Source organism: Antennarius striatus, chromosome 1 (assembly GCF_040054535.1).
Source record: "Antennarius striatus isolate MH-2024 chromosome 1, ASM4005453v1, whole genome shotgun sequence".
Classification (NCBI taxonomy): Eukaryota; Metazoa; Chordata; class Actinopteri; order Lophiiformes; family Antennariidae; genus Antennarius; species Antennarius striatus.
Window position 1 is genome coordinate 9,647,092 of NC_090776.1, and position 56,479 is coordinate 9,703,570.

General features: G+C 44.7%; 2 protein-coding genes and 1 long non-coding RNA gene across 3 annotated transcripts; 2 read left to right on the forward strand and 1 right to left on the reverse strand.

Annotated features, from left to right (window-relative positions):
* Positions 1 to 9,652: 9,652 nt before the first annotated feature.
* LOC137593627 (sorbitol dehydrogenase-like) lies at positions 9,653 to 13,393 on the forward strand. The gene is made up of 9 exons (XM_068312519.1): positions 9,653 to 9,779; positions 9,863 to 9,896; positions 10,515 to 10,679; positions 10,861 to 11,020; positions 11,135 to 11,253; positions 12,326 to 12,391; positions 12,473 to 12,651; positions 12,725 to 12,846; positions 12,961 to 13,393. The coding sequence occupies exons 1-9, from the start codon at positions 9,726 to 9,728 to the stop codon at positions 13,124 to 13,126; spliced, it is 1,065 nt and encodes a 354-aa protein (XP_068168620.1). The 5' UTR covers positions 9,653 to 9,725; the 3' UTR covers positions 13,127 to 13,393.
* Positions 13,394 to 13,783: 390 nt separating this feature from the next.
* On the reverse strand, positions 13,784 to 50,471 carry apba2b (amyloid beta (A4) precursor protein-binding, family A, member 2b). Its single transcript, XM_068321839.1, has 15 exons — positions 50,118 to 50,471; positions 40,001 to 40,052; positions 28,184 to 28,690; positions 25,909 to 26,948; positions 24,841 to 24,921; positions 23,915 to 23,954; positions 23,321 to 23,466; positions 20,823 to 20,858; positions 18,993 to 19,079; positions 17,462 to 17,647; positions 16,592 to 16,771; positions 15,689 to 15,901; positions 15,472 to 15,591; positions 15,243 to 15,383; positions 13,784 to 15,107 (listed from the first exon to the last, which is right to left on the reverse strand). Exons 3-15 carry the CDS (start codon positions 28,668 to 28,670, stop codon positions 15,036 to 15,038), a joined length of 2,829 nt encoding a protein of 942 aa, XP_068177940.1. The 5' UTR covers positions 28,671 to 28,690; positions 40,001 to 40,052; positions 50,118 to 50,471; the 3' UTR covers positions 13,784 to 15,035.
* LOC137600289 (uncharacterized) lies at positions 18,660 to 34,320 on the forward strand. The gene is made up of 3 exons (XR_011036917.1): positions 18,660 to 18,794; positions 20,846 to 20,963; positions 33,431 to 34,320. It is a non-coding gene; the product is annotated as an uncharacterized lncRNA (long non-coding RNA).
* Positions 50,472 to 56,479: the final 6,008 nt, after the last annotated feature.

Here is a 56,479-nt window from a genome sequence, read left to right on the forward strand (position 1 = left end):
TGCCAAAGTTGCTGTGGTGTGCATGTATGCTGACATCTTTTGGGTTGTGATGGACACTGATGCTGGACAGTGGACTCCTGTTGAGAATTTCTGGACAAAGTGGTCGCCCTGGGTCCGTCACCTACGCCCCTATGATCTGGTCTCTGACGCTTTGCATTGTACTCTGTATTATGACAGGATGGAAGACACAATTTTCCTGGGAGCCTTCCAGGAGGTGGAAGGACTCCCGTGGGATCTCTCTCTCCAAGATCTCTACGTAGGACCTCAGGGTGTGGCTTGGGCCGTATCCTTGACGCCCGAACAGCAGAAGTGGTATCGTATGGATGATCCTCCAGATCCTTCGATGCCGCCTTGCTATCCTCATGTCTCCTTGGCTGTCTCCCCAAAACACACACAGAAAGATCTGGGTCCCTTCGTGAAAGCTTGCATCGATGCTGATGATTGGAAGCCGACATTCTACTCTGGTTTGCACTATTCTGCATCTCTTGACTCATATCGCATTTTGTCTCCAGAATTTGTGATCCCTTCCGTCCTAGAACACAGCGTCCTGGACAGGCACCATGGCAGAGAAACATCCGACAGCGATTTGGCACCTGCGCTGATTGACTCTCTTCCCGACTCCCTCTGGACCCAGGGTCCTACGGATGTCGGTCGTTGTGACGTCACGCCAGTCACGTTTCAAATGAAACCGGGTCCCATTTGGGTTCCTCAATATCCGGTTCCTGCGAAGGGTAAGGCCGGTGTAACTGAGACCATAAACGGGTTGCTTGAAGCTGGTGTGCTTGCTCTAATTGAAAGCTCTCCTTTTAATACACCCATTCTCCCTGTAGAAAAGAAAGGTACAGGCAAATGGAGGATGGTCCATGATTTGAGAGCTATAAATGCTGCAGTCACCACTCCCACCCTTCCGGTCCCGAACCCTCATGCTGCACTCTCACTGTTGTCGCCCTCTCACACTCACTTCACTGTCATCGACTTGGCTAATGCTTTTTTCAGTATTCCTCTTCATCCATCCATGAAACCTTATCTGGCCTTCACCTGGGATGGAAGGAGATACTCCTACAACTGTCTGCCCATGGGGTTCCTCCTTTCTCCTGGTCTCTTCAACGTCCATCTTCGTGAGCTTCTGAAACCTTTGTCTCTTCCGCCCGGTGTGCTCCTCGTCCAGTACGTCGATGACCTCCTGGTTGCGGCTCCATCAGAGCAATCCTGTCTGGACACGACTCACTCTCTGCTCCTTCGTCTCCATGAAGTAGGCCTTAAAGTTTCTAAATCCAAAATTCAAGTTGCCAGAACTCAAGTCTCTTTCCTTGGTCGCTGTGTATCCCGGATGGGCACAGGCCTCTCCTCCTCGCACAGAGAAGACATTTTACACTCTGCTCGTCCATCTACCGTGAAGCAAATGCTAGCTTTTCTGGGGTTGTGTAACTACTCTCGCCATCATGTTGTTGACTTCTCAGAGTGCACGCATCCTCTCCGTGCTATGGTCAAGGAAGTCGGCATGCGGAACCTTTCAGCCGCTTTGGCCTGGACTCCGGACGCTGATGCTGCCTTTTCTCACCTTAAGGCATGTTTGGCCTCTGCTACATCTCTTTCCATTCCTGACTACAATAAGATGTTTTTCCTCGATGTGGCTGAAAAAGCAAGCAGTGTTTCTGCTGTGCTTTTTCAAAAGGGGGATAGAGGAGAACGAAACGTCTGTATGTATGTCTCAACACCATTGGACAATTATGAAAAACGCCAAACGCCCTGTTCATCTTTTGCCTCAGCACTAGCTAGGTTGGTCCAGAAAACTGCCCACGTGGTACTTCATCATCCACTGACCATCAGAACTGGACACAGCACTGTCCAATACATCACAAGCCAATTCTTCACCATGACTGGAGGACGCCAACGCAAGATTGAATCGGTCATCACTCAACCACACATCATCTTCATCCATGAAGGGATCAATATGGCTGATGGTCTGATTGAAGGTACCCCACACTTTTGTACAGAAAAAGTCCAAGACGACACAAAACTCAGAGATGACTTGTACGAACAGCCATTGACTAACCCCGACATGACGTTGTTCACCGACGGATGTTGTTTTAAAGGCATGGATGGCCTGCAATCAGGTTTTGCCATAGTTCAACATCAAAACGACGATTTTGAGACAGTTAAGGAAGTCAGACTGGACGGACCACAGTCAGCACAGAGAGCTGAAATCCTAGCAGTCGCAGAAGCTCTAGGACTCGCAAAAGACCAAACTGTAAATATCTACACTGATTCTGCTTATGCTCATTTGGTTGTACATACTGCATTAAGTGAATGGCAACGGAACAATTATCAGACAGCAACAGGAAGTCCAATTAAACACCTGAAAGAGGTAATGCATCTCCAGGAAATGCTGATGTTGCCAAAAGCTGTTGCTGTTATCAAGTGTCCAGGTCATTCCAGAAAAAATGACCTGATTGCAAATGGAAACGCCGCAGCAGATGCAGCTGCTAAAAAGGTGGCAGGTTATCAGCCAGCACTCCAACTCTCGGTGAGTGACAAAGAAATTGATTGCAAAATAACGAATGATGTGATCCGAGAGTGGCAGGTGAAAGCTAGCCCAGAAGAAAGGAGTTTGTGGAAGGCAAAAGGGGGTGAAAAGAATGATGAAGGAATCTGGAACAAAGAAGGTAAACCTGTGCCGCCTCAAAAACAATTGAAAGTTTTGATTCAAGAAGCCCATGGACCATGCCACGTAGGCACGGACGAAACACTGAGACGTCTCTGTGGCTGGTGGCATCCGTTCATGAGAACAATTGTGAAAAGTGAACTGCAGGACTGCAGTGTTTGCAATAGGCATAATTGCCTGCCAACAACTAAACCACCTCCAGGGGTGCAGGACCAGGAAGTGACAGCACCTGGTCAGGTAATTTCAATGGATTTTACCGACATGATCCAATCGGTTAATGGGTATCGATACCTGTTAGTGATTGTTGACTCTTTTTCAGGATGGCCTGAGGCTTATCCATGCAGAGCAGAGACAGCAGCTTCTGTAGTGAAACATTTGGTTAACCATTACATTCCAACTCATGGTTTTCCGAGAAAAATCAGGTCAGACAATGGAACTCATTTCAAAAACAAACATCTACAACAGGTGGAAAGTATGTTGGGATTGAGACACACTTTTGGCGCTGTGTATCACCCTCAGTCACAGGGAAAGGTCGAACGAATGAATCGCAACATCAAAGAAAAATTGTCAAAATCCATGGCCTCGTCAAAGATGAATTGGCTACAGGCCCTCCCTGTGGCTCTGTTGAATGTCAGAATGTCATTGAATTCATCCACAGGTTGGACCCCATTTGAGGCACACACTAACAGACCTTTTCCAGCTCCCACAGCTCCATTGGAACCAGTTCCCGGATTCCAAGGCCCAAAAGGCCTCCGCGAACTAACAGTCAATTTTTCCCATCTCACAGAACCACAGGAGAAACCACCAAAAAGTGTGAATGTGTGTGAATGGGTGTGGCTGAGAGTAATCAAACGAAAATGGTCTGAACCTAGGTGGACAGGTCCCCATCAAGTCATTGAGAGAACCGGAACCGCAGTTCGGCTTCTAGGAAGAGGGGACACGTGGTTTCATCTGACGTCCACCAGGCCTGCAAAGACCCCAACGGGAGTCGCTCTCCCCTCTCCAAAAGCTGCTAATAGTGGTGACGACCACTAGGGCATCCGCCCCAACTGAGGACATCGAGCAACGGCTCCAACTGAGGACATCGAGTGAGTGGTTGTTCAACGTGGCGTAAAGTCACAAAGCAACCCGAGAGCAGGCAATTACGTTCAGTAACTGACCTAAGCTTTTGAAGAGACCCCAGCGGTCACGGTGCAGCGTTCCCGAGCATCGCTCTCAACCAGCGTCCGGACGAGCCAGTATCCAGAGGGGTCAACCCAGAGGAAAAGGTGCAAGACCTCCCTCTCTACAAGCAATAACCGTTATCTTCAGTCTAAAAAAAAAAAAAAAAAAAAAACATGCTGTATTTCCTTGTTTTTAGTCTTTTGGCTGTCACTGCTGCATCCTCTCCTGACAAATGTTTACAACAGTATGGTGGGTTAACGCTTAGCTACACTGAGGGGGCTACAGCTTCTTATACCTTTGATCTCTGCAAAGTAATTAACTGCAGGGGTCCTGGCGCACCATGGCGACACTATGATGTTTACATCTGCGGTCACAGTGACAACTCCCTTAATGACCCGTGGTGTGCTTCTTGGTCCTCTGTTTGGTATTCCACAGAACATGGGTTCCAGCCCCCCACTTCTGGATTGGGCTCCTTCTTTTCTCTGCAAAGGGATTACTCCCCCACAAGTAATCCTTTAACTCTGTCCATTAAACCCCTATTTTTCCCAACATCTCAATGTCATGCTAGTGTTATGGAACCCTGCGGAAGGTTCTCTCCCGGCAGCAGGTTTTGCTCTACAGATTTTCTACATTTAATTTTAGGTGTTGACCAGACCGGAAAGGACACATGGGGTATCATCCGTATTAACCTCGTTAAGTCTCGGGTTGCACCTGTGCCTGCTCCCACCATTGTCTTTAACCACAGTTCTCCATCTCAGGTCCCTCCCCCACCACATCAACTCATTGGAACTCCTATTGCTATTGATTATACTCAACTTAAAGCTGAGGATCTCATTGCTAAAGCTACAGGTTTTGTTGAGAGTAATGTTTGGCTTTCTTGGATTGCTAATACTGCGCGAGAACAGATTAATGGTAGTTGTGTTGCTTGTGCTTCTGCTCGACCCCAATTGACCACCACGCCTGCTCCTTTGATTCCAAGTGACGCTCACGGCTATGGTTGCATGCTTAGCCTGACCCACGGACGAGATGAAGGCTGCACCACTTTGGGAAGTATTTTTCCTCCCGCTGACAATCTTACTGTTACAGGCCCTTTTACTCCAGACCCTGCCAATGGTTCCTATGTGTGTTTTAATCTTACCGCAGGCTCCGTTGATCTAGGTTCTCTTGATTCCACGTGGTGTAACATTACCAGACCAGGGGCCGAGTTAGGCTTTTGGGCCAGATTAGGCTTGTACTATTACTGTGGCAAGGGTGGCCTTCATGCTCGCCTCACCAGCAAATATCGAGGTGTGTGTGCCATGGTTCGTCTTCGTGCTCCTTTGCTTCTCTTAGGTGACCAGCTGAAACGCTTGAAGTCCTCCTCTGACCTTCCTATTAGTTTAACTGCCCGTCGACGACGCCATGTCTTATCTCGGACTCCTCGTTCGGCCCCTACCACTTTTGATTTATCTATAGATAATCCCACCTACATGGATGCAATTGGTGTTCCCCGTGGTGTTCCAAATGAGTACAAATTGGCTGATCAAGTTGCTGCGGGGTTTGAAAACTTTCCTTTGATTGCGGCCCTTTTCCCGGTTACGCCCAATAAGAATGTTGATCGTATTAATTATATTCATTACAATGTTCTGTGGCTGACTAATCTGACCCGTGATGCAATTGCAGGTTTGTCTGAACAGATGGCCCCTACTTCCCTTATGGCTGTTCAGAATCGTATGGCCCTGGACATGCTCCTAGCTGAAAAAGGTGGTGTCTGTTCTATGTTTGGGGATATGTGTTGTACCTTTATCCCTAATAACACAGCTCCTGATGGCTCTGTAACCAGAGCATTGGAAGGTTTGCGTGCTCTCTCCGATACTATGCATGAGCACTCTGGTATTGATAATCCTTTGGATGACTGGTTTACTAACATGTTTGGTAAATGGAAAACGTTGTTTATTTCTTTGTTCATGTCTATAGCCGTCTTTGTTGCCATTATAGTCACTTGTGGTTGTTGCTGCGTTCCCTGTATTCGTTCCTTGATGGTCCGTCTGATCACCACCACCATAGAAGGTAAATCCGGTCCTCCCCCTCCCTACAGCATGTCTCTTCTCCAAGACGCTGATGACCCTGCTGGTACTTTTGATTAGGTGTTGGACTCTTTCGAGTCCAAAAGGGGGATTGTTGGAATTATATCTTTTTATGTTATGTTGGAATTATATCTTTTTATGTTATGTTGGAATTATATCTTTTTATGTTATTTTGCTGTGGAAAGTTACTGAGCTTAAAGTTCATCTTAGGTCACATCACGTGACAGTTAGAACTGCTGACTTATGCTAAATTGCTTGCACAGCTAGTCGAGCAGAAACTCTTGCAAGGCCGTCTTCCTCTTTCTTCTCTGATAATTGGCGTATATCTTCTTAGATAATTGGCGTATAGCTACGATAGTTTTCATGACCTGTCTGCTTATCACCTCTTGCCAGGCCGTCTGCAAGGCCGTCTTCCTCTTTCTTCTCAGATAATTGGCGCATCATGACATCACCTGAATGTAACCCACTGTCTTGCCTGCTATCTTGCAGCTGTTGTGATACCAGGTGAACCCCGCCTTCTGATGTGCATAAAATCCATGTGCTGCAAGTGCATCCTCGCACTCTGCAGGAAGTAATCTCCCATGAGACAAAGTGCCGAGAATATTCTCTTTGCAATTGAAAAATAAACTTTGAAGCTTCGACATTTCACTGAGTGTTTTGTTTATTTAACTCTGTTCAGAAATTGTCCACAACCAAGAGAAAACGAACACGAAGCTGGAGGACCAAGGGTCTTTAGGACCATATTATTTGGCTCCACTTCAACAACCACTTAAGGCATTGCCCAAAAAGCGCTACCTACATAATGAGATGGTTGATATTCACATTTGGTCATCACAACTTGACGGACATTACCTTGATTACAACATTTGGTACCGCTATGCATATGGCACAGCTAAGTGATTAAACCGATCAAATTGTTCTCTTATGCCAGTCTCCTCCAGCCAACCCCCTTTATATGGAGTCCGCATGACTCTATATAAAGGGGGTTGCAGCAGTCAGTTATGGGACCCTGTGCTTCTGCTACTAGTATCTTAGAAAGATTAAATAATGTTCTACAGTCTTTCAATACCTGCTCGATTCGTCCCCTGGCATATAACGTGACAGGCACGTCCATTGGTTATCGTGTGCATCTTCAGAGGATGAATCATTCGGTGTGTTTAAACAGCACAACAGGTCATACACCTGTTGGCAGACTTGATTATCAATATTTTAACCAGGTTTTCTCCTTGCTACCATGGGATGTGCGACGTGCCCTAACACCTTTACCGGACATCATGTAGTTGTGTGGAAGACATGCCCATAATACTTTGCCCTCGCAGTGGACAGGATTGTGTGCGCCCATATGGGTATCAGATCATACTGTAATTGTCCATCACCCCTTTGTGGCTCATCAACATCATAGGCGTCATCGCCGGGATGTTCAAACATTTATACCACCTACATTTGCCCCCCATGATCCAAAGTGGGGAAGTAATGTGCCTGTAGAATACAGATACTGGAGCCTAGGAGATCATATTGCCCACTCTTATATTTATATATATTTTTACATGTTCTTGTGTTAGTTTTTAATGGCAATCAGTGTATACACAGGCCCCATGAAACACAGCACACAGGGGGGCCTGTAAGCATGCAGTTAGCGTTAGTACACACATCAAACATCACACATAGGGAGGCAGAGTGACGGGCAGCGGCTTCAGGAACGCGCCCCAATTGAGCAGCTTGTAGGGGGGACGGTGCCTTGCTCAAGGGCACCTCGGGCCCGTGATCGACATTAAATTTAAATCATTGGCTGACCCTGACCCTGCTGGTATTTTGGAATAAGGTTCATGGTTGAAGTCTTTCGAGTTCAAAAGGGGGAATGATGATGTACTTATATGATAACGCACCATTTTTAACACTTTGAATTACAACTTATAATTCACCATTGTAAATCACCACTTTTTAATTAGTGTGCCTGTTAAATCATCTTTACCTTGCAGATAACACAATAACTTACAAAATTCCTAAATGTGACCTCTGACTGAAGAATTATGTGATTCTGCCAGCATGTCCTTGAGTGGATCCTGCAGCCGCGAGATAGTAGAGTGAGCCTCCCCAGAACATGAAATAATTGCCACAAAGTGAGAATATGGAGAACACCTTGCGTTGGCACCTTCTGATAGGATGAGAGTTAGATCATCCCATGTTTAGTTGACACCTACTAGAATGGATGTAAATATTGTATGTGTATTATGGTTCTTTGCACACAGCTTGGAGTCTCTTTCCTGTTAGTCTCTGTGCCCAGGAATTTCTGCTAATAAAGTACTTTCTGTTTTGCAACTTTACTTGGTTTTGTCCTGTTTATTCAACTTCGAAAAGAAGTTGTCCTAGTTCAAGATCAACGAACACGCCGAAGGGCTTTGAGGTCATCCGTCCTCCTGGACCAGGTTTTCCGGCTCTTCCTTCATGTGTAACGTCTTTCTTGAGTTGAGCGGTCCTGAAACCGCTGGAAGAAGGCACTAGGTGAGGCCTGCAGTTCTTGCGCCTTATGGTAGGGGTCGTTGGTGATCCCAGGTCGAGGAAGAGGAGTCCTCGGCCGTAGAAGAAGTAACAGCAAACTACAGCCATTCATTTGTTTTCCACTCGCCTTGCCTTACTATAAAAATGGAGGATTACATATCTAAACTAAAAAATTTTCGCTGCTTTTTTTCTGAAGGAGCGGCGCATGGACTTCATTTATAAGTAAATGTAACATATAAACAAACATGTAGGTAACAACATTACTTTTTTTTAATCAAATGTACTTATTTGTGTGTTACAATTTACATGTGAATAATCCAACTATGAGACTTTAAAAATAACCCACTCACTGTTGATAATTAAAGTGTGAATAAACTACACTGTAGGTTCATATGTTTGTAAATCTGATTAGATAGATAGATAGATAGATAGATAGATAGATAGATAGATAGATAGATAGATAGATAGATAGATAGATAGATAGATAGATAGATAGATAGATAGATAGATAGATAGATAGATAGATAGATAGATAGATACTTTATTAATCCCGGAGGAAATTGCACAGGAAATTGATTACGATGAAATCAGTGCCTCACCACACGTCACTAGTAGTAGTAGTAGTAGTAGTAGTAGTAGTAGTAGTAGTAGTAGTAGTAGTAGTAGTAGTAGTAGTAGTAGTAGGTCAGTCAGTCAGTCATCTTCAGAGTCCCACCGCTGTATCCGCCGCAGCGGGTCACGGGGCGTGAGGCGGGGGACACTCCGGGCACGACGTCAGTGCATCGCGGAGCCACACACAAAGACATACAACCATGCACACACACACACACACACACACACACACACACACACACACACACACACACACACACACACACACACACACACACACACGCACACACACACTCATTCCTACGGGCAATTTGGGACGGCCAATCAACCTGAAGCGCATGCTTTTGGAGGCGGGAGGAAGCCGGAGAACCCGGAGAGAACCCCCGCAGACACGGGGAGAGCATGCGAACTCCGCACAGAGCGGGACTCGAACCCGTGTCCGCCGTGTTGTGAGGCAGCAGCGTAGTAGGTTTGAGCTGTAAATTAGTTTCACGTGATCGACATTAAATTTCTCTGATCGTCATGTTTACGCCTCCAGATGGACTGTGCCGCTGGTTTTAGCCAATCAGACGTTTTGTTTTGGTAACAGTCCCGCCCTTACGGGGGCGTGTCTCTTCCTATTGGCTGTACTTCGACCGAACCTGTTCCACTGCTGTAGCGGAGACAGGACGTGTCTTGTATAATCTTCGCCCTGTCCTCGGGTCGTGTGACCGTCCGTCATGGCGCAGGATAACCTATCGGTGGTTCTGCGGTCCAAAGGAGACCTCAGGCTGGTAATTAACCTCAGAATATAATTAACAACCATAAATCTGAATTAAAGGTGATTTTGTTTTTTCTTTTTGCGAAATTATCGCAGGAAAACCGCTCCGTCCCGGAACCAGGACCCGATGGTAAGACCTGAACCGGTGAACCCACTTCAACAAGCTGGCCTTTCAGTGTGTGTGAAGTTAAGGAAAGATGAAACGAGCAAGATCCTCCAAATATCACGGAAGGCAACAACTCAAAAAACATACTGTACTTCCTTAATTTCAAAGCCACTGCAAGAATACCACAGAACCACCAGGTTATTGTTGTAGCTCCATTTATAAGGACTGTGCTTAAAATTTCAAAAGTTTAGACTAATACACACCCACACCCAAAGGGTCCGCTATTATATCTTAATTTCCGAACCAAAGCACTTTATTTTAATTTTGGGGAACCTGTTGACTTACATACGTTGTTTTTTTATTATTATTTTTTTAAACTCACTAATTTGTTTAAATCTCTGTCAAGCCTTTCATCACATGTTCACGTTTGCAGAGTTTATAAATTTTGGGTCCAGATTCTGTGGAAAAAGACGACTTAAAATAATTTTACTTCTCTCCCATAACATGATAGAACATTTCAGACTATCTATATTATAATATTGCTCTTCCCTGCATTAGTTAGGTAGTTAGCTGTAACAAAGACCATAGATCAAAGTGTGTGTGTCAGTGTGTTCTGTCTTGTGGATCGTGTTCTGTCTACAGAGGTGTTGCTCCAGATGCACTCTGTTGGAATCTGCGGATCTGATGTTCACTACTGGCAGCACGGCAGCATTGGTGACTTTGTGCTCACCAAGCCGATGGTGTTGGGTCACGAGGCCTCAGGGCGAGTGGTGAAGGTCGGATCAGCGGTAAAGCACCTTAAAGTTGGTGAGTGGATTGGGATATACCTGCATGACTTATAGGTGATATTCTAATTCTATTTTTTTCCCCTCATTGGTTTATTTTACATGATGTCATACTTAGGACATGTGTCATACAGTCTTCTTATACCATGTAAGTCTTATCCATGCTCAGTTGTACGGAGACGCTATAAAACCCTGTTTTTCAGGTGACAGAGTGGCCATTGAGCCCGGTGTTCCCCGTGAGGTGGACGAGTTCTTCAAAAACGGACGATATAACTTATCTCCAACCATCTTCTTCTGTGCCACGCCGCCTGACGATGGAAATCTGTGCCGATACTACAAACACAGCGCCAACTTCTGCTACAAGTATGCATGTCTTTGCACCGGAGGTTACCCAACACCTGATCTCTTACCCAAAGTTTCCTCATATGTTTTCCTGTCTTTCTCTGATGTTTCTCTGACTGTTGGTCAATGATATAGGTTGCCTGATAATGTGACATTTGAGGAGGGGGCTCTGATCGAACCTCTCTCCGTGGGAATCCACGCCTGTCGCAGAGCCAGCGTCACCCTGGGCAGCACCGTGTTTATCTGCGGCGCAGGTGAATAAAGAAAAAGCCAATGGAACTTCAAAGTTGTCCTCGCTCTTGTGCAACAGCAGAAGCTGTGGAGTATCGAGGGAGTCCATGTTGAGCCTCCCCAGTGGAGAAAGAAGAGTTGTTGTCTTGCTGTCTTTGTGATGGTGGCTCTAAGTTCAGGTCCCCTCCTCACGCTAATCCCATCGATTAAGTAGGGGGTGTTCTTTTTACAAAAATAAACCAATTTGGCTGATTCAGACATGCAAACATTCGCTCAACACTGCAGGTCTTTCTTTTCGATTCTTGTACTTTATAGTCCTGCCTACTTTTCCAGAGGCGTGGTAGTAAGGCTCCTCTCCATCCCTACGTTGTCTATCTGGACTGATTTGTAGGTGATAATCTGTGCTTTATTTTCAGAACGGTCTTGAAACGTTGCAAAGGGAACAGTTGATTTGGTAGAATTTGAGTTGTGAGCCCCTCCAAGTATGGACCACGATTTCATGCTTAGGGGATCCATTGTAATCGCAAAAGTGAGACTCACACTGACTTAACAAAACTGTAGCAGGGAAGACAACTGATGAACCTTAACGTACCTCTTTCTTAATGTTTAACACACTCCTCTATGTTGTGAAATGTTTACCAACGCCTGCGTTAAGCAATGTCAGAAAACAGAGTCCTTTATCTAACCAAGGGTAACTTTATTCAGTCTAAACCCAAATGAGCCAGTTGAACTAATGTGCCCTGGCGATGTAGATACCCTTTGTTTGTTTGGAGCTAAGTCTTGGTGCAGAAGGATGCAGGTTGGGTGAATTGCTGTTCCAGTTTTGGACAGTCTTTTTTTTTTTTCTTATAACAAACAATTTTAATGGAACGGTAGCGCATTGGATAGCGTTGCTGTGATCAGAAACTACCGGGGATCACTCCTCTGGATTCACAGCCACTGTGATGCTTTCTCCACACCTTTGTGTTGATGCTAGATCTTCCCTTGGTAATGTAGGACATCTGCTGAGAAACTCGACCCAGGAAACGTCAACTGCTTCCATTGATCACGATAAGAAGTTGAAGCACTAAGCACAACTGTCTCCTCTCACCACAGGACCAATCGGGTTGGTCTGTTTGCTTGTGGCCAAAGCAATGGGGGCCTCACAGGTCATCATCAGCGGTAACACAATCACCTGGTTCAACATTAACGACAACAAGATTCTTCTGTTCAGTCCTCTTTAACCGTCAGTTGTGTGCGCAGATCTGTGTCAAGAGCGTCTCACAATGGCCAAAGATTTGGGTGCAGACTTCCAGCTAGCTGTGAAAAAAGATGACGGTCCTCAGCAGCTGGCCAAGACTGTAGAAGACATGATGGGAGCAAAGCCTCACATCACTATTGAATGCACTGGAGCTGAGAGCTGCATTCAAACAGCCATCTATGTATGTGATGACTTTGAGGGTTTAAAGTAGATTGTGACATAAACCAAGTCATGACAGAGTTCTTTCCTGTCAGGCAACACGTTCAGGAGGCGTGGTGGTGCTGGTGGGTCTCGGTTCTGAGATGGCCACAGTTCCTCTGATCAATGCTGCCCTTAGAGAAGTGGACATCAGAGGTGTTTTCCGCTACTGCAACACGTGAGGAAAGATGAATATCTGCTTTGAATTTTCTTTCTGGCTTCAATAATGAGCTCATAAATAGAATAAGTGTTCAGTTTGAGGTATTGAAGTTGTTGGTAAATTGTCTTGCAGCTGGCCAATGGCTATAGCCATGCTGGCATCAGGTAAGGTGAACGTGAAGCCTCTTGTGACCCACCGTTTCCCCCTGGAGGAGGCGTTGCAAGCCTTTGAGACCACACGTCAGGGTCTAGGGATAAAGGTCATGTTAAAGTGTGACCAGAAGGACCAGAAGCCCTGATGTGACCCGCTGAAGTGAACCAGACCCGACAGACAGAGCGAGACAAACCGGACCTTGACCCTAATAAAGATAACAGAGCTAAGTTCAAAGGGGCACGCTAACAACAGCACTGTGAAATATTTTGCTGCCATTCTGCCTGCAGGACAGTTCAGTTGGACGTGAGATGGTATTTTATGTTGCTCAACATTTTTTCATTTTAAGATTGGATATAATTTAGAAATGTGCTTGATTTTACATTTGGAAAAGATAATCTTTGTATAATAAAGATATATTTCTAAATTAAACAAAAAGCAATTTTTATTTATTAGACCTGTACTGCATAATTTCAGCCACTAGAGGGAACCATAACACAAGGGTCTTCTACCAATTTCATGTGATTATAGGACAAGTAATTTCTACGTATGAATCTTTTATTTTAATTTTGGACATTACTGTTCGAGAAGTGAATGTATTTTTCCATTTTACACCAACAGGAATATCAATACTGTAAATGAAAATAGATGATGCCACCCCACCCCACCCCCCATATATCCCCAATGGTGTTAACAGCAACAATTGATTAATTTTGCAGTTGTGAGCGTTATGTTTGAACACCGGCCAGTGCTTTAGCAGCACATTCAGTATGTGTTCAATTCAGAAGAAAAAAACCCAGCAAGGTTCAGCCCACATTTTATTATCTTGCCACGATGACATGGTACTAATACGAGGCATGCACACAGAGAACGTCCATATGGTTCAGCATCACTACAACGCATCGTGAAACCGACACTCCCCGTGGTAAGGCTTGTTTCCATCAGTGTGAGTCACAGTCCTGTCTTGACCTGTCCAGACTGAAAGCCGAAGGTGTGAAGATGTCCGCGGTGACCGAACCTGTGTGTTTTTGTCTTTTTTTTCTTCTTTTTTTTTTACATGAGCACAACACCAGACGAATTTCTCTTTATGTACACACATTCTAACACTGCTTATGGCAATGGGACAGCTCACACGACAAAGTTACATTCACAGTCCACTCATGGTAGCGCGAGCCTGAAAGGTGGACATCCGGTAGAGAAGCACACAAAAGAAATGTCATTTCTCATACACGTGACCTTGATATCAAAAGCAGAATTAACGCACATTAACAATCTGATTATTGTTTCAATGAGTTTTCTTTTTTGTACATGAGATCTAGAAAAGACAAATCTCGCCATTCGGAGGTTGAACTTGTATATTGCCGTACAGTAATGAAACTCAAAAGGATATGGCGTTTTTGTTTTTTTTCCCATAAACCCCTGCTTCGCGCGTTAGTTCGACTCACATGATTTCCACAAAGCGTATTAATATCTGATATTCCAAAAACATTTAACTCGTTTCCTCTTTCTCACCGGACACAACGATAAGATCAGGCTTTTAATTGTTGCTTTCAATTAAACAGCGAGATCAAACAAATATATACAGTACAGGCTGTGAGCCCCTCCCACCGGCAGTGATGACCCAATCTGTATTTACATGAGAAATAAATAGAACAAGAAAATGAGACTATACAAAAAGGTATAGCAGGAGCATCATATTGCATTATGTGAATAGAAAAAAATTAATTATGATGCATTCCCTTGATGAGTTCGTCTACGCAGTTTCACCAAGATGGCACAGATGAACAGAAACGAGACAAATAAATAAACAGCATTCACACACACACACACACACACACACTTCTCTCTGATGTATCTCATGTCAAAATAGTCATTGCATGTTAAGCGTAGACGAGGGAAGAGATGAAGAGTTGCAGTTGTCAGCTCAAATAAAAAGAGGAAATGAGTAGACGGGGAGAAGCGATCCTGGCCTTGGACCACCGATCGCGTCGGTTTGCCCTTGAAGGTGACCTGTCAGACCCAACGGGCCGTCCCGTGGACGGATCCGTGGACATTGTTTATATGTACATAGGCGTCTCCTGTCCCGTTAGAAGTCTGAACATGGCGGCAGGCATCGTCTTCATGTGGATCTAACAACAAGAGAAAGACAAGTTGAAAGTCTAACATTCTGTGTTTTCTGGTGTGTGTGTGTGTGTGTGTGTGTGTGTGTGTGTGTGTGTGTGTGTGTGTGCGTGTGCGTGTGTGTGCGTGTGTGTTGGTTTAACCTCTCCAACAGAGTTGGACAGGGCCTGGACTATCTTCTCGTGGGCCGTGGCCACCACACTTTGCCCATTGATCTCGATGATCCTGTGACCCACACGGACTCCACCTCTCTCAGCGATGCCTCCTCTCATCAGGCTGCATATCTGAAAACACAACCACACTTCTACTTCACGTTCTGAAACTGAAAGTACCGTCTCAGTCACCGGTGTCGATGCCCAGAACCGGACTTACGATGCCGTTCTGGACGCTGAAGCCCAGCTGATACTTGAGATCTGGTCTCTTGATGAGGACGGTGGTAACGGGAGGGCAGCTCACTATGTTCATCTTCACCTGAACCTGGTTCTTCAGACCCTAACCGAGGAACACAGATGGAATGAAAAAGAGCTTGATCGGTGGCGTAGGCGTAGATTTCTAGCCCCAGCGCTGTGCATTGTCCACGTTTCCGAACCTTGATAATTCCCTGACAGGTTGCGAGTGGCAGCCCCACCAGGCTGGTGTTGTTGATGGACATGATCTGGTCTCCAATGCTGAGCTTGCCAGAACGAGCCGCCGGCCCGCCGTTCATCATGTTGGCCAAGATGACCGTGGGCAGGATGGAGCCCCAGCCGGACTCCACGATCACCACACCCAGGATCTCCCCTTTACTCTTCTCCAGCTGTAGCTGTGGGCCGAGGGGGAGAGCGGAGGGTTCAGTATTTTTATGTTTCATCGTGTAAAAACCCACCAGAGTAATGAGAAAATACAAGTTCATCTTTGGTGCAACGCTGATGCTCTCTTGTTGCATCAGACTACTGCAGGTAATGCATGAAACAGCCCAATCCTGCACAAACTTTGCCCGGATGTCTGCATGTAGCACACAGAATGCGTACAAGCACGTCCGAGAAATCAACTTATTCTCAACACAACCAGTTCAGAGGCTGAGGCGCTTCAGGAACGCCCGATTTCCCATCGCTTCAACTTACCCACGTATCCCTGAAGAAGCAGCTTAGGAGCGTCGCCCATGTGGCCTCTGTGTACAAACACCAGAAACTGTTTTACGGTTCCTAACTCTCTAAAAAGCCTATAGCAACACGTTTAGGGCAGAATGTCGGCTAAAGAAGAAATGCTCCGGCATTAAAAGGGGGCAGAGTCGGCATGCTCTGAGTAGATATTACCCCACCATCTGCCTCTTGAGCTGTCTAATTAGTTAACAGCGACCGTGTGCTAGTTTGTTTCTCCCTGCAGCACGAGTGTAAATTGTGTCACGCATGTAAAAAAGTCTCACAGCAGTTTGACTTTGTGTTGCATTGACAAACAGAGACAAAACATTTGTATAAAAAAATTAATATTGAAGTAGAACCGCAGATCGGACCTCTTTGCAGTTTTCAGAGTTGGAGAAGTGAATGAGGTCGTCATTGTACATCTCCTGCGTGTTGATGATGTCGCTGTATTCCTTCTGGCTCAGGTCTTCCGGATTGATGCCGTTGGCTCTCAGGAACTCCTGGTAAGCCACGCTGAACGCTTGGCCGATGGACTGAGCAATCAGCTGGGCCTGCGGACATCAAACGCACCGTCAGTGTCATAAACATTGTTGTATTGCTGTATTGTATTGTTACGACTCATCCCTTCCTGAAGAGACGGTGCAGATCCAGTGCAGACGCTGCATTGTGCAAAAGCCGGGCTACCCCAGTTTGCTCTTTAATTGAATTCTATACTCGCAGATAAATCTCTTGCAGAATTTGCAGACATTAATGACCTGGACTCAATAATCAATACAGAGACAATTTGGTTTGCAGAAGAACACAAAAGCGAAAACTAGGAGAGCCGTGAAAGCAGCCAGTAGAGCCACAATAACAGAAGCCGTTTATAAGGCAATAGATGAGTGCCTGAATGGTTCTATTATAACTGGTGGGCCTTTAAAAAGCCTTGCAGCAAAGTGAGTGGAAGAGAATACAGATGGGACTCCAGCCTTTGCTCTGAAGGGGAATAGACAGTAAATATCTTGCTTCTGTGCAGCATTGTTCATTTTGCCAAGTCTTGCTTCATTTTTCTTCAATAAGACAAGAGGTGTCTCTCTTGGAGACAAACAGAGGAAGACTATTCAAATTAAACAATATCCAGCAATCAAATAGCACTTAGGAAGCAGGAGTTATCGCTTTATTATTTTTAGATGTCTACCAAATGAGTCTTCTTCCAGGCTGTGATCACGTGACCTTTTAGATAGATAGATTTGTGGACTCACATCCTCAGACTCAAACACGTGGCATATCATCTTGTACTGCTTCTTTGCCTCAGGTGCGCCGGGTGTGGTCTCGATGCAGTCCTGAGAGGCGGTGCGGGGCATCCGGCGTCTCGCCATCAGGACCACGATGTTTCCAATATCTGCGATATAGGATATAGTGCGGAGTGCGTTGTCCATCATCGTCTCCTGTAGGGTCAACCAAAGAAGTCACATCCCGCACCCGGCAGAGGGAAACAACTTTTACAAGCTGTTCATTTATAAAATGATGTCTAGATGTGAATAATTAATGATGAAAACCAGTAAAAAGCAACGACGTTGATTTTTACTTTGCTCTCAAGACATTTGTGATTCGATTTAATTCGATCCAACTTGTTAGTTTTACTGCCAGATTTATTTTCCAGCCCACCTTTGAAGTTTCTGTTTTCAGAAATCATTGTCAGAAACCTCACCAAACTTTTTAGTCACACAAACCAAGTCTTTTCCATGCAGAGTCCCAGAAAGATAAAATAAACACTGCACTGCGGCACATCCTTGTCTTCCAGGAGCCCGTAAACATGCCAAGCTCAGACTGACATATTGCAAATGAATTATCTACCTCGTATACGACTAACAGTGGCTGGGATCTCAAAGCTGTTTGGGAACCCGAAGAGGTTCGACTCCCCGCCGCTTTGCACGGCGGCTTGTTTTTAAGATAAAAGACAAGAAAATGTTGCAAAGCTCACTTAAAGGTGAGATGAGCTTTGTTTAAAAGAAGAAAGGAGAGATAATGGGACAGGTAAATGAGATTTTTCACACATATAAAGACCTTAAGAAGGTCAATAACACAGATTCTAGGACTTTATCTCTTTATTCCAGTCTACCTCAGAGAGCCTGCACAAAAATGAATAATTGATACAAATACCCTTCTAATCTGGATATATGAAGGTTTTATGTTGTTAATTCTTACCCTTAGTTATCCAGAAATGTCAGTAACATTATATTAAATAAGTAAATAATTAATATTTAGTTGAATTCTGTTGACTTGTCCTGATTTACTTTGTTTTATTTCGTAACAGACTTCCTGTGTCTCCTTTCCATTTCCTGTGTTATTTCCTGTGTCTTTTGCATTTTCGTATCAGTTCACAGTCGGACCTTTCCGCCCCTTTATGCTCATGTATTTCCTGTCTACGTTAGTTTATTGTCTGTCTCCTACTTTTGTCTCCACTCTGACTGTGATTGTTCCTACCTGGTGCCTGTTCTTGGTTCCTCCCTCCTCACCTGTCTGCCATCAACTCAGTGGATTCAGTCCCCATGCCCGTGATTGGATACTGGTGACTTCAATTTCCTGGTCTATGTAAGTTAATCTTTGCATTCATTCAATTTTCAACTTCTTTTCTGTGAATTTTCCTGTGATCAATGTTTTCTGAATTCCTTCATAATTTAGATTCTGAGTTCAAATCAGTTACATTTTTTCATTAATATCCCGCTTCACATGTGGAGAAGACTTTCGTGTTTTCGTTTCGAAGGCGTTCGTGTTCTTATCGGCGCTCACCTGTGAGTCCGCATTGAGAACTTTGATCCTCTGGGTGGAGATGAACAGATCAACCTCAGTCAGGGTGTGGGTGTCTCCATCTGCGCTCTGTGGTAAAGAAAAACCAAACTCAACTCAGTCAGGTTGTCTCCTTCAACCTCGACTGCTAATGATCTCTGTACCTGTTCATTCAACACTAAGCTTAGGGCCCATCTAGGGAAATGCTTGTTAGATGCACAGGTTGTTGGATCCATAGGTGAGGTGGAAAAGGCAGGAAAAGAAAGTGTTTGGCAGTGTTGTTAGTTGAAATTAACTGTTTTGGCACGAGGATGGCGAGCTGGCATGGAAACGGGAAACAACTCGACACTAAAATCCTGCACCAGCCGGCTGGTTTGCAAATGAGAGCGATGCGGGTTCAGCCTGCACAGATTTCCATCTAATCACTGCACAGCGCAGGCTAACATAATTAATTTGATTTCACTTAGTTAAAAAAAAAGCCAGATGTGTTGCATTCATACGGCAATAATGCAAAAAAACATTAATAAAATGTGTAGCTGTAATTAAATCATGTACTTCAAGGGTGACTATGTGAAGGGCTTCTAATGTTAATTTTGATTCCTATCGGGTATCTGATGGTCGAAATTGAATCAAAGATGCGATCGCGTCTCCGTCTGCTTTCATTTCGATAGTTCACGTTTTCTAGAGCGCCTTCAGCCTGGAATAAAAGGAAAAGGAATGTGATTGGAGAGTAAACGGTACAGCTGGATCATTTGTGAGCAGTGATGAGGCAGAGATGCTCCTGGTTCCAAATTGATTTTGTTTTGGTATTCAGTGGACTGTAGGGAAAATAATCAGCCAGTGGGTCTGACGTTCACAACCTGATCACAACATAAAGAAACCAAAGAACTGCAGCAGAAATCTGTTCAAGTTTCCTGTTGAGCTGCCCTTAAAGTTATTTAAATTATAATAAACCTAGAACATATGAAGTCATAGTGAAGTTGTTTTATGACTCATTCTTTTACTGTTTCTAATGATCACCAGCGTTCAAAGCAGCAAGAACATGTACTGCGATGCTAATTAATCACACACATATTCAGCATGCACTCAATTTAAAAATCATAAATGCTTTTTCCTAACGGTCATTAAAAGCAGGAATTCAAATCGAGTTGCAGCTGCTGAACGTCGTTGCTGGTAAATATTGTTTGTACTGGAGCTAAAACGAAGCCGCGTCTTCAGCACTGATTCGACATATCCCACTTGCTCCAGGAACTAGACAAAGCGCTTCGGTATCTGGTTTCATTTCCAGTCATCTTGGTTTATTTATAATGCGAGCGAGCAGATGGTTCGACATTTTTAGTGGCTCAAAAATGCTCCTCAAAATTAATTTGACTTTAAAACGCTAATAACAGTCCTTGTTTTTCTCCTCGAATCACTTCCTGTACTTTTTTTAGCAGCTCGAGGAAGCGAATGAGCATAAAACCTAAAAGTTTTTGTATTTTCAATGTGCAGATTTTATTTATGTCGTTAATGATTCAGGCGTTGTTACACAGGCTTGAAGAGTTTCTTCCTACAGTCGTGCTCACATGTTTTCTGGTTCCTGTGTTCAAAAATCAAAGGTTCTAGGGTGCTGCACAGACCTAGAAGAGCCTCTCACTGCCAGAATGCAAAGCTATTCACATAAAACAAAGGATGATTGCCTTGAGTTCTGGGAAACCTGATGACGATTGGCTTGACTTGATGAATGCGCACGACGAATGAGGGAAAAGACACATGAGAACAGGCACAAATGAAAAGATGTCAGTAGAGCCAAAGTGGCCAAAGGGTCTTCCTTTTGCTTTGTTTATTACACACCGCCTTTTTCTTGATTTTGGCAGCCTTCTGTACCCTCTGGCAGGCAGGACGGGGCGTTGGGACGAGACAAGGTCGGCGGGTACGGGAGCACAAAAACAGGAGGGAGGGGAGGAGGAAAATAAAGAAGGTGAATAAAAGAAGGTAAGACAATAAAAGCTCCGAACCAAACGGCTGGTTTGCTATCATTGCTCTCGAAGAAAGAGAAAGGGACAGAGAGACAGAGAGATGAAGCGTGATCGTATGTTCGTCGAGACAGCGTTCAGCACAGCCGTGTTGGTTATCAGATACAAATCAGGTGGGGGGAAAAACAGCAATTATATAAAAATAAATGGGAATAATTGCTTTTCTTCTTTTTTTTTTTTTAAACATGACAAATCAAAAAGACGCAGACATTAACTGACACCGGTCTGTCATTCTAAACAGGTATGGAAAAAAGCTCTGTGCTCATAGAACTGGCTATCACCAGTGGGTGAAGCCCCTAGCAAGGATTGACATTGCGTGATCAGATAAGTCATTTAAATGGCATGGAGATTAACTTGGGGGGGGGGGCAGTTTAGCAAGGCTAACGCATTAGCAGGACGAAGCAGAAACCTCCACGACGACGACTCGTCTTCCGCTTTATTGTTTTTTCCTCCGTCAGCTCGCAAACATCTGAGGCTTTCAGCAACATCTACCGCTCTGCTGTGAAGGGATGGCATGAAAGACTCAGTGATGGGGGGGGGGGGCATAAATATTACATCTGAGAACGCCAGCATCATGCCAATAGAGATCAAATTCAGAGTGTAAGTGCTAACATGTGTGCTTGATCTGGAGAGGCGTGATCTGGATTCCTGTTTGTTGTTGCATGCATGTTCCCGTTTGAGCACAGCTGACAGTCAAAGATTAAAAATGCATTTTTACGAGATGGGAGGAGATAATGTATGACTTCTCGTTCAATGGACCTCTTCCAAGCAGGGCGCTAAAAGGTGATAACTAAGCGTTGCCATGGTTTCATTCCAACTGTACTTCTTGCAGAGAATTCGACTCAGACGTAACTGAAGTAACTGAGATGGAACGCAGATTTGAAAAGATTTACTTCTACCGGCCGATAAGTTTCTGTACTTGTGTCACTTCCTGTCTCTCTTCTTCGTTTGTTTGAACTGTTAAGGATAAGGAGGCAAGCATCTAAATACAAATTAGTTTGATCAGTTTAACATACAGTATATTTAATAAGTCATTTATTAGCACTCATGTTTATATTTCATCTCAATCACAGCCAATCATCTGTACTGTTGAATGAAATGGTTGGAGCATTGGTAGTTTCGACTGCGACCTCCTTTCAAGTTATTTGATTCTTTTCTGTTTTGGCCTAAAACTCCAACATTCCCAATTCCACCGGCTTCACCACAAAGTGATCCACAATGTTTGCCTCAACAAGCGACTACCAGAAGGTCTCGAGAGATAAACAGTCGCTAATGGCTAATTAGCCCTCCAATTTCTGCAGAATTGGTGTTAGATGTCAGCAGTGAACACCAGGCAAGCGCCACATGAAGGGAAGCCTGAAAATATTGAATAATAACGATATTTCTGCTTCACAACAAAAGTTAGGTCATTTAATATTTAGAAATACCTCCAAGCTTGCGTTCCCATGACGTCGGTGTCCAAATGGAACGCCATGACATCAACACTACGTGATGTCAACGCATCACATATAAATGTGATGCAATCACAAGTTGGACCTTCTTCCCCCCCAAAGAGAGATGCTTTGAGTGGATTTTTACGTTAAATTCAACACAAGCACCTTTTGGCAGAGGAATAGTGATCTATCAAGCTAATGGAAGCATGTGTGGTAAGCTTCTCTGCTCTGCACCGGTCCCGTCCTCTGTCTTCCAAATGGGAATATCACAACAACATTAGCCAACAGCAGGAAGCAAGCATCAACCAGGGAGACAGAACGCTCACATGCCAGCAGCTCCATTACGGAGCCGGTTGTGTCCAATCCAGCCACGTAGTTTAGCCTCCCTGGAAGACGACCCACGCCTAATAATCCAGCCGTAACGCTTTGTTCCAGACTAATGCAGCACTGATATTCATGTAAATGTTACTAGCATTAAAAATCAACAATATGTGAAACTCAAAGCACCTCATGATCCCTAGTAAGAACCAATGATAAACCACATAAAGCATTTCATAGAATAGCAGAGCGCTGTCCTTTGAGATTTAAACAAATACAACCTTAGAAGTCTTTATGTGAAAGGAAGCAATTAAAAAGTTTTATTGTGAGAACTTCTCAGAGTCTTTTTTCGTGCCATCAGAAAGTCTGTCCAATCTACTGTCGGGTAGAGTTACCCCTGATGGAACCTCGATGCGTCAAATACGGCCCAGAAATGACTTACCGTACATTTAGCGCCAACCAGGAGGCACGTCTTGCTTATTGGTCTCTATTTCATTGAGGAGAATAATGAAAAGGAAGTGGATTAACTACGGTGTGTGCCAGACCGAGCGGTGTTTTTGCGTACCTTGACCCTGCTGACAGCCTCCTGGGCCTGCATCATGCGTATGTTCTTTGAGGGGTTCCTCTCAGACAGCAGCTGGGTCGAACCCAGGTAGTTAGCAGCAAAGATAATGCCATCAATCAGGTCTTCTGGTTCGCAGGGTCCTGGAACTGGACCACAGAGAAGTATAGAGGATGGTGATTAATGAGGAAGTCAAAGGGAAGGACAGATTGTTGGGAAGACAAAGAGGGCCAGGTGTGCGGCGGTGAGGGCATTCAGTAATCACAGATGTCGACGTGTCACGAGAAGGACTGAGCCAAATGTTGATCTGGATGTTCAGATTGAGGCGTGAGTCGGTGGAGTGAGGCGCTGGCGGGGGGGTTGAGATAAGTCTGCATCTGTGATGGGTTGATGTGGATTCTCAGACGCTCACTTGAGGGTAAAGAGTGCCTTTATGATCTATACAGCTTGACCATCTAACCAGAAGCACCACTGAAAAAGCTACGCCTGTGCTCCTGACGGAACGGACCGAACGGCAGATACACACTTGGAATGTTTCCATGCAATTACAATATTGTGATTTTATCCAACAGCAGATGTGCAGACAAATGAACTTACCATCGACAAAGCTGGGGAATGATGCAACCTTCTTTGTTGGCTAGAAGAGAGAAACGGGAGACGACAGATTAATGGGCGAATGATTTAAGGATGTCTCGGCAAAACCACACGCCGCCCTCTGGATGTGACTCCTGTCGGGCGAAACGCTCGACCCAGACAAGAAAAAGTACTCTGAAAGTGGTTAAAGAAGATAAACAGGCTCTATATCAACTTTAATTTCTTGTAATGGCAGCAAATTTGGTAAAACGTGATTCGATCTGATATCACACAAATCTCTCTACCTAGTTAAATGACTTGGGATTCAAGCTCTTACTAACATTCACACAGTTTAATCTCCGAATGCGGTCAGAAACCCCCTCAGAAATCAATAAACGAGCGATTCCCTTTGATGCCTTTTTCTTTGAAAGATATAAATATTCAAACATTCCTTTAATTTGCCTCACAATCATGGGGTTACATGCATTTACAGCTGACAGCTGCTCAAACCTGGCACACGCACCTTTCTTAAGAACACTACAAACGTGGTTCTATATAAAGAATCCACTTCATATGTGGGTCTGTGGAGGTGGACGGGGGAGGAAGGAGCTGAAGACACGAGATGGCCTTGGAGAGCTCGGTGAATCATTCCCCTGGATCCACTCTAACCTGCTCACTTCACAATCAAACACTGTAATTCCACCCAGGGAGACGTGACTGGAGACATCTTGGTAAAAAATGGCTTTCATAAAAACGGCGAGCAGATAGGATGCTTTATTAGCCAGGCCTACAGCAGCAGGCTGTAATTACACAATTACCGATATAATCAGTCACGCCACACGTGTGCACATGCGAACAACAATATCCTCTCCTTAATGCGTAAACTTCCTCGCCCCATCGAAACGGCGACGCGTTCCACGCTGTGACGGTATCCGGTGGCGGCGTCTCACCTCCGATACGTTGTTGTTCTCCAAAGGAACGTTGAGGTCAGAGCGCTGCTGTTTTCTGGGTTGCTCTGCGCCGTTGCTCACCTGGCGGGTCGACACAGAAGAGCAGGTGCAAGATCAGGATTAGAATATGATAAACCCGAAGAGCCAAGCTGAGAAATACACACACAAACACATACACACACACACACACACACACACACACACACACACACACACACACACACACACACAAACACACACACACACACTCACGCTGATTGGGTTAGGGTTTCAGGAGTCAGGTCGGATTCGTGGTACATTCGAGGGTCATTTGAGGGTCACGCTGAAGAACAAGGAACGTTTTCATCAGATCTGTCATATTCTGCTAATTTAATGGAGTCGTACCGTCTGACCCAGTTCAGCGAATGTACCTGCACATGTGCCCACAGTGGGGCAGGTGCATATCAGCATGCTGCACAAGGGGGATTATCGTTCTTCTGCTTTTATGTGTGTGTGTGTGTGTGTGTGTGTTTGTGTTTGTGTGTGTGTGTTTGAGGGGAAAGGAGGGGGTTCTAGATGTGTTTGAGTCTATCGATGTGCCTGTGTGATATTCATCCAGGCCTGTGAGAGAAAGATGAAGGCTGGGGTTCAGCCTTTAGCTATTTTTTAGATTCAAACATAGCTATGGTCTTTTCATCTCTCTGACTTTCTTCACAGCACGGCCCAAAAAGAAAAATCTTCTCTGATATTTTGTTTTACGGCATTAGTTTGGTTTATTTCCATCCTTAATTAATTTTTACGACAATGGGCGATTCAGGCGACTGAGCAAATTGTTCTCCAGCACATCCCAACGATTTTGAACGGGATTCAGGTTTGGATTCTGCAGGGGCCAATTCATGTGTGAAAATGATGCCTCATGGTCCCCGGACCACTCTTATAATTTAAGCCTGATGGCTGGTGGCATTCTGGGAACATGCCTACACCATTAAGGATGAAAAACAAATCCATTGATGGAAAAACCTGGTGGTTCAGTGAACTGAGCTAGACCTGATCATGACAATGTACGATAGAGGAACTCAAACTCCTCACCTGCTCCTGTGTCCACCTCTGCCTGTCTTCAGGGGACCGTGGATGCGCCTTCAGGCCCCTCTGGAGGTCAGGGTTGTTGTGGTGCATGGACGGCAGGTTCAGGGACTTGGGCCTGCTGTTGTGACGATGGTGCGTCGGCAGGTAGGGGGTTGCATCTGGCTTGGGCTGAGAATAGTCGCTGGGCGCCGGGTCTTGGGCCAGCTCCTCTGGGCTTTGGTCAGTGCTGCTGCTTAGACTCCCCATGCTCATACTCATCTTTATTTCTGCAACAATTTGGTCAATGTCCTCCTCGGCTTCCTCCCCCGTCTCCCCCTCCACCACCAGCACCTTACGACTGTGGTACGGAGACACCGGCACCGAGTTCCCATTGTCCTCCGGGGCATAGTAGTCTCCAGTGTAGGCCCTTCCATGTCTGTCCACTGCAACATCCTCCTCCTCATCTTCTTCCTCATTAGGGCAGTACTCCTCACTTTCTGCCTCCTCCTCTTCCTCTGGCCGGTGCAGGGCGTCTTGGAAGGTCGGCTGAAGGTGCAGGTGATGGTGGTGGTCCAGAATGGGCTCTGGCCTTCCGTTGTATATCTGCTCATCTGGGTCTTGCTCCACCACCTCGCATCGGACCTCCCCCTCGCCCACCCCCCACTCCTCCGCTCTGCGCCACTCCCGTCCCGCCCACTGCTCCTTCCTGACCTGGCCCACCTCCCTCCACTCCTCCCTCACCTCCTCATCTGTCTCTCGCCACCCTTCCCTCCCCTCTTCCTCCTCTTCTCTCCACTCTTCCCTCACAGCCTCTTCTCCCTCCTCATCTTCTACCCATTCTTCCTCTCTCACCTCCCCCTCGACCTCCCCCTCCTGGACCCACCCTTCCTCCCCCTCTTGGCATGCATTAGCGTGGACCCTGCTGGTGGTGCCGGTGCAGTCACCCTGACCGTGGCCGTGGTTGCAGTCTCCCTGGCTGCTGCAGTCCATGCCTTCCAGGTAGCTGTCGTCCTCTGGGCAGTAGCGGATGTAATAAGTCACACCTTCATCCTCCTCCGCCAGCCCTGCAGAGATGAATGAACCCCCAAGAAGATTCTTAATACCTGGAGTAACACTTAAAACCACAAAACATACCGAACAATTAAAGTCATGCAACAGCAAGAAGGAGTTGTTCCCATAACGAAACGATTCATTCAACTGTCTCATCAAACGTAAGTTTAAACAAGGCAGTCAGAGAGTGCAACATCCCGCGACACCCCTGAATTCAAAATTTTACCCTGACCTATTTTTATACGTCAGGGTCATTTAATAAAAGACCCATGATCCAACATATAACTGGTGCATTCTATTTGTCATCAGGTTTCAGAGATGTGTACCTAAGAAGGTATAAAAGTGAAAATGTGACCTTGACCTGGTTTGTGAAGGTCAAGGTTGTGATGTAATTATCATTCCCTTGTGTCTCTGAATATGACACCTTTTGTTTCGTCTTTCTATCTTATTCGGTTTCTGAGATATGTAGAAAATATCTCAGGATAGAAAGTCAGACCATAGATCAAAGCACTGGCCTTCTCTCTCGTCTTTCTACCTTATCCGGTTCCTGAGTGTACAAAAGTTGAAATTTGACCTTGAACTAGTTTGCTCAAGGTCAAGGTCATCATCTCATTTTTATCCCCTTTGCCGCCCGAGTAATGTGCTTTTTGGTTATTGAATGTTTTTCCTCCAATAAATTTATTCCCAAACTGAGACATTGGTGTAAATACCTCCAGCAGAAGTGGAATGAAGTATCGGATGATTTTGGTGAGTCTGTGCTGCATAACAATAAAATTACTATTTTCCGGCTCAAATTTTTGGATTTGCTCTTTGCAAACGGTCTCTGGAGGCCAGATCACTTAAATGTAAATGAGATTGTATCTCTTTGTCAACCTTTTTGTGTTTTCCTATTCTGATAATGGCCAGACCGATGTGCTACTAAATTGTTCAGATTGTTGCATGCATGACAGGTGAGTTGTGCAGGTGTTCACAACCGATCATATCCTGCTGTCACACAGGTACGATTCACAAAGGTGTGATTCCAGGCAGCAGAAACTGTGGGTGTCAACATTTTTGTGTAAATCCCAGCCTCTCTTTTTAGTTCAGCTTCAGCTGTTTATGCATTTAAATGTCTTAAAGGTCACGTTTAAGTGTCGCCTCAATATTTTATTAAATTTACAGACAGATAAGTAACAATAAGAACAGATACCGGCGAGGATAAAGTCTTTATCTGTGATAACCATCAAAGGTTCATCGACATGGCGCTCACCGTCATCATAGTCTTCCTCATCGTCGGAGGTGTTGTTAATGTAGTCAGAGCTGGAGTCGTCGTCTAGGCTGTCGGCTCCACCGGGGAAGTCCACCCTGTCCGGGTCGTCTTGGTCTTGGTCGTGTTCCGAGGTGGGGGGCGTGGCTGGCCGCTGGTCGTCCAGTTGCGCCTCCTCTTGGTTGCTGTACTGCTTCACTTCTATCTCTGTGTCCACTTCCACATCCACGTCCACATCTGTATGGTTGCAGCTCACCTCTTGGGATTTTGGAGGGGAATACTGTGGCTTGCCACTGTGGGGGAGGGGCTTCAGATTACGGGACTCTTTGGGGTAGCGAACCGGACGACGCCTCGGAGGCAGGGCTTTCAGATCATGTGACTCTGTAGGATGAGAGGCGGGACAAGAGGCAGGGCCTGGAGCTGCCATATTGTTTCCTCCACCGGTCCCTGGCCTCTTCCTGTGGGCCATGTTCGGTGGTCTACAGGCCATGCATCGCTATCGCTTTGATCCTGGGGGGGGGGGGCAAAGACATATAAGAGTGACGTTAGCGCGACATGTTTGTTAATCCACCTATACACAGCAGACCAGCATCAAATTTAACACCAATGTGTGTTTCAGCTGTCCAGGAAAGTTCACAGCGCCTCATTAAAGCAACAATTTTGTGCAAACGAGGCACGACTTTGACTTCGGCTACTCGGCTGAGATTCAGATGAACAGCAGAGCCTTTTGAAACACGACACCTGCACACGAGCCCCATAGGGCCTCGTAGGAGAGAGAATCAATAGTTGAATCAAGGTCATCTCCTCTCATTTGTCCTGACGAATTCACAGATGTCAATGAGGGCTTGTAAAGACGTGATCCTTCAGCTCGCCAACTGAAAATGGCCAACTTGGGAGACGATAAAGTCTCTTCCTGCCCAATCTGGTGAAACAGTGTAGGGGAGGAGAAGCCAAATGAATCCTCCTTGTGGGGAAGAAGAACCCTGAGTCCATACTTTTTCCTCCCACCAACAAAAGCATGCCACAGAGATGACTTTAAATCGAGCGGAGGTGTTGAATGTGAGTGTGTGCTCAGCATTATCCACCAGTTGAGCTCACAAGCGCTGAACAGTCTGTCACCCATGTCCTCAGCATCTCCTCTGTATTGTGTTATCGAGTTGCTATGAAAAACCCTTCCTCAGAGATGAGTCGTCCCTTTGTACGTAACTGTAATTACATTTCTCCACCATCGTCAATCCACCATCGGTTAATTAGCTCGACACAACCTGGTACAAACGCATCCTCTCTGAGACAAACCCAGAAAAAATGAACACACACAAATGCAAACACACGCATTTGGTTCCTCTACTGGAAAGTCAGGGGAGGTTTCTGGATTTCTGGACTGACAGAAACGTGTTTGCTGCTGGCAGGGTGTCGGTGCAGAACGTGCTGATGAAGTGTACCGTCATGACCTTTAGCAAACGAGCTCAGCAAACAGGAACCGCCGTTGACGAAGCTGGGAAGCGATGCAGCAGCAGCCCCAAACGTCCCATCTTCACACCCTCCCTTCTCCCCTCCCCCCACCAGCTGCTACACACTGACTCCACCCACCTTTTCCCTCCACTTAACATCCCAGCATCCTCCCTTCACAGACTCGGACCCGCCTCAAATTCCCCGTACTAGGGCTTGCAGATTGGTAACTAAGGGTAACTGCATCCCCCTGGGACTGATACCCTTTGACCCCCCTGTATTCGCCAAACCCTCTTTTTCTGGTGTTGCGGTGCCTCCTTTTTGCTGTACATGCTTTAGGACATGTTTGTACCCACTGGATGTGTTTGCTTTTCATGATTTAGTCCTTTTAGCGTCAACATGAAGCAGGTCCAGTATTCTTTAATCTGCTGCTTTGTTTGTGGCCACATGGGGGGCTCCATTCAGCTCCAGACGCTCGTTATTGATAATGAATCGCTGCTTGAAGCAACTGTTGAGGGGATAATGCCTCTCTGAATCGGTAATGTTCCTGCAGAGAGGGTTTTTTTTTTGTATTTTCCACTTTTTCCATTTTGACCACTTATACCATGTAGAACACAACGATTAAATTCACAGAAAGCTGTGACTTAATATTTGCGATCATTCAACCTGCATAAATGTGTTCTTATGGCTGAACCTTCGTCGGACTTAAACCGGCCACTTCGCCATGCGTGATGCAATGCATCAAAAACAAGTGGAGAGCTGTTCTCCTCGGCTTTTACAGGATTGTGTGTCTGAGTCGGTCTCTTTTTCATGGGTTGTGTCTTCGCCTTCTTCCCAATGTATGCAGGGACGGGCTCCAGCCCCACGGGAACCTGCATAGGAATGGAGCGGGTAAAGAAAATAATTGGTGCAAAGAAGAAGCCAGAATCTAGCTGGCTTCATCACTTTATACACACACACACACACACACACACACACGCATGCACGCACGCACACACACACACACACGCTTGTCTGCTTGGTCTATTCCAATTGTCTTCCTTGAGCTGCAGCTGGCGACCACTTGTGCGGGACCTTTTTTCACTTGTGCCACAAAGGGCGTCGTCTACGGTACGATCAATACGACGAAGCTTTATCATCGTCACACCCTCCCCTTGTTTGGAAGACACGTGTGTCTGTGCGAGTGCGTGTGTGTGTGTGTGTGTGTGTGTAAAAGCAAGGCTGAGGAGAAGACGGAGGGTGAAGGAAGCGGTTCTGAGGCGGCAGATGGCTCAGTCAGAGTGTGGGCTTCAGGAATACTAATATACCTCTGCCTTGAATTCTAAGGTATGACCTCTGTTCTCAGCAGTGAATGCGACAGTCAGGCTTTAATGTGGGGGGGTTGGTTGGGTTGGGGGTTGTAACACAAGAGAGTCGTTTATCCTGCAGACTGTGAAGTGATGATTATCAGCCAGACTGTAAAACCCGACAACATCCAGGCACGCTGAGGCGAGACGCTATAAAACTGAGGCCACCATTTATCCACGCTTTGAACCTGCATAATCATCGGCACCGCAAGATGCAACCAGGGCTCGGCATGCTGGGAAATGCAAATAAAAATCAGGACCAAGCACACTAGTCATCCAAAAGCATTAGATCTTAGTCAAATTGCTTCACGTCCGATGTCTCGCGTGGTAATGATTGTTTTTGTTGTTTACAAAGTGCTGCAAGAGACATAAATGGCGTGTCACACCAGACGGCCGTGTTGCTGTGTTATTACATCAGCATTACCAACGCCGCTAGGCTATTTAAAAACACACAGTCACCTCACTCAGTGTAGAGAAAAGGTCTTTGTTGCCCGATCTGCATGTGAGTAGGGGAGGAGAAATATATTACAGATCATTTATTTCCTGATTATTTCAGAGCACTTGTGTTCTGAAGCGGTAACAACACCCACGTCTTCGTGCCACTCTGCAGGAAGTTGCTGCTTTTGCTGGGTTTTGCCTTGGCGCAGATGAAGTGTAGGTTTAAACTTGTGTGTTGTTGTGACCCCACCCACACCGCCACACCCACCAGGATGTTACCTGGCAGCCATGCCTTAAAGCATCCTTTATTATAACCCTGATGTAGATAGATCAGTTTCTGCAACAAGAAATAAAACGAAGCTGCATTTCTCTCGGTTTACAGTCAGTAGCAGACGCAGTCGCATGTCCAGTCATCACATCCTCATCCTTTTGATGAATGATTCCAGAACACGTCTGAATTCAGACTTCAGGGTCGTCTCCCGTCTCCGCTGGCGGCTCATCTCACAATCAAAGGAGACGAGTCTGTTGAATTTAAAATGGAAAGAAGCAGGAGCTGAATGTGGAGAAATCCCCTGTGACTTTCCAAAGGGAAAGTAATGATGGGGAGGAAGGACCTACTTTAATTAATTACTTTAAAAAAGTGGAGACCTGGTTTCTCGCTGCTGCTCATCACAGAAGAAATTGCTGCTTCAACCAAACCGCTTGAGTTTTCTTTACACAACTTCTAGTTTGGTTTTAAAGGTTTTAGATCAGACGGATAATATTTTCTGATATATCAATACATGTTGCTCTTCTTCTACAATAACTGTTTCTGTTCTTCCCATCTGTATAATGAAAGACTAACAGAACTATTTAATTTCTCCTTTAATGAATGAATTCTTCATAATTAAATGCTTTTATTGTGAAGCAGCAAGGCTGAAATTTTTCAAAATTACATAATGAAATGTAAAAAATAATCCACACAGGAGTGAAGCTTTGACCGTTCAGACACGCTTCAACCTGACCGTTCAGACACGCTTCAACCTGACCGTGAAGGCGTGTTTGAACCCGTGATGGAAATGCAGGTCATTGTGGTTCAGTTTGAGCCAGCATGTCCAAAAGAAGTCCTGATGGCGCCGCCTCAGGCAGGTTTAAGCATCAGCTGTGACCGTAGTGAATTATTACCGCTATGCTTCAAACTCCAGATTATTTTCTATATTAAAATCACCGTTTCTCAAAAGTCAAACGTATCAAACCACGAGGACAGATGTCTGAAATGGACCCTTTTTAATCGATAAAGTATTTCAAATGAGCAATCCATCAGTTATCTGTACATTTACATAATTTATAAAGAATTAAAAAGATTGGAATTATTGGAGATAATAGCTCCAGATTAGAATCTGTCCTTTGGTCCTTTTGTGATCAGGGCTGGAAGAAATGAATCACCGCCCCATTAATATGGGAAGAATTCAGTTTGGATTGATTGACTGAGTCCACCCTGGATATGGGAAATCATTTTTTAAATATATAGCAGACGGAGACTGAATAAACCAGATTATGAACTCCTTTCATCAAGCGTTCCCTAAATTTATATAACAGCCAACTGAAAAGATGGAAGCCTTTAGACTGGAGGTCAGCTATCGACCACTGCAGCCGTCATATCTTCTCCTCCTGCAATATTCTCACTTCCTAAATTATCTGGTACCAAAAAAAAACAACCCCAAAACCCCAGCATGGCTGAAAATTTTAGCTTTAAAGTCTGCAACTAGGAGAAGTCTGAATTCCTTATAGGACATGATCCATGAAATCTTTATTAGGGTTAGCTCTGCTGACAGGAACTTGTAAACATCTAATTGTGTGACCTAAATGACTCCTAAAACACGTCCTTATCGTGAATCGCACCTTCACAGGTTATACAATAACCTGAGTTTTGCTGCCTGTAAGTGAGGAATAAAGGCCCCATCAGGAGGAGACGGAGCGATAAAATGAGTTTCCTCTCGGCTGTCTCATTGAGATTCAGCGTTTGTTCTCCTTACAGCCTCCCACTCGCTTCGAGACGACAACAAGAGAGCAATGTGGGAGACGGCAAGCGATGGATGGTGGGGACGTGGCGAGCAGCAGGACCACGGAACACGTTTCCCGCTCCCCCACAACTCTGCCAGCCAATGTCCATCTCGCAGCTCGACACACAGCAGACACACCCTCCTCCTCCTCCTCCTGCATCACCCTCGGGTGTTACCATAGCAACTCATTGTTTTCCAGCTCAGTCTTTCAGAGGATGACTGTCTCAGCCAATCATCTAATAACCCCCCATCTACACAAGGAGCACACGCGTGCACACACATTATTCAAGCAATGCTATTGTGCTAACGTCGTGGTTTTTAACAGGTTTGGAAGCACGAGAGACGCTTTAGGTGTAGGGTGTGTGTGTGTGTCCTCACACAACATAAACACACACAAACCCATCACACACTCGTGGACTGATCAGCATCATCAGACCACATGATTTCATTTGAGGACCACAAGCAGCAAACCTCCGACAAAGCTAAAGTGCATTTGTTTTTATGTAAAAAAAAAATTCTGGAGATATAAATTTTCTAAAATGTACCTTTTGACGAGCATTTATGCTTTATATGCTTTATAAAACAGTATAGATTAAAGAAACAAATCTGATTTGTTCTAGTTCTGGACTCAACAGTTGATGGATTAAACCAAAGTCCTTCTGTTTAAACTCTCCTCATTGTCGTCTGGAGTGAAACCGTGCATCACCATGGTGATGGTGGATTTTTTTTTTTTATCATTTACTCTAAAAAATTTCACTGTGTGCACCTGGACTGGATTCTAACCGAGCTGAACCCACGTTCCCCTGCATGTACAAACTGCGAAAAGTAGTTTAATTATCTGGACTGTGAACACAGACTCTCAATCCCTTCAGACGCTGGTACAGAGTTTGCTGTTAAGCTTTTATTCGTACGTTGAATTTGGCATTAAAGCAAACATTTAAAGAAGTTCTATTGTTTTTAATCAGTTGGCGTTATCTGATGAAAACAGGTCTGCATGTGTTTAAAAAAACAACATTTCTATCACCATGTTTATGCCCACAAGGAATTAGACTTTGCATCCTGGTGCGTAAACACGAGGCAGCAGACTGTGTATCGTCCAGTTCAATTACAGCGCCAACACACAGTCTGGTTTGTGGTCTCTGAGGTAGGCCAGGTGGACCGTCAGGGCTAGGCTGCCCTACATTTTTAGAGAGGAGGATGAGGTAGTCTCCAAAGTTTGCCTGGCGACAAGCCGTGCTTGCAAAGAGCTAAACACAGCTAAATGGCCCCAGAGGGAGACAGATGCTGCAGCGATTTCACAGCCTTTAATTGAAACCGCCGACTAGCTTTAGATACTGACGAGAGAAAGCATTTACCACAGGATGTTTGAGTCTGAGGTGGGTGGACCTTGGACCCTTTGGTCGGGGAGGACCCCTGGAAGAACAGCTTGCAGAATGTCAAGTTAAATGCATCAAACTTGACGAGAAAGAGGATTGGTTGGAAATAACGTGAGCATCAACTAGCAAGGTAGGAGGTCCAGCGCTCACGTTAGCATCTTTCAACCGTCATTAAAGTAAAGAAACTGCTTTGCGAACAAATCTGGTCTGACTCGCCCTCGCCGCTGGAAAGCTAGACTTTACTTTTCTGAAGGCTGACACGAGCTTGTGCTATCTCTTCTCAGCAGTGTCTCAGACGTGGAAGTGGCGGAGTAACCCAGACAAGAAGAGCTGACGAGAAGACGCCAGATAGCAAGTTGACAGATCAAAAGCATGAGATCAGTAGACCTGATTGGTGCTTTTCTCCTGGTGAACAGGAGGATGGGTTTTCATCCCCCCTTCAAAGGCGTAAATGCTGAGGCGTGATCAAAACTCAAGGTGTAAGGTGGAGAACACCACGAAGAAGTTCAGCATCGGACAGGGGTGAGGTCTGCCTGACCCGGAGTGAAGCGACGTCACAAAATGGCCACGTCTTAAGTGAATAGATAAAACACGTAAAAGGCGACTAGAACACAGAATCATCTCCTATTCATTTAGTCAAGGTAGAAGTTTTTCAATAATCACCCAGCAAAAGCGAGAACCAATCAGTATCTCATCAATCGCCACTTAAAGCCAAGGGCAGACCTGGACAAACTGCGGCCCACGGGCCACATCCCGACCTTTCCACATCCTTGTCCGGCCCGCGTGAAGCCAGTCATAAATTGTGGTGTACACAAACTATATAACTTAAACACCACAATTTCAAATAACCTAATATAAATATTTACGGGGCGGCACGGTGGCGCAGTGGTTAGCGCTGTCGCCTCACAACATGGCAGGTCCGGGTTCGAGTCCTGCCCTGTGTGGAGTTCACATGCTCTTCCCGTGTCTGCGTGGGTTCTCTCCGGGTTCTCCGGCTTCCTCCCACCTCCAAAAGCATGTGCTTCATGTTGATTGGCCGGTCCCAAATTGCCCGTAGGAGTGAGTGTGTGTGTGTGTGTTTGTATGTCTTTGTATGTGGCTCGGTGCACTGGCGTCGTGCCCGTAGTGTCCCCCGCCTCATGCCCTATGTCAGCTGGGATAGGCTCCAGCTCCCCGTGACCCGCTGCGGCGGATACAGCGGTGGGACATGAAATGATGAAATATTTACAGGGTGTTTCATTCTTTCGATTATCAGGTTTTATTCAGGTTTCTAATGTGGCCCCCTTGCGCAAATTAATTGCCCACCCCTGGGAGAGGGCGATGAAGATGAGACAGGCGTCCTGCTTCATCTGACATCTTTCCTGTTTCTTCCTGAAAATGTTCTCATGCCAAGCCTCTGATCCTCATTCTTACTGGTTATACTGGATGTTTGAAGACTGCTTCATGAACGCGTTCGGACCGGACGCTACACACAGTTGTCTATGTTCTTCAGACGTCAGACTATTGCACCACTGCTCCTACCAAGCTCTCCTCGACGTCGACTCCCGAGGAGATGCTAATAATATTCATTGGATGTGGTGATGGCCATTGTGTTCAGCGGCAGAGCAGAACGAGAAATATTGAGACAGGAAATGCATCCTTATCTCTTTGAGAGACGGTCTGGCTGAGTGGTAACAGCCGGGTCCACTAATGTAGTTTGGTGGCAGGCACATGAAATAACTTTGTGGTTCAGTAAATCAAACAAACCCCCCACCCCCGGGGGGAAGGGGGGTACCTATCTAATTCCACAATGGGAAAACTCGACGTAGCCCCATTTTCACATCGTCTACATTCTGACTGAAAAACATCCAGATGCAGAGTGCAAATTTAAGGCGGAGCGTCGACGTTTACCCCTGGAAAACAAATTTGAAGGCTTTACTTTGTTTTTTTGGCGCTGCCATTTTCAGGCCTGACCTGCTCACATCTTGAGCGTGGACGCCGCTCATCTTCGGTTTTTTTGTTTGGATGGAGTATCGCTGCCGGCCGTTGACAAGCTGAGGATCAATCACACCAACGGCAACCGCTTGACCACACAGAGGAGCAGCATTATTTTCAGACGGGAACAAAAAGACGACAGGTTTCGATTTGGAGGCTCCCGCGCGTCAACATCTGTGTGTGGCTGTGTGTTTATTGTCGGCCCTGTGGTCGCTCAAACAGTTTGTTTGCGTCCGACGGCCTGATCGTGATGCGTGCATTCATGCAAAATTGTCACATCAATCCTCCTAAGGGAGTGGCAGGTTGAGGGGGGAGGGGAGGAGGGTGTCACACCTCCCACAATCCTTTATGCTTTACTGACCCCAAGGGCAACGCCGGAAGATTGAAATCAGTTTCCCTGGCAACTCCCCTCGTACAATCAAAGTTCAGAAACAATATGTGTTCATATCTGTTGCGTAATCTCGACAGTCGTTTTTTAAGTGCGTTTACTTGTCGGCGCCGGAAAAGCCATCTGCGAGTCGCCTCGCATCGACTATAAAGCTATGCTAATGAGATCGGGGAATCTATTCGGATGTGGAAGGTTGCAGAAAACAAGGAGAAAATAATCACAGCAGCGAGAGCGGCTTGACAGACGAGGCACGCCTGCCATGTAATAATGCATGATTCAAAGCTATTTTAAGATTGCAGATTGCTAAGCCTAGATTTCTTTGGGGAAATCTCTCTCGGCGGAAACTGTGCCACGCAGCAACGCAGCATCCGGGTCCTCTGAGGAGCGTTGCCAGCAGACGATGAGGGACAACACGTACCTGTTTGGATTAGTTTAGTCGTCACGTCGCGTCTTTTCTGTTTGTCCGGGTTTAGAGAGCGAATACCAAGACAAACAGGAAGGAATTGAAGCGCGGTCCTAATCACGGTTGTCTTTACAGAGACACGTCTTCTCTTTCCTTTTTTGTTTTCTATCTCAGTGTAAATCCCTTCAAATCAGAAGATAACACATTAACATGAAATAAGCTGCGTTTCATTTATTCTATAATCAACTATCAAGTCTCGCCGTTGTGTGACCTTCCGAAGGGCAAAAGTCACAAAATTGTCCAACGAGTCCAAACTGACCAAACACAGATAACGGCAGCGCTGATCCCCATGACGGCAGAAATCTGGATTATTGCATCTCTTGTTTGAATCCCCTTACGTCACTGATTCCGGTCTCTGCTCTAAAAAACAATCTGCCGACCTTTAACCTTCATTTAGCCCTGCTGTTAAGAGGCAGTGCCGCGGCCTTGTGGGTAGAAAGGCTTTCAGCTGGATGTTTGTCTGAGTCCGATGCTCGATTGCTGCAGCTCTCAGCTCGATATTCAGGATTTGACCTTCTCTTCTCCTCCTGCAGGAGTTAATCAGCCGGTGAAGCCGTCTTTACATCCCGTGTGGTTAACGTCTATGCTACGCTAACACTGTGCTAATATCTGATAACAATCCCCTCCTTGTTTTACTTCAGCATCCCCGTGTTTTGCTTCATCACTGGATTACAGTCTAATTAAGGCACAAGAAGTTTTTTTTGTTTTTTTTTTGGACACATTTGAAGTCGATCATCATAAAATATTTCCAGCAGACTTGTCTCTGCAGGTTGAAAAGGCTCATTCAGAATATTTCTGGGTGAGCTGCAGCATCTGGCAGAGCAATTTTCCACAACCGTATCTGTTTTGCGTAAATTCCACTAAATGACAGACTCATTTTCAAGCTGTATTACGATGCGAGGCAGAGGCATGCACAGAATACAGCTCACATGAACCCAAAATACTACTGCAAAGAGAGGAGGAAAGAGGAAGAGGCGACTCATCACGCCATCAGCGGCGTACGTGATGACAGATGTGACTGACTTCATAATGTGGCGTCAGATTCCATCATTACTCAGGGATTAATCATTAGAGCGTTCACAGCATGACGTCACAGACCCCCATGGATGCTTTGTAATAAATAATAATAAAAAAAGTTGTGTGACTGGCAGATTCTTTGTCCTTTCCTCCAGCCTGGAAGGATTTAATCAGAATAACTAGAGCGCAGCAGAGTGTGAGCAAACACTCCTCCTCCACTGGATGAAAATCCAATTCCAAACGCATTTGCCTCGAAAACTGGTCACTAAAGTTCTCCTCGCGGATCCTAACGGGTCAGATGTGTGACGGTCTGGTTTGATCGTGTTCCACTTCTGGAGTCGGGCGATTTGTCCCCGTCTCTCTCTCTACCTCTGGTTCTGACAGATGGTTCTAAATGATGAGGACAAACATTCATTCAGCAGACGCGTGGAACGGAAGGAAGGCGTTGGCTCATGATGGACAATAATCATCGCGTTGGCTTCCGATCAGAATGATGCCGAATGATCAGAATGATGCAGAGTCTATTAATTTCTCTCTGTCTTGGAGAATGGAACCGTACCAGGGGGGATGAATATTCTAGGAGGGGTATCAATAAGTGATGAGGGGAGGCTCAGCTGTGGTTTTTTATTTCCTCCACCCCTGTACAGAATGTTTCAGGCCCTGTCCTCCCTCCCAAATCAGGAGATTTTTTTAAAAATCATGACATTCTGGCAAAATTAAAAAAAAGAAAATCAGTCACTTCCCAGGTAATATGGGATGCAGTTATTTATGTCAGTCATCGTTAGCTTTGATTAACGCCTCGGCTACCACCCTCAGTCGTAGCCATGGCGCCAAGTGTCACGTGACGTCACCGCGGGGAAAGTGTGAATCTCGAGATCTTCATCCAAACCCAAAAAAGTGGGACTCCTCTCGCCCAAAATGCAAAGAAGGCAAACAAACAAATGTGTGTGATTGCATAACCCCCCCCAGCAAGAGTTGTAGGAGGCAACACACACACACACACACACACACACACACACAGGTGCGGGATAATATGAATACATTTTTTCCATTTTCGTTTTTTACATCCCTGTTTCTAGTCGCCCCCCTCCCCTCCCCCCACCACCCTTCATTGTTTGCTTCTAGTGGGATGACTCAACAGACAGCAATGCGAGGTAAGTGGCCCCCCGGGGACCCCGGGTTGCTACGAGTGTGTGCTCCTCAGGCCGGGAACAGGTGGAACACACAACCTGTGGTCCTCCTATCATTCATGTTGTGTTGGGTTTGGAACGTCATCAGAACCCCTCAGTTTGTTGTGACCTGTAGATGAGCAGTAGGGCTAACTCACTGGTATCCGTAGGTCGGCAGGGCAGCTCCACTTCTTGGCTCCAGGCGACGACCTGAAACGCCAGAGGAGAGAATGTCAAGAACCGCAAACCAGAGTGAAAAAAAAACAAAGCATCAGCCTCCTCCACCTCCTCTTCCTGCCGGGATCTTCATCGTCATGGTGATAAGAAGATGATGGGTTGATAAAAAATAAGTGAGGGTAAGAGTTAGCAGTTGTTTCACTTATCTTTTAAAGAAAAACATCCAGATCCTCCCCTCAAAAATTTTAAATGGCCCCTAAAAAAAAAAAAAGCCAACAGAAATTGAAACAAAACCTTGAATTTCCAACCAATCTAATGCAAAATTTAGCTCTTATTTTTCTCAACGAAGACCTTTCCACTGCTCTTTTTCTTTATGTGGTTTGAGGACAGGATTTCCAACAAGTTCATCTTGCATCAGCTCAGCTGAGTTCTCCTAAACTGTGACAGGAGGGCTTCACCATCTGCCAACATCGGCCACATGTCACATCTCATTCTGCTCAGCAGTTGGATCACATCAACCAGAAAACACACACACACACTGTCGCTGTCATTATTACACCAACTATATTACAGAATGGCGATGGTTTTGGGGTGTGGGGGGGTGTGGGAGCGCAGTTAGGGTTAGAAAAACAGGCAGGGTAAAATGAAGTGAGGAAACTCAGCAGCAGCGATGTGCTAAAAAGCAAAAGCTTTCCCTTCCGCTTAGCTGTGCAATGATTTCTGATCAAAGTGAGAGGCGGTCAAAGCCACGGCTTTAAGGTAAGAACTCATTTCAAGATGAACGCAGAGACGAGGCGCCTTATCAGGACAAACATAGGGGGGTGGGGCGACAACTGAATGTGTTTTTACACCGCCAGCGGTCCAGATACCTGACCCGTTCACCCCAGGGAATATTAAGTTTACCAGACGGGAAGAAGCAGCCAGCTTTGCCTCTGATGTCCGAGTGCGATAGGAAGAGAAAAACCTCCGGGGAGGAAAAATACCCCCCAAAGGTCCCATCACCCCCACCAACACCTGTAGGCTGAATCCTGCAGCTGGGGGCAACCCTCCCTCTGCTGCAACACTTTTATACCAGAATTAAATTAAAACCCAACCTTATCAATAATACAGCATTAGACTACTTCTCATCCTCTCGCCTCAACCCCCCGCCCCCCCAGGCTAACCACTGCTGTAGTTCACCAGGACTCCCCTCCCTCTTTTTGCATACGGCTGTGAGGCCTGCAGAGGTCCCACGGGTCCAACACACACTGCAGCACACTGCAGCGAAACACTGGGAGGAAACAATCAGCTCATTCCATTTACAACCAACACTAATAAGCTTTTACAGATGACTGATCCTGGATAAGAGCATCGTGACACAATTCTGCATTTTCAGACTCAACCTAAACGCATTCATCTCTAGTTCTCCGTCATGATATTGCTGCTTCTTGTTGTTGCGAGAAATCTCAACAAGAAATTAGACAAGGGGTTTCAATTAAATAGAACTAAATTCAAAGCATATGCAGTGCGCCTTCGCCCATTCGCGCATCAACGCTCAAATCTCCACCTCATCGTGGATTTTCGGTAGGTAGTCACGTGACACCGTACACGCATTCTATTGGCTGACGGCATCCAGAAGTGCGCTACGTTCCGAGAGTCTCGGACTTCCGTGGGACTAAAACAGTGTTTCAAACAGTGGATAAGAGTGTAGGAAAAGGAAATACAGATAGAAGGTGGTTTAATATCAGTATGGGGAGGGTTCATAAATGTTTAAATTACCGTAAATAATAACATAACAGTTTGTCGCTCTATCGCAGAATTCGTTATTCGCATGTGATTGCCGGAACGCATTAACCGCGAGGAACAAGGGCACACTGTATTTCACAGCAAAAACTGAAACACTTAACCCTCCCACTAGCACTACAGAATTCCCCCCTCAGGACACATCAGCCCCCACATGCAGTGGCAGAAGATGATGATAATATGCCTGGCTAGCGTAATGATCTGCAGTCTAAAAGGGAACACTTTATTTTTAAGGCAAAAAAACAAACAAAAAAAACCAGTGGATTACAGAGAAGCATCTAAGAAATTTTATCCGCCTCACTTCCTGTATATGTTTAAGGAAATGGGAGCGATGGGCTGTGGAAACCTCACCCGTCAAGCAGCTGATGAATACAAACGGATGCAATGATGACGAGGTACATGAAAGCAGTCCAGACAGCGGTTTGCAGGCATCGCTCTGTGTGTGCACGTGAATGAATACACAACAGTCTTGTTTGCACTCCTTCCTCTTTTCATGCAGCGTTCCCTGTAAAACCCTGCATAAGCTGTTCTTCGGCTTTTTACACCCTGTCGACATTTTACAAGGGCGCTCGTCGCCATGCTGTCCCACAGCAATAAGCTGTCTTTGCTGAGTTACTGCATCTAAACAGGGCTGCATGACACCGTAATATCTTTCTTTTCTCTAGTGTACATGCAGTACATTTCAGATACGTGCAATATCTTAAGCAGCACAAAAAGTTTGATGTGACATTGATTTGTCTTTCTTGATGAGCACATTGCATCATTGAACTATTAATAGTGGCGTTGAGGTTGGGTTGGGGCGATTGGGTTTAGAGAGAAGGCTAGCTCGGTTGTGGGTTAAACTATATTCCACTTCAGATTTAATCAGTTAATCAAAGCATAATGTGTGTTGCATCTAATGAAAACACAAGTTCTTGTGTTACTTCCAAATCTGTTATCCATTAACCTCACAGAGAGGGCTGTTAGCGCTGTCATTAGCATGCCTCAGCTAGCTTCAAATCGCTCGAGGTCGAGAGGTCACCAGAAAAGCCTCCAATTCAGCGTGTAGCACCAATCCAACAGACGGTTTCTGAGTTTTTTTGCTGACACGTGGAACCTCTCATCTGACCTCTTTAAAATGCCTCCTGAATACGAATAAGATCCGGGGAGCAACTCTTACTCGCAGAGCTTCTGAAATTTGCTTAATGCAGTGAACCGTCTGGGGATGTCTAGTCCTGGGATTTACTGGCAAACACAAAATGAAATGAAGTAGAGAAGTTCTACACATTTTAATTATCCAATCCAAACTTTATTTGTTGAGCATTTTACCACAACCGCAGTCGACCAAAGTGCTGATTAATTATGTCACGCATCATCTGCTAAGACGTGCCTAACTTGGTTTTAACACACCGACATAAGAGTTTTGGCTGTGAGATAAGTAAAAGAGTCATTCCTGAAGGAAGTCACGATTGACGTTTCTTCAAATTCACAGACTGAGAAGAGACTCACTTTCACCTTCTCTGTCAGGCAAGAGTTATTCATTTTTTTCTGACGCTCTGTGGTTGAGTAGCACATCCTCTTCAACGAGGGTCACCAATCACTGAGCAGTATGTTCCAAAACTTCCCCTGAAACCAGGTCTGATGCTTCCACAGCTTTGGCGTCCCCGCTGACATCAATGTTTACTCCTTACCATCCTTCCATCAGTCCAGACTTCTACTGATGGCAGAAGCAATCCAACATCACCTCCTCACTTTTCCTGGTAATTGCAACTTATGGTGACTTTTGACACAAGTGGAGTCCGCAAAACATTCAACGAAGGACACGACATAGAAAGAAGTCCCAAGTTCAACTCCGAAATTGCACTTAGCAACAGGCTAATGAATCCCCCTGTTGAATTAGCTGGGTTAGCAAGGCAAACAACAGCAACAGAGATGGAATGGCTGCGACCCGATAGCCTGCAGATCACAAATTCATGTCTTGTACAGATGATGAAGTTATGGACAAAACTGTCTGGCTAGGATCAACGATGCACAGCACGTCCATCTTTCTCTCCTATACTGCAGGTCTCCAACATCCTAAAACCTCACAACCCATCCACCCAACTATTCTGGTCTTTTGGAAGGTTCTAACTACCTTTACCTTCATCTTCATCCACCTTACATCTGTTAAAGATGTTTATGCTCATGTTTGTTTGTTGGATTGTCAGCAAGATTAATTTACAACCTACAGAGCTGCGTTTATTTAGATTTATCAAGAATACAACCCTTTAAAATTGGGTGCGAATCCTGATAAAGGGACTCTTCCCAATGTTCCCTATAACCTTAAATGTACTATGTGACGAATTCTTTACGCTGTCTTGTGTGTCTTCATTACCGATGAAAACACAACACCGATTACTAGCAGTCCACTTTATCAATCTCCTTTAAGATAAATTCATGTTTATTTTCTGTGGTCTACTCCCTCGTTTCTTTCCTTTCTACTTGTATCCGTCCCGACAGCATCGTCTTTCCCTTCGCTTCCCTTTGATCACATCTCGCGCTGGGGATAAATTATCCGCGTCATTGTTGTCTTTCATCACACAAATGATGAGCAATCCTCTGCGATGTCAATCAATAAATGATGACATACAGTACATATACAGAGTTCGGCTGGTGCTCCAAAGCAATTCAGGCTTCAGGCTTCTTCACGTTTGTCATGCTTGAACGGCGGCATGCTGCACATTTAGATAGAGGAGCATTTACTGCCAATGGCAGAAATCACTCACCGGTGACAAAAGACATTCTCCAGGTGTGACTCGGTTTCCACAACCCAGCTATGACAGCAGCAGGTGAGGCTTTCTGCACATCTAAATGCTAATGTCGTGTTGCTGCTCAACTAAATGTGGAAGCTAATGAGTTGGCTTGGCGTATCGTCTTAAGCCTGAGTAATGGCATAAGCGATAGCGTTCCGCCAGAGACGAATCATTTTATAGCCTCCACAAACACCAGGAGGGTTATAAAAAATAAGTACACACACACACACACACACACACACACACACACACACAACACACAGAATATAAAATCCAATGACACTACAAAGACCACATTTTTATTCTCTGTATGTCTTTGCTTTTCTTTTCTTCTGGGATTGTGACATTAATAATACAATAACTAAGTGCTTTATATAAAAGTGTGGACAGATGGTTACAGCTGTAGATTTTACTGGAAATTACAAGTAGAACGTGCAAATTTTTGAAGAAGGTTCTAGAATGCAAAGATTGGTCCTTTTACAATATTCATAATAGTTCTTGGACAAAAAAGAGAGAAAGAAGGATGAGAAAGAGAGAAAACAATTGTTTTATTCCAGATTTAGCTCAGGAACTTTTGAATGTACAGTGTGCCCTTGCGCATTCGCGCATCAAAGATCGCGACTTCACCTCATCGTGGATTTTTGGTAGGTAGTCACGTGATACCGTACGCACATTCTATTTGTTGACGGCATCCGGAAGTGCGCTTGTACCGTGACTTTCGGACTTCAGTGAGACACAAAAGTGCTTTAAACAGTCGATGAGAGTGTGGGAAAAGATAGAAGGTGGTTTAATATCAGTATGGGGAGGGTTCATAAACATTTAAATTACCGTAAATAATAATATAAATAGTTTGTTGCTCTATCGCGGAATTCATTAATCGCGTGTGGTTCCTGGAACACATTAACTGCAAAGAACGAGGGTGCGATGTACAGGTACATGAAATTTTAATTTCAGCTACAATCTGATTTGGTTGGATTAATCTTTAAAGTCCTTGACTTGTCTTGATCAAACTGTCCACACAAGAAAATAGCCTACCGATAAAAGACTGAGAAAATAATCAAAGATGTCTGAATCCATCATGTCATTCATGCATAGTCGACAAAAACTAAAAAACATCCCACAATTTTAAAAATGTTTGAAAAGAAAATCTTGGGCCTGAATTCCATAAGTTTTGGCTTCTTCCCTGTTGCATGCCCAGTGAAAGTTTGAAGCAAACTTGTCTAGTAGTTGTTGTGTAATCCTGCTAACAAATAAATAAAGTGTTTACTACACGCTAAATAGTGAGTTCGATCACAAAGCATCTGTGTAGGTAAAGCAGGATGGCGTCATCCACCAGACCTCGCCTCCTCCGGGCACCGCCTCATAGCGATTCTTTAGTGCCGCCCATGATTAATGCAGCTCCTGAATGGGGTTCTTTTTCACCCGGCTCAGTGGGAGAAGAGTTTCTTTCCTCCTTTCTCTCTTACTCATTTTGCTTTGCTCCCCATGTGACCCGATTTAGTCACAGAGTTTGAAACTGATTCGGACTCATTTGCATGCTAATGCAATAAAGAGAGGTAAGATGATTTGTATGCGTCACCTCGTTGACTCCTACGGACGCACACGGAAAAAGAAATGATAGATGGCTCAAATGACGTCATTCAAAGCCCTGCTATTCAACAATTTCACCAGCAATGACAATGGAAACAAAAAAATAAACAAATAAAGAAGAAATGTGTCTTATTTAATTTACAGATGATATATTCGCAGTTTCTTAAAAGTTAGAAAGATGCAACAAAGGCCAGTAGCTGGTCACATGCTATCCAAATGGATCACGCTGGTTTTGAGTTACTTTCAGATGAGTTCTAATCAAATCATACCAATCAGACTGACGGAACAATTTTATTTGTTTTTGTTTTAGATTCGTAACAAAGGTCTCTTTGTTATCGGGTCATCTAGAAATAATTAATTTCAGGATAAATGGATTTAGAAAGCAGCAGCTGGCAGTGAACTCAATTAGATTCACATGAGTTCTGCAAAGACCTGTTTAGATGTTACTGATTTCAAAGCAGGGATCTTTTTTTTTTTTAGGTTTCTATCATCTGGATTTATATAATCCTCAAAAACAAGACAAAGACTATGAAATATGAACCTGTGCACAAGAAAAGACAAATGATTCGAAAGCGGTAAAGACAATCCTGATCTTGTTAGTTGGGGTTTTCGTCTTTACAAACCGGTGTTCACTCTTGAACATTGAGGGAAGTGCGAACAACAAAACCCGCCGGCCTGCGGCGTGGTTGACGAACACTCCCCATGCCTCAACTGGTCGCTCATTCGATATCGATTTCTTGACATTCAATAATGCGAGGAAGAATGTCAGGGGAATAAAGAAAAAAAAAAGACAAGTGTTTACTTGATGCTGGAGATTCAAACCAAGATGGATTTCTGGTAGGAGTGAGACGGAGGATCATCGCTGGAAATCAGAGGGGAATCAGGAAAGAAAGAATAACTTCCTGCTTTGAAGGCGGCACAGGAGGGATTTTCTCAGTTGAAACTGTCGTAAAGTTAACGTTCCTAGTTCTTCAGGTTCTCCCCGAAGACAGAACAGCTCAAGGACTGACTGGCAAAACCGTCACAAACCATAAAAGACACGAGTATGGCCAGTGTCATTCCTTTTTTCATTACCGGTTAAAGTATATAACTACAACGACACGGGATACCCCCGAGCCGAAAGTCAACACCCACTCTACAGGAAGGCTTTGGTAGATTAGTTTTATACTGGTGTGATATACAAGAAGCTCCACTGAGACAACGCAAACATCACACTTTGAAGAAAGAACAGAAATCCAAAGAGACGCTGTTGTCTAAACAGCTTTGAACGCTCGTCATGAGAACACGATTATCATTTGATGAAGCAACGGTGAGTCGTTCGTCCTGTTAAACCTGATATTTTGATGTTTTAATGAAGCCCCCCCCCCCCGTGACAGAAGAATGATTTTACTATCATGTTGAAGAGGTAATTTTGATTAGCTTCTGAAACCCTGAGGAAAAAGAGGAAAAACAAAACAGCTGCAGGACCGCTGCGAAGCAAAAGATTGAGGTGGTCGCTGCTGAAGAAGGGAATGCATTGTAGATAGATTAGGTTACAGCAGCGCTTTAAATTACATTATGAAACACAAGCAATACAGATAGAAAGAATGTTTAGTTGTTGTGAGGTGAAACACTTCTGTGGGCTCTGATTTCTTACGTTTTATGGACTTAAATAAGTTTATCCAGGGTTTTATGAAGGAATAGCTGCCGGAACGCCACAAAGATGGCACCACTGGAGTATTGGGGAGATGAGTGATCATCCGGAGGACCTTTGACCCCGGATCGGGATTAAAAAGTCCATCTGCTGGTCATTAAATGTTCAAAAGAAATAAAAGCAGCTATTTTCACAAGACAAGCAAGTTTGCCAGCGTTTGACTTTAACAAGACCGTAAAGATCAGGGATGTTTGTGAAACTGAGATGCATCCAGAAGGATGATGTCATCTGGGGTTAAACCCTCAGCAGACAATGAGCAGCAGAACTCAGTAGGACAATCATTGCCGACACCCGTGACGGGAACGCCGTGCAGACGTCCAACCTCACGCCTCATGGTGTGGCTCGTGTCCCCGTGTTTTGTGAAGTACTCTTCCATTTGATGGAGGTATTTTGTTTCCGACGACACGGACATGAAGTGCGCTGGTTCTATCCACCGCAAACTGGTCGGAGATCTGTTGGAGCTGCCGCAGGGCTGACCCGATCACATAGTCGAAGACCACCTGCAGTGACTGACGGCGAGCACAAATTTTCCTGCGTCTCTTTCTAAAATAGATCTAATTTAGCTCAGGGGAAGAACGTTACATAGCGCAGGGTTACTTTGGTCAACACCTGTAGCAGGATCCAGCTGTGATACCCTGGTGTAGAGGACGGTGTAGAGGATGTGAGGACGAAGGTGGAGGCAGTGCTGGGAAAAAGGAGAAGTAAGCGTCTCCACAGCAGGAAGTCAGCATCCCGGGTGTGTCCTCTAAGGTCTCGTAGGTTTCTCTCATGACCCCCCAGGGGCCCTTTACTTTACCTAATAGCCACGCATCGCTCGCCTCCATCTGCCCTCATCACTACGGCGACCAACCGTGTTCAGCCTCTCTTCCTGCCTCATCCTCCATCTTTTCTCCATCGTTTGTAACCCGTCACAGGAAATGACACGTTCCATCGACTCGCCGGTAAAAACTCACACATTCAGGTTGTTGGATCAGTCCTAAACATCATGACGTCCCTGTTTCATTTGTTATTGGGTAAACTGTATTACTTTAAAAGTATCTAAGCTCCATTTTTATTTAATTGTTGGAAAACATAAATTATAGAAAAATCTGTTTTATCATATTAAAGCTGTTGATGCAGAGGTTAGCAGAACTCAGTAGATTCTGCCAATGGAAGCTAAAGACGTAGTGTAGCAAAAAAAAAAAAAAACATTTAATGGTTGTTAATATAGCCAATATACTGAATAAAAAAACAAAACAAGTGGGAGCGATTGATTTATACGAACAGGATCCTGGAATCCTTTTCCTGGGATTGGAATCTCATCCATCCCTAAAAATATTGATTTTTTATTGTCCAATATCAACATTACTATCCTGTGTAAAACAGTCAAATGGTGGAAAACCATGCCTGGATATTTATATTTCACCTGACCTAACCCAACACAAAAACATTCACCTTTTACGCACAAGTTCGTCACAATCTGTGGACAACTTTGTTTTTTCCAGAAAACCCGGAGGATGAGGAGGATGAAGGCTCTTCGTTCCTCCGCCATGAGCAGCCAGACACAACGCCTGCTGACAGCTGCACCCCCCTGGCACACACTGGTACACAGCAGACAGCAGCGGACACACACATCCACACACACGTTTAGCTGTAAACAACTTCCAAACAGGATGTCCAGACGGGCACCACTGATTCCAAGTCCGAGTCCCGGACTGGCACCGTGGGTCCGTGGGAGGAACTCGGTGTCATTCATTCAGAAAGAAACTAGTGGACTTCAGGGTTGGAGAGGTCGTCCTCACACCGGGTTCTGGCCCTTCTTCCACGGGACGCGGTCGGGTCGTCAGGGTCACCTGGTCGTCAGAATAACCTGGCGCGTCTGACGCGACAGGAAAGGCCCGTGGAAATAACACTACAAGCGAATGTTTAAGGCGTAAACGGGGCTGCAGGTGGATGATTCACCGTGTTTTCAGCTCGGTATGAATGGATTCAAGAATATAGCTCTCCTGTTCCGTCGGAGTTGTCCCCGGAGACGTGGACTTTTAGTCCGGCAGACGCTTTCGGTCAAAGCGCACCGCCCTGTTCTCTGATGCTGTGGACAAATCCACAAGCCGATCAGCATCCATCCATCCATCCATCCATCCATGCATCCTATCTGTCCATCCATCCATCCATCCATCTTCGGGAGAACTATAGCCTCTGAGATTTAAAAAAAAAAAAAAAAAAAAAGCGTTCCACCCGTGTTTCTTGTACCGCCTCCATCCCACGGTGAAACACTCTTACCTGGAGAATCACACGACGAGCTCACGTCCCTCTGCGATCCGTGACGGACGGCGGCGGCTGGTCGCGCATCACTCAGCGCGTTTTGGCGACGGACGGCGGACGGAGCGCAGCGCCTGACGCCGCAGCCCCGGAACGAGCATAACGCAATAACCAACCCACTGCGGTTGTCTGAGTGGGCCGGTACCCCACCCGAGCAGCGCGCTCCGATCCCACTCAAACAAAGGGCAATCCGTTACTTAATCCGGAACGACAATCTGACATATTCCACGACCAATTCCTGCGCTGCTTTGAGGGGTATCGCTGACGTCACAGTTACATCGGAGAGAGAGATTATTGTCTGACTAAATGTAACGCATCTTATTTCTAATATAGAATTCTCTTGGACCCAATGTGACAGTGAGAGAGAGTTCTGTCTTTTTTTTTAAAATGTTGAAGGTTCTGTGATTCTCGTCAGACCGGTTCTGGTCAGGCTGGACTGATTTTTGGAGAAACAAAAAAGAAAACAACCATTAAACTGATCCCAAATATGATTATAAATGTAATACTTTATATTAGATATTTTGCAATGTCGAATTAAAGCAAAAAAAAAGGGGGGGGTTTGAATCAGGCACAATGCTATGGTACTGTCCGAACTGGGCCTCATGTCGTTCAAACAGATTCTGTTGGTCCAATCGAACTCAAATAAATAAATAAAACTTGTTGGAAAGCCGATTGAAGTCTTTTCTGAGTTTACTCACGTTACACGTGTCAGATTTTACTCATGTTTCTCTCCACTCATCTTGTTTTGATCTCTATTTTCATGAATGTATTTTTGACATAAATATCAGTTTTTTTTAGACTTCGACGTTAAATCTGCTACAAGCCTCCGCAACAAGAAACTAATGAATTTTATTATTTATGCTTATTTACTCACATTTTTCTATATTTTATTTGCGTGTTTTGTGTATTTCTTATTCTATGTGATGAGGTGTGATGACGTCAATCCACACTCCTCGCTATTTGTTCATGACCTTTTCACCACAGAACATGTCTTATAAGAGTAACGCAGTTATTTCTTCTGAAATTAAGGAAAGAAACGTGTTCCTTTTCTCAGTTTTGTATTTTAACCCGAGTTACACTTAAACTAAGCTGTCAGATGCGCGTGATGCCACCGTGTGGCGGTTTGATACCATTGCAGCTGAATAAACACCAAGGACAAACAGGACGTTATAATGATATTGAGATTAACTCATTTTGATTTGACGTGTTCTTATTTATAAGTTATTACTACTGAACATGGAGAGAGTTCTCTTTACAAAGGGCTATTCTCCTTACAAATTCCCAAATTTGGAAGTTTGGGAATTTTTTAAGCTTTGTTAAATCTTGGAAAATACAAATATGTATTTAGTGGGTATCCTTATCATATAGGGGCTGAATAAAAAAATTACTGACATGTGTATACTGGACATATTAGTGATAAATCATGAACATACAGGCAAATAACCATCATATGACTACATGACAGGTTTTCATATCATCAGTTGATATTTATTGTTTGCAAAAACACACATTAACAGTCATGCACTTGATTTTGCTCAAGAAGTTAGTCAACTTTGCATTTTATTTTGATACTTGCTGTTGTATAAAATGCAGCAATAGAGTAATCATCTTGAAAAAACATGGTTGGTTTTTCTTCAAGGAGTTAGTAACACTCTTCTTCTTCTCTCTGCTTTTCTGTTAATATTGTGGTTGGAATCCTTTCCACTGCCTCCCCAAGGGTTAGCAAACTACAGTAATCAGCCACAGAGTCACCATTTACACACCGCGACATGTTTTGTGACACAATGTAGCCACGACAGGGCACAATCCAATGTTTTATTGTGCCGGTCCCAAGCCCGGATAAATACAAGGGTTGTGTCAGGAAGGGCATCTGACATAAAACTTTTGCCAAATCAAAAATGAAACTCAAACCTATGACTTCCATACCAGATTGGTTGAGGCCCGGGTTAACAACAACCGCCATCGGTTCTGTTCACCTACATGGTGCCGGTGGAAATTGGACTACTGTTGGTTGCAGAAGGAGAGGAGGAAAGTGTGTTCGTAAAAAGAGAGAGAAGAGGAACACCAAGAGGATAGGACTGAAGGTAGGGACCTTGAATGTTGGAACTATGACAGGAAAAGGTAGAGACTTGGTTGACATAATGCAGAGGAGGAAGGTAGACATACTGTGTGTCCAGGAGACCAGGTGGAAAGGAGCAGGGTTTAAGTTGTTCTATCATGGTGTAGATGGGAAGAGAAATGGAGTAGGAGTTATCTTGAAGGAGGAGTTTGTTAGGAATGTTCTGGAGGTAAAAAGAGTGTCAGACAGAGTGATGAGACTGAAGCTAGAAATAGAAGGTGTGATGTTCAATGTTGTTTGTGGGTATGCTCCACAGGTAGGATGTGAGCTGGAGAAGAAGGAGAAATACTGGTTGGACTTTGATGAAGTGATGCAGAGCATGCCTAGAAGTGAGAGAGTTGTCATTGGAGCAGACTTCAATGGACATGTTGGTGCAGGTAACAGAGGTGATGAGGAGGTGATGGGCAGGTTTGGTATCCAGGAGAGGAACGCAGAAGGACAGATGGTAGTTGATTTTGCAAAAAGGATGGAAACGGCTATAGTGAATACGTTCTTCCAGAAGAGGCAGGAACATAGGGTGACCTATAAGAGTGGCGGTAGGAGCACACAGGTAGACTACATCTTGTGTAGACGGTGTAACCTGAAAGAGATCAGTGACTGCAAAGTAGAGGCAGGCGAGAGTGTAGCCAAACAGCATAGGATGGTGGTGTGTAGGATGATTCTGGTGGTGAGGAAGATGATGAGGACAAAGACAGAGCAGAAGACGAAATGGTGGAAGCTGAAAAAGGAAGAGTGTTGCATGACTTTTAGGAGGGAGTTAAGACAGGCTCTGGGTGGTCAGGGGGTGCTTCCAGATGACTGGAGAACAACAGCTAATGTGATCAGGGAGACAGGTAGGAGAGTACTTGGTTTGTCATCTGGAAGGAAAGTAGATAAGGAGACTTGGTGGTGGAATGAGGAGGTACAGGAGTGTATACAGAGAAAGAGGTTAGCTAAGAAGAAGTGGGACACTGAGAGGACTGAGGAGAGTAGATAGGAGTACAGGGAGATGCAGCGTAAGGTGAAGGTAGAGGTAGCAAAGGTCAAACAAAGGGCTTATGATGACTTGTATGCTAGGTTGGACAGTAAGGAGGGAGAGACTGATCTATACCGGTTGGCAAGACAGAGAGACAAATGGGAAGGACGTGCAGCAGGTTAGGGTGATTAAGGATAGGGATGGAAGTCTATTGACAGGTGCCAGTAGTGTGATGGGAAGACTGAAAGAAGAGGTAATGAACGAGGAAAATGAGAGAGAACAAAGACTAGAAGAGGTGACTGTTGTGGACCAGGAAGTAGCAAAGATTAGTCGGGATGAAGTGAGGAGGGCATTGAAGAGGATGAAGAGTGGAAAGGCAGTCGGTCCTGATGATATACCTGTGGAGGTATGGAAGTGTCTAGGAGAGGTGGCAGTAGAGTTTCTGACTGGGTTGTTCAACAGGATCTTAGATAGTGAGAAGATGCCTGAGGAATGGAGGAGAAGTGTGCTGGTGCCCATTTTTAAGAACAAGGGAGATGTGCAGAGTTGTGGCAACTACAGAGGAAAAAAGCTGATGAGCCATACAATGAAGCTATGGGAAAGAGTAGTTGAAGCTAGTAGTTGAAGGGCCGTACTGAGCATTTGTGAGCAGCAGTATGATTTCATGCCAAAAAAGAGTACTACAGAGTATTGCAGTATTTGCTTTGAGGATATTGGTAGAGAAGTACAGAGACGGCTGACAGACGAGGTTAGACAGGAATCTCCATGGACTGTGATGTTTGCAGATGACATTGTGATCTGTAGTGAGAGCAGGGAACAGGTGGGGGAGAAGCTAGAGAGGTGGAGGTTTGTCCTAGAAAGGAGAGGAATTGAGGTTAGTCACACTAAGACAGAGTACATGTGTGTGAATGAGAGGGACCCAAGTGGAAGAGTGATGTTACAGGGAGATCAAGAAGGTGGAGAATTTTAAGTACTCTTTTCCACACTGTCCAGGGCAATGGAGAGTGTGGAAAAGAGGTGAAGAAGCGTGTACAGGCAGGATGGAACGGGTGGAGGAAAGTGTCAGGTGTGATGTGTGATAGAAGAGTTTCAGGTAAAATGAAATGAAACGTGTACAAAACTGTGGTGAGACCAGCAATGTTGTTTGGTCTAGAGACAGTGTCACTGAGGAAAAGACAGGAGGCAGAGCTGGAGGTAGCAGAGATGAAGATGCTGAGGTTCTCCTTGGGAGTGACCAGGATGGATAGGATCAGGAATGAGTTCATCAGAGGGACAGCACATGTTAGAGGTTTTGGAGATAAAGTCAGAGAGGCCAGACTGAGATGGTTTGGACATGTCCAGAGGAGAGATAGTGAATATATTGGTAGAAGGATGCTGAGTTATGAACTGCCAGGCAGGAGGCCTAGAGGAAGACCAAAGAGGACATGAAGGTAGTTGGTGTGAGAGAAGAGGATGCAGAAGACAGGGTTAGATGGAGGCAACTGATTTGTTGTGGAGACCCCTGAAGGGAAAAGCCGAAAGAAGAAGATTAGGTTTTGTGACAACTCTCTGGCATCACTGGAAAATCAAAATAGAAAATATATATCACTAATATAGATGACGTAATAGAAATAAATAATTCGCCTGAATTTTATTGATGATGAGTAAAACTACTGTAATGATTGTCATAAAAACCAACACATAAAATTGTTTCAGTAAATGGGGGCGTTTCAATAAACAAAATACTGGAATGGAGCGATGATCCTTCAATGAATCAATGAATCAATGAATCAATGAATCAATCAATCAATCAATCAATCAATCAATCAATCAATCAACTTTTACTCATATAGTGCTTAATTACGTCGTCAGACATTTCAAAACGCTTTAACAGACAGAAAACCAACAAAACCTTTCATAGCATGCATAAGTTGAGGTACGGAAAAAAAATATTGGGCCTCTTGGAGAGAACAGAATGAAATTGAAGTCCCTGTTATTGTGTACTTATTTATGAACAAAATGATGTACTTATAAAAAACAAGCAACAGCAAATACAGTTAGTTCTCAATCTACTAACATTTGACTTACGAGAATTCAGGAATGTGAACAAACAGCATTGCCTTATCTGACTGTTGTCCTGCAGTTCCACTGTGGCGACCCCTGAAGGGTAAAGCCGAAAGGAAAAGCAGAACAATTGCTGTCAGGAGCAACTTCATAGTTACAGAAGTCTAAAAAAAGACAAAAACAGGGAAAGCTGAGTGAAAAAAAAAAAGTACTACAACAAAATGTTATTAAGAACAGAATTTAAATTCAAACGTTGCTGGACCTGTTGAGTTTGAAGAAAGCCTCAGGAGATGGTGAGGGTTCTATTTCTCCGACTCCTTATATTCTGTCCTGTAACAACCTGGGTTGCGTAACCATGGAAGTTCCAGCAGTATTTTGGGTGAACGTTATTCACTGGAGATCTTTCCTAGTTGTGCAACAGCACCCACTAACCCACAGCTGTGGTTTCGTTTTGCTCTTTACCGGAAATCAATGCTGAGCTGCACCTGAATCCCATTTTTGTTGTTTTGCAAATTGATTAATGAGACAAAAAGTGTTTTTTTTAATAGTATAAAAGATCAACTTTTGCGTTTCTTCACTTACTTAGGTCTCAACAAGGTTTTATGCTAATACTGTACATCACCTATATAACCTGTGTTTTTTTGTATGTTTTTTTTTTGCATTAGGCTGTGTAGTTTGGATTATGAAGTGAAATCTTAAAGATGTAATAGAATTGGGGTTTGGACATGGAATCAAGTCATTAGTATTCAGTGGAGTAAAAATAAAGGCACTTGGTTTAAACCATCAGCATGGAAACAGTGAGAAATGTGCTTTTAATTAAAATTTAAAGTTGCTTTGCTTTCAGTTTAGTTTGGGCTCTGCCTCTTCCGCCAACTCCCTTGAGAACATCATCAATCCTGTACTGATATTTTTCATTGTTTTTTTGTAGTCTGGCTGCCGATGATTGTTGCTTACTCTTAAAAGCATGAAACCACCATGACAGAGTTCAACACTTGACAGGAAATCAACTCTTAAGCCTATCTGAGCTCATTGGTTACGGACTGGATGGATTACTTTCTTGATACGGCCTCTGATCTGGTAAGTCTTATTAACCAATCAGATCAGAGCCCTCATAGGTTAAACATTCAAAGTGAAATGCTGGAGTGTTTCTGTTTGCAGTTCCCAGACATCTCCACACAAATGATTACCACATATCTGCTTATTTTT

Coding starts and splice junctions, on each gene's coding strand:
- apba2b (XM_068321839.1), bottom strand. CDS start 28,670: ATGGCCTGTAGACCACCGAACATGGCCCACAGGAAGAGGCCAGGGACC. Junction 26,949..28,183: donor TGAGGAAGACTATGATGACG/GTGAGCGCCATG, acceptor TCATCTCTGCAG/GGCTGGCGGAGGAGGATGAA. Junction 24,922..25,908: donor AGAGGTGGACACAGGAGCAG/GTGAGGAGTTTG, acceptor TCGACCCGCCAG/GTGAGCAACGGCGCAGAGCA.
- LOC137593627 (XM_068312519.1), top strand. CDS start 9,726: ATGGCGCAGGATAACCTATCGGTGGTTCTGCGGTCCAAAGGAGACCTC. Junction 9,897..10,514: donor CCCGGAACCAGGACCCGATG/GTAAGACCTGAA, acceptor TTCTGTCTACAG/AGGTGTTGCTCCAGATGCAC. Junction 11,021..11,134: donor AGCGCCAACTTCTGCTACAA/GTATGCATGTCT, acceptor TCAATGATATAG/GTTGCCTGATAATGTGACAT.